Below are 72,089 nucleotides of genomic sequence, written 5' to 3'. Positions count from 1 at the left end.
CAAACTTGCAACGTTCTTGGTCCTGATATCATTACTGTATACTAGAGTAGGCTGAAACGTGGATAGATAGACTATGAAAGTAAGATGCTAGAGCTCTGAAATGTTCTATGCATTTATTTCAACTCGTCTTACAAAAGTTGGCAAAATGAAAATATTGGAAATTGTTTTGATAATTGTATACTCTTACTCTTTTTACTCTTTTACTTGTTTCAGTCATTTGACTGCGTCCATGCTGGAGCACCGCCTTTAGTCGAGCAAATCGACCCCGGGACTTATTCTTTGTAAGCTCAGTACTTATTATATCGGTCTCTTTTGCCTAACCGCTAAGTTACGAGGATGTAAACACACCAGCATCGGTTGTCAAGCAATGCTAGGGGGACAAACACAGACACACAAACACACACACACATATATATACATATATACGACAGGCTTCTTTTCAGTTTCCGTCTACCAAATCCACACACAAGGCATTGGTCAGCCCGGGGCTATAGCAGAAGACACTTGCCCAAGATGCCACGCAGTGGGACTGAACCCGGAACCATGTAATTGGTTAGAAAGCTACTTACCACACAGCCACTCCTGCGCCTATATCTTTTCGGCGCTACTTCGATATACCAGAAAAGGTATTTCCTATTACCTACGGTTTTCTCAGAAGTAAATGATAAAATATACTGTCATTTGTATGTAAATGCACATGTGGTACTTCAGAATGAAACTATTAAAATTAATTTTGTACTATATTAAGCAAAAATAAGAGGGCATGAATAAAACTAAAATGCGATAAAATATAATTTCTATAAGTCTGCCATTAATTCCTTTTTCTTTCTGCTGTTCTTTTTTGATTCAGCACCTGAAAATCCTTTATTATTGTAATTTTTTTTTATTTTATGGTTTTTGGCAATTACGGCTGAACTCTTTTTCGTGAGAGCATTTGATTGAAATTTAGATGAAGCATCCAACATTAGTCGGCCATCACATTGATATTTCATCATTCCTATAGTTTACCATTTAATCTTCCTGAGACCTGTCCCTCTTGCTCCTCTCCCACATCTTCCAGATTTTCGGAAGGTAATCGATATGGGCATGGAGGAAATGAACAATAATGCTCATTTTAAATAGTAAAGTCTCGGAAATTTCCAGTATTTCATCCTCCTCAGTAGACATTAATTTCTTCATCATATCTTTAAAACTAATAAATACATCTTTATCAAAATTCCTTCCTATGAGACCTTTTAGACCAATGGCGTTTCCTACTCTAGTGTCCACATTTTTTAAAACCTGTTTAAGAGTGAATCAGGTCACATCAGGGGAAAATCTGTCATCATTTGAGGTAGATCCAGAGGGTTTGCTTCAACATTTTCAAGGCAGAGTGTGTGTTGTGCTCATAATTTTGAGCCGCTTACAAAGAGACAATACATATAGTAGGATCATACTTTATCATTTAATCCAAAGTAAACCATAGCTGTTTTATCAGTAGGGAAGGTGAAAATAAACATAATTTCCTCAGCCTATGCATGTTCCTGCCGACTCGTGTGTGTTAATCAGGTGGTTAGCTGGAACACACGTTCTCACGCCGGGCATGTTGCTTAGCGGCTTTTCGTCAATCATTATTTTCTGAGTACCAATGCGGGTGAGGTCGACATTACCTTTCCTGCTTCCAGGTCGATAAGATATATATATCATTTGAGCAGTGGGGTGGGTGTAATCCATTTACCCACCACCCGAAGTTGTTGGGTTTATATTGAAATTTCAAGCCATTAATAAATATATTTAAGGATAAGAATCCACGCTGTATTTATGATATATATATATTTATCTATCTATCTATATATATATATATATATATATATATATATATATATATATATATATAGATAGATAGATAGACAGATAGATAGATAGATAGATAGACAGATAGATAGATAGATAGATAAATAGATAGATAGATAGATAGATAGATAGATAGATAGATAGATAGATATATAGATAGATAGATAGATAGATAGATAAATAGATAGGCATCGCTTAATAGTAAGAAGCTTGTTTTCCAACCATATGTTTTCGGGTTCGTTTCTAAAACGTGGCAATTTGTTAAAGTTCATCGTGCTATAGTGTCGGGCCTACAAAAGCTACACTTGAGCAAATTCTGGGGTCATTAAAATTCGTTTTGTGTAAAATGCTTAGTTATAGCTGAGTTACCCATTCAAACTAAACTTTGCAAAGGAAAATACCTACGCGTAGGTATTTTATAAGATGCAACACATCTTGCTTATGTAAATAATCAAAGTACGGTGGAGGTGCAATGGCGCAGTGGTTAGGGCAGCGGACTTGCGGTCATAGGATCGCGGTTTCGATTCCGAGACCGGGCGTTGTGAGTGTTTATTGAGCGAAAAGACCTAAAGATCCATGAGGCTCCGGCAGGGGATGGTGGTGATCCCTGCTGTACTCTTTCACCACAACTTTCTCTCACTCTTACTTCCTGTTTCTGTTGTACCTGTATTTCAAAGGGTCGGCCTTGTCACTGTCTGTGTCACGCTGAATATCATCGAAAAACTACGTTAAGTGTACACGTGTCTATGGAGTGCTCAGCCACTTACACGTTAATTTCACGAGCAGGCTGTTCTGTTTATTGGGATCAGTCGGATCCCTCGTCGTCGGAACCGACGGAGTGCTTCCTTAAGTCAAAGTACGTGAACATATAAACTCAACCGATGCCCCTAAACAATGTACAAATATTAACTCAACATAAGTAGTAGCAGAACATATATCAATATAAAACCAAATTTAGCACCACGGAGAACGGAAAGAGAAATTCAGAAACACAATAATAAATTATACAAAGAAATGTAAACATCTTGCCACGGTTGAATTCATTGATTTACCATCATTATTTTGCGTTGTAGATGAGTTTCTTCCTAAATGATATGAAATACACTACAGATCAAAATCAAGAATACTAAAGATATGAACGACAATGTTGGCTGAAGATGCTACACTAGATGTCCAAACGTGGACAGAGAGCAACGGCCTTTTTAAAATATATACCAATACTACTGTAGACAATATGCATGAGTACTGATTATTTATATATATATATATATATATATATATATATATATATATATATATATATATATATATATATATATATATATATATATATATATTATATAATATATAATATATGATATAATATATATATATATTATATTATATTCTATATATACACTTATATATATTATATATATATATATATATATATACATATATACATTTATATTTATACATATAATTTATATATATATATATAAACTACACACACGCACATATATATATATATATATATACACATACATACTTTACACACATGCGCAATCACATAAATGTGTATATGTCTATAGAAAATGTTGTGTGAGTGAAAGTACTTACACAAGTTTGAGGCAAGACAGTCAAGGAAGTGATAGGAAGAATAGTACCATACTAAGATAGAGTTTTGTGAAATGGAAAAGAAAACAAATGAATGGTGATAGAGACAGAAATATTGAAATTGAAAGACGTCGTTAAAATCACGAGTAATATATTACAAGATTTAATACAATGAAAAGGGGCAGATACAGTGAAGGGGAAACTAAAGGCGACACAGAAGTAATTGTATGGTAGGACGTTAGGAAAAACGAGAAAAAATGATCTATTTTTCTAAAAATATAAATACATAGAATATATAACGAAACAAAGAACTAAAGGACACAAAGGACGAATGAAAAAAAAAAACAAATAGAGAACTACTTGTGTAAGAAGTATAGCAGTAATTTAACAAAAGAAATAGATATTTTTCTTTTCCACAACTAATGTATATTGTATGTTAATAGATGTCTGCTAAAACTCCATTATTTAGAAAATGACGAGCAAAGGACAGCTGCAGCTGTTGAAAATGTAATGTAATGTTAACATTTTTCGTTCAGTTTTCGCATTTTATTCGAGAACACAGAATATAATATTCCGAGTGATACTAGTGTTAAAACTACAGCTACTTCACATACGAGCGTTTTGTTCGTGCAATTCATCCCTTTATTTTTCCTACGTATTCCGATTATAAAATCCTTTCTACTATAGGCACAAAGCCTCATTTTATTTTTGTCTGGGGACGGGACTGATCGATTATATTGACCCATGAGTTCAACTTCTAATTATTTTATCGTTCGTGATCTACCACTCAGGAGTATCGTTTCATGACAAAGCAGCAGATGAGGTCTTGCATACTCAAATATGTGCTTCAGGTGCGACCATCATAAGCAAGTACCACATTGCTCAACTCGATGCTAGATTATAAGCTCTAGACTTGCTTTCTAACATCTCTTTTCTAACATCGTCTTTCTGACTAGTTTCTTTTCCTAGACAGCTACCAACAATGATTGTTCCCATCACTACTTTGTTATTTTTCCCCTGTAATAGCTGGTTAAATATCGTTCAAGCGATAATGAGCGTTATTCTTTCAAGTCCCTGCTTCTGTCTCTGGTTAATTCTGATTCTAGAAATTCTGAAGCCGTAAACTGCAGAACCACTACATCTAAAATGTAAGTAAATAACACTGTCCTAAAAAAGAAATTAAGTATATCTGAACAAAAACGTTAGCGAATTCGAAAATGCTACTTGATATCAACCACATGCTTGGAAGGATTTTGACCAGATATATTTGTGTCTGGATCTCATCCTGCAGGCGGCGGAGAAGCAGCTAGAGAGTTTGACGGAGACGGTGACGTTGAAAGAAATTGTGTTACGAGTGTGGGTGAATTTGTGCCACAGACGGTGAAATTTGTGGCCTGAAACCAAAAAGAAAAAGAAAAATATGAATTATTCTATGTTACTTCGTCGAGTTGAAAGAGTGTGTGTGTGTGTGTGTGTGTGTGTGTGTGTGTGTGTGTGTGTGTGTGCTTAATTAACACTGCAAGTGTAGATGTTCGTCCTAAATCGAGTGCATATTGGTAAGTTTATATTTCGAAGAAATTCAAGGGCTCTTGCTCTCTGAACTGTATTATATCTCTGAACTGTGTTATGACCTTGTGCTAAATGCATTTGCACGCCTTAGAAAACCAAGATATTCCTTGCAATCTGTCGGGTAGACATTGCGGTTGGTATGAACATCCTATTATTAAAATGACACGCGATATTCAGTTGCACATATACACATATCTATCTATCTAAAGCATTAGCGAAAAGTATAAACTTGACTGTTATATATAGACATATGGGGAAAAAACAAAACACACGCACACACTGATGCATAACGTGTTGTCTGTGTGTGTGTGTGTGTGTGTGTGTGTGTGTGTGTGTGTAGGTTTGTTTGTGTGCGTGTGTCTATATATATGTATATAAATATACAGACTTGTATGCACGCGCACACACAGGCTCAGACACAGGCACAGTCGCACACACAAACATATATAGTTTGTATTTATGCATAAAAAAGAAACAAACATTTAGAGACTGATGTAGATAAAATAAACAAGTTGTGTTGGTATCACGCCCAGCGAAAATAGAAGATGTCTTTGAAAACCTCCAGCCTACTCCGTTCTACCAACAGAAAAGCACGAGGAGAGGAAATATGAAAGGAGAAAAAAATAAACGTTGACAAAAGAGACGTGTCTACATTAACAGTTGCATATACATACACCTATATATCTTTCTCTCTCTATAGATATATATATATTTATACACACACATGCATAAATATATATATATATATATATATATATATAATATATATATATATATTTGTGTGTGTGTGTGTGTGTAAAGCAAAAATTTGAATTCAAATGAATATGGTACTTAAGTTGAGGAACCAGAATTTAGTACGATGTTACCATACAATTTCAAAGCAAGGTGATTGAAGTCAAAATAAGCAACAAGAATATCCAGAGTTAATGCAGTACGATCGTTTCATGCAACTCTATTTACTTGAAGAATGCAATCATTACGTCACTTTACAATGCAGTGTAATCTTCAGCTGCACAAAGACATAGAATTTGATTAAATTAGAAAAGCTGGATACATTATTTTAATTATACAAAAATTCTCCAAGAACTTAAGGAGATGAAGAAAGAACATGCTGCGTTAACTCCATCATAGAAGCTACAAAGGTATCAAGAAGTTATACACTGTTACAGACTCTGCGTGTCACTGATTTGTTTTTATGGGTTTAGTTTTAATTTATAGACAAGTTTATCAAATCCTTGTTTTGAGAGAACAAAGGAGCAGTATCTGTTGGAGGTAGGGATGAGGGAGCCGACAGAAATTATAGTTGGTATAATCATAAAAATCAAGATTCATAAGAAGCGATATCATGAGGTTTGGTAAAGGAAAACTTAAAACAAGTGTTAGCTTACAGCTAAATGAATGAATATCAGGTCTACAAGAATTAAAATGCCTGTCCTTGATTCGTTTGGCTCTAATTTTCGAAAACAGTACACCAGCTCAGCTATTGAGTGAATACGAAAAGAGACAATATATATGTATATATATATATATATATATATATATATATATATATATATATATATATATATATATATATATATATATATATATGCCTGTGTGTATGTATGTGTATATGTGGCAGTTAGTGTGTAAACTCTGTGCACGTTTACGTACTTTGATATGAGTTTTCGAAATGTATAAGCAAGTTTCTTTATACATGTTTACAGCCGGAAGAATACTTTACAATGATTCATACACAATACTATAAAATGTTTTGCAGCATTGTGTGAAAATGTAATTATTTAGCTGGACAACAGATATTTCACTATGTCTTTTGTTATCAATTTCCTACTCGGCTGTCAATTGATATTTAACAACCGCCTACCGTTGACTATTTTTGCTTGGAGATCTTGAGTAAATATTCGTACTGTATAATGTGAAATTCACATTGATGCGATCTCGGTGGGTTTCACTAATTGTAAGTATTACTTAATATTGTTTCAAAAGTACATCCGTAGGCATGAAACTATAGAATGAGTAAGCTCATTGAATGTAAATCCATATGTCCGGGTGTAAGAAGCTAAACGTGCTAAAATGACTTCGGATATACTTTCCTTTTCTTTCCGTCATTTTCTTCCGGACGCCAACGATGCTTGGATATTAACTAGGCGCATTTTTCGTAATAAATAGCACCGAGACTGCCCTTTTTGTATTTGTCTCCTGTTGACATACGGTGGAAGGTAGAGCACATATTCAGAGATGCAGACGTACTCGCACATATTTACATAGAAGTATACATGCATATGTACATACACATTTATATACATATATAAATACATATAAAATATTAGAAAAACACCTTTTATCAATTCAAAATGAATAATTAAATTACACCATCTAGAAAATTACATATAATTGAAAAGTTAAAATAAGAATTAAAAAGTAAAGATTAAGTAAATTACAAAAAATGATATAATGTATATAATAGGTAGAAAACGACACGTGTTTCGCTGCTATAGTTAATAAATAATTATAGTAGTAGAAAAATCACTTGCATATATATATAGTCGCTCATCAGGTTAAAAATATAACAGAACAGTAAAATAATTAATTAATATATATATACTTTAATATATATATATATATATTATATATATATATATATATATATATATATATATATGTGTGTGTGTGTGTGTGTGTGTGTGTGTGTGTGTGTGTGTGGTGTGTGTGTGTGTGTGTGCGTGTGTGTGTGTATGAAAATTTTAAATATGCTTAATTGAAAAATAAAATAATACTTCAATAAGGTGATATATATATATATATATATATATAATATATATATATATATATATATATATATATATATATATATATATATATATATATATATATATATATATATATATATATATATTATATATATATATATTACATTGTGTGGAATTTGATTTAGCATTTCTAAATTGAATTCTTTTCCCCTGTAAGTCTGGATTTCATTCCCTCAAATAATAATTATATGATTATATATATAAGCAGACATGTAAACATACTTACATGCATAAATATATACATACATACATACATACATACATACATACATACATACATACATATATACATAGACAGAAACAGAAAAGCACAAGCGACGTGAACCCCAAAAAAATCACTTTACCATACCATATTGATATTTGTAACTTTTCGTAAGTAAGTGTGATAAATGTTAAAAATTTGTGGTTATATAAAAGCCGTGACAGAGAGGTTGTCAATAAATGAACATAACGAAATTTCACTCTGTCTGTTGAAGGATTAAACGATCAGTTGCAATGAAATTTAAAGACTACAGCCCGCATTTGGGGGTTGTCAAAAAATTTTAAACATAGAATATGTACATGAATGAGACCTTAGTAGTAGACAGAGAAGACCAACAGTCGAATTAATCGCAACGTCTGCACCTACTAATATTAAATGGATACAAATAATATAAACGTAATTTATCAAGTGTCAAGTGGTCTGGTTTAAATATAAAGAAGTTGTTTCTCTTGAAATGCAAACACAGTAAAAATCTCGTTCATCCTGGAATTTAATTTATTCTCCCAGGATTCTCAAGTCTCTTTTAAGAGATGCGGTGTCTTGAACAGAACAGGCCGGACATTTTTGACCCGCTAATATAGGTTTGGTTTTAGATAGGATTTTTCCATTTCATGTCGAAACCAGTTCTTCGTTGTAAATTTCCAGATTAAACCCGAATGTGTGTGTGTGTGTGCGTCTGTGTGTTTGTGTATTTGCGTTTGCCGCCCATCACTTGACAACGGATGTTCGTGTGTTTACGTCTCTGTAAACTAGCGGTTCGGCAGAAGAAATCTATAGAATAAGTACGAAGCTTACAAAGAAAAATTCCTAGAGTCGATTTGTTCGACTAAAGATTGTGCTCCAACAGGTTCACTGTTAAATGACTCAAGCAAATACAAGAATATATACGTATATATATATATATATATATATATATATATATATATATACTAAGTAATTAAGGGTTTAGGAACGATTTGCCTCACCACACACCGAATTTAGAAATAGCAGTCAAAGAGTTATGGCTATTCTTTCTACTTAAAAGGGAGATCTCAGTAAAACCACAGCACTTAAAAGGCAAACAACGCCTGCGTATTACTTAAACCTTCCTCGAATGGGGTTTTACATGCCGAAATCTATTTGGTGAAATTAATGATTATTCCAAATTAGTTGATCTCACCCTATATTATTATTGATATATATATATATATATATATATATATATATATATATGGAGGACGGAACTTGTAAAATGAATTACGTTAAAGGTTATGTTAAATACACCTTGTACTAAAACTGTCGAGAAAATATTAAGAAACATACAGACTAAAAAAGTTATCTCGGTACACTTAATGTTAATCATTACTGGTTCTCTTACTGTAATTTTCGTATTAGCCGATTGCGAATTTTTTTGTGTTTTCCTGTTCTGGTTCTGCACTAATTTTTTTGCTAATATTTGTGTTCTGAAATATATCCATTGTTTGCTAATACATTATGCTATTTTACTAGTTGAACTTTATGTAGAGTGTATCGTTTAGAATCATTACTTAAATAATAAAAATATATCAGAGATGTATTATTGATATTTTATTTAAGTGTCTATTTATTTTCATCTCGTAATTCTTGCTTCTTGTTTAAACTTAATGTGTTATAAATTTATCATACTTGAACACCGAATACATTAATACGTACAAATGAAAGAAGTGAGCATAGCTGTATGGTTATGTCGTTTGCTGGCAACAACCTGCTTGTAGTTCGAACTTATTGCCAAGTGCTTTCGTCAATCGTTTGCTGCTTTATATGTACTTTGATTACTCCAAAAATGTCGGAAAAAATATTTATACGGCACCTGTAAACCTACACGCATTCACGTGTGTGTGGGTACATTTCTGACCTCTTCTGTCAGTCGCTGTTTCTCTTTTGGCGTAAATTAATATTATACATAAATCTGATATACTTTTCTTTCAACTGGTGGTAAAATAATCCAACACTTCACCCTCCGGTCTACAACTTCTCGTAATTCACAAATTAGTGATCATTAGTAGGGATATGTATATATAATGCCTGTTTCTTGGTCGCTATTGTAATGTAAGTACTATTTTCAGGGCGTTAGGTTCAAATAGCTGTCTTATACATAAGTTTACTAGTTCATACGTAGAGTATTACTCTTTCTAGGATTCTGTAATTTAGAAGGCTTTGCTAGCTCACAGACAGAGAACAAGTTTGCTATGGAAAAGAATGATTTTGTTACCCCACGAAAGTTAATAGACAAACTAGCTTTCGAGAGAAAATATGTGTTGAAGGTTGAAGCATAACAAAATAAATAACGTTAACAGTTTTTAAAAGTATATACTTCAATATATGCCCATATGTACTTTCGAACAAACGTCAGCAATAAAGCAAAGACATTTGCACTATCAAGGTCGCCTCTTCCATCGCATTTGATCGAATTGACATCTGTACCAGTAGCTCCATTACTTGTTGCATATACATCATTAGCAAGGTCAATCTAAAGGATCACTAGAGAAATAAATGACAGCCTGTGTTCTTCCTAAGTAGTGGAACCGCCCCTTACAAAGAATAAAATCATACTTTCTAAACAGTCTAAATAATCGAATTTTTCTAAGAGATGGTGCTGTTCGTATTTTGCATTCAATGGATGATTGGGAATGCCCTCAGTGTCTCCTCAGATTATTTTATTGCTCTACATGTCCGTTAAACTTAACTTTCAAGTTGCTCAAATATGCATTTACTTAGCGCCTCTTCATTTGTAATGCTTATTGGATCTGGCCTCATTTTGTTTTTACTGTCACACATCTGCTGCTGATGAATATCTCAGTCAATTCGCGCTGGAAATATATCTAATACGATCGCTGTCATATCTCTCGAAATGATTCTTTTAACGCCATATGTTTCTATTTAGATAATTCATCCAGCGAGAATACAGAAAGATAATGAAGTATGATTCCTGTAGCTACTAAAATTGAAATAACATACTCATTTTCTATATCACACAAAAATTCATTCTAAATGTGAGATTGAGATCTCTACCAATGAAAATATTTAGAGAATCTAAGATAAGCAAATCCTTTAGCTGGCAAGCCGAAACCTAGGAATACCTGAGTAAATTTGAGAGGATTTTACAATCATTCACTGTATTAAATATTCGTACCTCTCCTATCGCACTCTTATTACATTTTACCTCCAATTATAATTTTTGGGTCATTTTTCTAACCATCATTCCCAGCTTCAAGAGTATCGCCCTGCAGTTACTAGGCAGGTAACATGCTGCAATACGAAATAAGTTTCTACTTATCAGAATAAACAACGATTTTTTTAAGTACCTCAAATAAAGATATGGTAAATTTTTAAATGGCAATCATTTCATCAACAAGGAAGAGAACCCTAATACAAAAATGAACTTAGCAAACATGAACCTGCCAAACACGTGAATACTTTAAGCAACAATATAACGAATAAGCTCCAAACTTGTGCAAACCTCTACTGCGAGAAACAGTTCTTTTCGTGGAACTTTCATTCCGTGTTTAATCATGTTATGTTGCTTAATATAATGTCGCTATATCAATTACAGAGTACTCACTAGGCAGCTAAAATTATTTGAACATTGAGGAAGAGAAATAATAAACCAGAAAAATTATTTCTTTTTCCACATATTTTGTGAAACATTGCAAAAGCCCAGTTTTGGAGTAAAAGAACAATATCTAGACTATCAATAATTTTGGTGTACATGCTAGAACATAAATATAAAAATGGAGTTACGAAGTTTTCTCACTATAATTTCTTCTTATATGAGGGCGTTGTTGATTATGATAAACATTTTGGAAACCTTTTATATTAATAGCAAAATATGATTCAAAAACAGATTGGTATTAGGTATCCATGGTTTAATTCCAGACGTAGAGAGCATAAAATCTGGTCATAAGCTAGTATGGGGTGGAGTGTAATTGAGTGTAGAAATATCCGAGACAACAGGAGCTATTATTAAAAACATACAAGAACTCCATATTCCTCAGAAAACTAACGATTTTACACCTCGTTAAGTGTCATATGACCTAACATCGTGAAGGTGATAAGTCACATTGAGATTTAAGCAACAATATTAAAAAACGAAGTTAAGAAATTTTGACACATTTCTTCTGACATTATACCGTTGCTGATTATTATAAAGGTGAGGCAAACGGTTAATATTAATAGCTAAATGTGATTCAAAACAAATTGGGTATTAGGTACAAAAGGTAAGATCCAGACGTAAAGAAGGCGAAAACATGTGCATAGTAATAACAATATTTATGGCTATCGAACTAACAAGAATATTCATAAAAACCTTTCTGATTTTTACCAGGATTTTGATGATATGAATTGATAATATGTTGATATACAACAATCTTCGCAAATATCAATTCTGAGCAACAACATGTCTTACTCTTTCAGTTTTGTCCACACGTGCTCTGGAAAAATATGCAGCGACAGTTTATTAATCGCATTTCAAAGCTGATTTACTTATTCTGATAAACAGAATTTCAAGTGCTTCTAAACAATAAATAACCTCAAGCATTTATATTATCATAAATCTCTTTTAGAAATGGACAATATTTTATTTTAGCGTTGAGACATACAGACATATATAACAAACATCTGCACCATTTTTCTTGACACAGTGTCGTATTATTTAGCGTTGCGGCCATACGAAGTGGCTATATTATGCAGTATGGAGTACGCGAAAAAGGAAAGAAATTGCAAAACCTAGGTATAAGTATTCTGGCAATTAGTGAATCTATGCAGGATTCTGTTTCGTTTATAATTGGCACACCTTGAGTAAAACACAGCAATCAAATTTCAATATATTTCCAGTGTAGTCAGATATAGTAGCATTGAGGTGAGGCTTTCTGATATATTAACCAAATATAGTTGCATCTCATTTGTTCAGCTCCAATATTTTCCTGGACCTTAATCATTATGTTGTGAACTATAAATATAAGAAGATACGTAGATAACCTGGAGTACACCAGGATTGAATATCAGAGCATATACTAAGTTTGAGTCACGTAACACTATCATATCAGCCTGCTAAATCTACCGTTATTTTTGGCTTCTTTTATACTAACCTGAGCGCGATCAAAGATAAAACAAATATTAAAGGGGAATATCGTTATGGCTGAAATACGGAATATGCTTATGTTTTTGTTGTGTTTTGTTTCTTTATAACTCTGATTGTGATGCCTCCCACTCAATCATTTCCATAAAAGCAAGCTAGCAGTAAAATTAAAATATGCGAACGGAGTTAGCATTCATGCCATCCTAACTAATATATAACAATATGCCAAACACCAAGTAAATCTTTAATGCAGAAACTAATGTAGATTTAATAAATTTATGCAATGCTGTTTGGTGACTGTTTGCACAGATTACATGGAAGAGAAATGTTGTTTTATCAGCAGAATACAATCATGAATATATATGAGATTTCAAAATAAGTTATAAACCACAAATATTTTTGTAGTAATATTGACTTTCAAATATGCATTCTCTCTAAATGTCATTGTACGGCAATGACGTCTACGTAGGTAAACGTGTACTACGCACATGCTTATGGAGACAGACGTTTGCATGCATGAAAAGCAGAAATATAAACTTAAATATATAAAGGCACATAAAATTGCACATATTCGAGCATAAATATTGAGACAATTATGTGAAATTATACAATTCTTTTAAAAGACATTTCTCATATCCATTCTGCACTGTGCGCACGTTATTTCATCTCTGCCAAAGTAGAATATGTGTATCTGCGCATGTATGTCCATGTGAGTGTCTACGTGCGCATGTGCACACACACACACACACAAACACAAACATATATATATATATATATATGTATAAGTACATTACTTGGTGTTTCTATTTCGGATATATAATATATCTTTTTTTTCTTTGACCCCCTTCGGTCAGGCACTGACCATGGGTTTGCACCTAGAGAGATACCCTCTGAGGCACAAGTCTGGGCAAGGTTGTTTTTTTTTTATGGAAGACCAGCAGTCGCCCATGCATACCGGCCTCCCCTCTCCACGTCACCGATGTTGTCCAAGGGAAAGGCAAGGGCCGATACAGCTTGGCACCTGTGACGTCGCAACTCATTTCTACAGCTGAGTGAACTGGAGCAACGTGAATTAAAGTGCCTTGCTCAAGAACACAACACGCAGCCCCGTCCGGGATTCGAGGTCACAACCTCACGATCGTAAGCTCGACGCTCTAACCACTGAGCCATGCATATTTATATATATATATATACGTATAAGTACGTTATTTGGTGTTTCTATTTCGGATATATAATATATATATTTATATATATATATAATATATATATATTATATATCCGAAATAGAAACACCAAATAACGTACTTATACGTATATATATATATATAAATATGCATGGCTCAGTGGTTAGAGCGTCGAGCTTACGATCGTGAGGTTGTGACCTCGAATCCCGGACGGGGCTGCGTGTTGTGTTCTTGAGCAAGGCACTTTAATTCACGTTGCTCCAGTTCACTCAGCTGTAGAAAATGGTTGCGACGTCACAGGTGCCAAGCTGTATCGGCCCTTGCCTTTCCCTTGGACAACATCGGTGACGTGGAGAGGGGAGGCCGGTATGCATGGGCGACTGCATACCGGTAAATTCACCCAGAATTTACCAATACTTCATAAAAACCCAAAAGGAAATTCTAAACATACACCAAATCATTAAAAGCTACAAACAGCCTAAATCACTTAAAAAGATTCTCACAAAGGCAAAATTGTCTTCTAAAATTACGGATGCAAAAGTAAAAAAATGTGGTAGATCGAACTGTGCAACATGTCCTAACCTATTGGAAGGATCAGAATTCTTCTTTAAAGAGGGACAGAAATTTAAGATCAAATCTAACTTTACTTGTGCCTCTGAAAACATAATTTATGTTATTAAATGCTCGGGCTGCCACCAAGACTACGTGGGTTCCACGGGACTATCACTCAGGCGCAGATGCACACTGCATCGACAACAGATTGCATTCCCAGAATAGAGAATGATACCTTTTAGTGAGCACATTGAGAAATGCGCAAAGCAACTACTGCCACAATTTTAATCTTCCCATTTTACCAATGTGCTTTCGGATCATCAACACAAATGAGACTGAACAAGGAAACATTCTTCATTGAAAAGTACAAACCCAGACTCAACCATCCGAACATACTGACACAGAGAAATTAACAAGGAAAAGGGAAAAAAAATTTTTAAGCGATTATCTCCCCTACACCGGAAAAAATCACTCACTACCTCCCCTTATTTAGAAATCTCCTGGAAATAAAAACAACGATAATTCCATGCAATATAAACATAACGTCACAAGAAATTTGAAAAGCTACACGCGAAACCGGTAATTTCTTTAAAAATTTTTAAAATTATGTCATTTTAAGGAAAGGAAAAAAATTTTTTGCAATATTCTCCAGACATTTTTACACAAATATATATATTTTTTAACATTTAAGCCTTCTGTCGTTTTTTCACACTTTACTATTTTCTTATATATATATATATATATATAATATATATATATATATATACGTATAAGTACATTACTTGGTGTTTCTATTTCGGATACATAATATATATATTTATATCTATCTATATATATATATATATATATATATATAATATATATATATATATATATATTCTTCGCTTGCTTATTTGAATTTGTTGGCACTGTTAGTTACGAGCAGATCTTCGAAAGGGTATGTTCTTATTTTCAGTGTTTCCAAATCCAAACCAAGGAATTTCTGAGCTGATGATAGAAATGTTGTTTTGACTAATCTTGAAACGTACGTTCTCGAATAACCTTAGCATTTGATTTTTCGATGTCCTTACCCCCAAACTTTTGTGAGTTGAATTAAGCAAACACTATATATGAGAGAGATTTTCTTTAAGTATTAGAAATAGCTTTAAAAAAGTTTTTTAGCTGCTATTTCTAATGAGTTCAGTATGCGGCAAAGTAATTTATTTTACTAAGCCCTTTTATATAATGTAATAATTTGAATTCGCCTTGAATGGTCCCTTTGCATACTGAACACTTGGTGAAATTGATTAATAATTAATTAATTTTGCCCTCAATTGTTGAAATTATAATTAATCTCCCTCTGATTAATGCTTCGGATTTTACCGAAATAAGCATAGTGTTTGATGATTTTAACCCACGCTGGTGGAAAGGGGAGAACAGAGATTCTTCGCTTGCTTATTTGAATTTGTTGGCACTGTTAGTTACGAGCAGATCTTCGAAAGGTATGTTCTTATTTTCAGTGTTTCCAAATCCAAACCAAGGAATTCTGAGCTGATGATAGAAATGTTGTTTTGACTAATCTTGAAACGTACGTTCTCGAATAACCTTAGCATTTGATTTTTCGATGTCCTTACCCCCAAACTTTTGTGAGTTGAATTAAGCAAACACTATATATGAGAGAGATTTTCATTAAGTATTAGAAATAGCTTTAAAAAAGTTTTTTAGCTGCTATTTCTAATGAGTTCAGTATGCGGCAAAGTAATTTATTTTACTAAGCCCTTTTATATAATGTAATAATTTGAATTCGCCTTGAATGGTCCCTTTGCATACTGAACACTTGGTGAAATTGATTAATAATTAATTAATTTTGCCCTCAATTGTTGAAATTATAATTAATCTCCCTCTGATTAATGCTTCGGATTTTACCGAAATAAGCATAGTGTTTGATGATTTTAACCCACGCTGGTGGAAAGGGGAGAACAGAGATTCTTCGCTTGCTTATTTGAATTTGTTGGCACTGTTAGTTACGAGCAGATCTTCGAAAGGGTATGTTCTTATTTTCAGTGTTTCCAAATCCAAACCAAGGAATTTCTGAGCTGATGATAGAAATGTGTTTTGACTAATCTTGAAACGTACGTTCTCGAATAACCTTAGCATTTGATTTTTCGATGTCCTTACCCCAAACTTTTGTGAGTTGAATTAAGCAAACACTATATATGAGAGAGATTTTCTTTAAGTATTAGAAATAGCTTTAAAAAAGTTTTTTAGCTGCTATTTCTAATGAGTTCAGTATGCGGCAAAGTAATTTATTTTACTAAGCCCTTTTATATAATATATATATTACGTATAAGTACATTAGTTGGTGTTTCTATTTCGGATATATAATATATATATTATATATATATATATATATATATATATATATATATATATATATATATATATATATATACGTATAAGTACGTTACTTGGTGTTTCTATTTCGGATATATAATATATATATTATATATATATATATATATATATATATATATATTATATATATATAGTATAAGTACATTACTTGGTGTTTCTATTTCGGATATATAATATATATATTATATATATATATGGGGGGCGTGTGTATGTGTGTGGGTGTGGGGGGAGTTCATGCGTGTATGTTCAAATACGATCGAACCATCGCAATAGTAATAGCCCGAACACCCCGAAATGTTCGTGACGTCTGGCACCTGACTGGAGATAGAAGGCCAAGAATGACTCGTCTTTTTTTACTCTCTATCTAATTGTTGGTTCTCTTATCCGCCGTTATATCGTCTATCTGTCCGAACGTTTTTATTGTCCTCTATTGAGCCTTTTTTCTCAATTTACATATAAAGATATATAATATATATATATATAAATAATATATATATATATATATATATATTATATATATATATATTAGGAAACTGTGGGAAAATTTCGAACCTTAACCGTCTTAGCCCAGAATATCATCGTCTCCAGCTGGCTTTAGGCACACTATTTGTGCTCTTATGGCATTTGCGAAGGGAGGCCATCCCTTTCTCTTAAGCCTAAGTGATATGCACGGACCGCAGTTTCGAGGTTGTTGCCTTTTGTCAACGGGCGGTAATCACCGCATTACGATGAAAGACAAAGCCTGTATGCAAATTTATATGGGAGCTAAAAGCTACAGTAACACCCACCCTTTGTGGTTAGCCACGTTGAGCTGGCTATTATACTTTACATTGTCGAGCGGTTACTGTTTACATCTCGTTCAGAGATTTAGTAATGCTTGCAAACAGTTTTTCGAAATCAGTAACGGAAGTTACTAGAAAAAACGCATATATATATATATTTGCAAACAGGCTTTCCCATTCATCGTAATCCGATGATTACCGCCTGTTGACAAGAGGCAACAACCTCGAAACTGCGGCCCGTGCGTATCACTAAGGCTTACGAGAAAGGGATGGCCTCCCTTTGCAAATACCATAAGTGCACAGATAGTGTGCCTAACGCCAGCTGGAGACGATGATCTCCTGGGGCTAAGAGCTACAGTAACACCCATCCTTTGTGGTTGGCCATATTGAGATGGCTATTATACTTTATTTATATATATATATATATATATATATATATATATATATTATATATATATATATATATATATATATATATAAATATATATATAAATACATATATACATATATATATATATATATATATATATATATATATATAAATACATACATGCATGCATAAATATACATGTATATATGTTTATCCGACGTGATTCCCTGCCATTTCTATCAATTAATCTTTCTCGCAAGGTATTGGTTGTCCCGGGGCTATAGTAGAAACACTTGCCTAAATTATCGTACTGTGCCACTGAAGCTGAAAACACTTGGTTGCAAAATGTATGTGGTATCTACGATACTTTGCTTTTATCTGTCTGAAAACACACACACACGCGCACACATAAATTTTATTGCGTATATGGTGCGTGCGCGTGTGTGAACATTTATACATAGACACATATACCTATATATTCATATATAACGTAAACAATATAATCCTGAATACGATACAAGAAAGAAATTTTTTACGAATACAACATCGGTTTAACATTTCAGAATGTTAAAGGAAAAAGGAAAATCTTGTTTCGGATATTTGTGCTCATTCAGAAAGTAAAATACACAAAAGTGTATGAAATAGAGTTATTTCGTGTTTAAAACGAAAATATTACTAATGCATAAAAATGAATTCTCACTATTTCGAGATTCTGCTGACATGTTCATAGAAAAACCAAACTACTCACCTGGAATGTACTAAAATGTGGTTTATTTTTCGAGATAGATCCCATTGCGAGCCACACCTTCTTTCCATCGGTGTTGCAGTTCTTGGATAACAATGGCAAAGAAGCTTTCAACTTGTTGGGCGGAAATCGCATCAACAGCCGATATGGCATCATCTTCAATGTGATCCGGGTCCCCAGACATGCTGGCGACCAGATGATTATCATATGGGTCGAAACCAAGAAAGAGGTGAATCAGCCATCTCAAAGCTACACACACGAACAATAGCCATGGAAACGAAATCCTTGTGTTCTGGAGAATTTGTTCCAATGGAAGGTGTTCCATTTCGTCTGTTTTCCTAGAGGTTTAATCTTGAGAGCTGTTTATAACTGTGTCAGCGAGTTAGCAAAGTCTTCTCCATCGATGCCGTAGTTCTTTTCAAGAGAGTCGGTAAACACTACCTCTTGTAACCACGAAAAACCATTATCTTCCTTATAGTTGGTGCATCCACGGGTCCCACTGATTCTTGTCTATGTCTCAAAGTGTTTTTCTTTCCTTCCGTTGTTGCAGGAGTCCAGAACTTGGGTCATATTAAGGTTCAAATTTCCCTTCCTAAATTTAGCTGCCCACTTTTGCACAGTTGATAAATCTAGAGTGTCATTTCCTAACGTACCAGCCCTTTCAAAATAAATATATTTGAGATGTGAACAGCTTTTCTGCAGGTACTTGTTAATATCACGTTGCAAAAAAATTGACCATCTTCAAGAGAAGTTGCTACTAATTGCATTTGGTGTTTCCTGAGAACAGGCATATGTCAGTTAGCCTTGGAGAAAACAATACGATTTTTAATAGGAATTGTTGAGATTAATGCATGCAAGATTTCACTAATATAGCATCAGACCTTCCAATGACAGCCTAAAAATTTTCAGCCACCAAGGAGAAATCAGTGATTGTGTGTTGAGTACAAGAAATGACGAATATTTAGAAATGTTTGACAGTGCTTCTTCTTCTGGAGACATGCGTAAAGTACTATCTTTGGTTACGTAAATTAGCGTAGTGTATATATATGTATAGCTGTACCAGCGTGTGGAAATATAAATGATTTCGGTAGGTGCGATTGTTTGAGATTTGCTACGTGTGTATATTTAATAACTGATTGAAGTGAAAATGTGTATACGAATCAGTTAAAGCGTTCGTGCTTTAAAACACAGTACCAAAAATGGCATAAGATATTTGTGAGATGTTGCTTATAACCGATGCATACAAAAGCAGTAAAAAAAGCATAGGGAAGTTTTAAAGAATGTTTTCAGGAGATGGACCGTGAGACAAGGTGGGAATATGAACATTTTTCGAATGATTACTCTGAGATTACGAGAGAAAAATGTTTGATACCAAATACTATGGAAAACAATATGAAAAGTTAGTGAAACTTCTATGAAACCTCGAAGCTTTGGTAAAATGTCAAGAAAGATAATGAAAAGAAAAATATGAGGTATGTTAGTACAGGCTTGAAACAGTGTGACAGAGGAACGACGAAAATTCGATTATGAAGTTTGTAAGGGTACATCGGAAAGAGAACCAAAGTACGAAGGCGAGGAGAGTATTCCATTGAAAGTAGTAATAGTGGAAAGATGAAGGTAGGTGTGGGATTGACGGCAGAATTGGAGATGACCTTCAAAGAAGAAAGTGTGTGACAGAGAAAAGATTTCCGTGGTGCTTGTTATACAATTTACGAGGTGGAAGACAGGAGATGTGACAAGATCGAAATGCGGAAATCTCAAAAGTTAGAGGACAGTTCGATGCATGGGTAAAGTGACACGTTGGTTGCTTACAGAAAAGGCGAGAAAATATCAAGCGTTAACTCCAAGGGTGTAATTACTAAGTTACGAACGATGAAATTGACGCTAGAAAGAGCCGCTTGTAATGAAGTTGGTTTGTTAAACAGGTGACGTAAATCGAAAGAACCGGAGCTGAACTCTCCCACAAAAACCCCTGCAGCAGAGATAATGGTGAGAGACAAACTGAGAATAGAGTATTGTCTGCTATACATCGATTGTCCATGAATATCAAACCTTCAAGTGTAATAGGTTTGTTAGCTTGAAGTGTTGGTTGCTTCGTGCTTCGGGAAGAATTAATCTATTGGAATAATTCTGGAGCCGTAATTTACGCTTAGAGTGACACGAAATCGTATTATTTCAAAGGCTATAATGAGCAAGATATTTCTCTGTTGTATTTGTCATTATACAAACGTCTGTAGGTCATGCTTTTGGTTAATTATGCCACATATTTCTATTTCTTTACTACCCACAAGGGGCTAAACACAGAGAGGACAATCACGCACATACAAACGGATTAAGTCGAGTATATCGATCCCAGTGTATAACTGGTACTTAATTTATCGACCCCGAAAGGATGAAAGGCAATGTCGACCTCGGCGGAATTTGAACTCAGAACGTAATAGCAGACGAATTACGGCTACGCATTTCGCCCAGCGTACAAAAGTTTCTGCCAGCTCACCGCCCTTATTATGCCAGATATTTCGAGGAAAACGACTGATTTCGTTTTCTAGCATATTTGCATTCGTATTGACTGATAAACATGAATGATTATTTTGATGTTATACTTATCTAATCGCGGTTTGAATATAATTGATATGATTAACGTAAAAATGCGTCCCGGATATTAACATTCTGTCCGTTTCTCTGGTATGGTAGCTCTAGTGCTCTATCATAACTTAAAAATACAGTGGAGTTTAATGCATACAACATTTGGCTGCCGTTCGTAGCAGTGTGCTATATTCTGAGATGGAAGCGTCGTCGTCAGTTTTTGTAAAGTTTACGATTACAGCAGCAGCTGTTCACTAACCTAACATAGTATTGCTCTTCCAAAACGAATGACAGTTATTCCAGTTAATTTGAAACAATTTCATATTTTGTTCTACTATAGGCACGTGGCCCGAAATTTTGGTAGAAGGGGCCAGTAGATTAGATCAACCCCATGACACAACTCGTGCTTAATATATCGACCCCGAAAGGATGAAAGGCAAATTCGACCTCAGCAGAATTTTAACTAAGAAGGTAAAGACAGACGAAATACTGCGAAGCATTTCACCCAGCGTGAAAATGCTTCTGCCAGCTAAAACTGTTTAGTAGTAAGCGGAGGGGACATTTTATGTTATCTAAAAATGAATGTCCGTTTATTTCAAATTTGTTTCCAATTTTCAAACACCGTGAGACTACTCACAACATTTACTTTTATCCACGTTCAACTAAAAATTAATATTGGGTAATCATTACATAAACTTTCTGTTTTCGAAAAAAAATTGAGTGTGTATTGATACACCAAAAGCGATAAATTATAGGACTCAATAGAAAAGTAGATTATTCTTTAATACATTACGACTAAAAAATTCCTATTCAGAATTGCTCGATTCCGATCATAAGTAGGTAAAATATGCCTGGTTGATTTCTGAATATTCACTGTAAGAATTTGGTTTGAAATACGAAATTCTGTTTGAAGTAAAGATTTATCTTTATATTATGTCGGTTAAAAGTGCGGAAACGGCTACTTCAAGTTCCCACTATTCATATCACCTCTGTTTCTCGTTGTACTATTATTATAAGACCATCTTCTCCAGAATAGCCGCAGTCAAATGAGTGAAACAAGTATTGTTTAAGCAATATTCCAAAATGATACTTTTAATTAATACTTTAAGTTAATTCAATTACTTATAATTGATGCTTTCAAAAACAATAACTGTGCATTTCTTAAGGCACCTGTTTTATTTTAAGTACATGTAAAGATGCTATTTAATAATAATATATATACTTTAGGTGTTCCCATTCGTATTTTCTTGGTATCACACTTGGCCAATAAATTTGTATCGTCAGAAAAAAATACAGCCGTAGTATAATTTCCAGTGAAGTTGAAACAAAATCGGTTGAACAGTATATATATATAGTCTTTTAATAATCTGCATCCTCTATTTAGTAGATTCTAACTGCATCGCTTTTTGCAGAAGAGTCACCACCCTAAATATAGTGCCTTGCATGTTATATCCTCCATTTTTAAATGCTGAGCACACTTTACCAATGATCTCTATATGTTGTCTAGTATTCATGAATAAAATCAAACATGACACATTTCCTGAGATCAATGTGACAGGATGTATATGATTGTTTCTCTGATAACAGCATCAACTTTTAACTAATCTAAAGTGCGTTTATTCTTAGTCTCTCCTTAACGCTAAGGTGGCTTTATTTCTCTTGATCAAGCTGCTCAGTTGCACATCTCAATCGATTAATTTTGGCAGTATTTTAGTTAAGGCTACGACTTTGAATCTTCCCGATGTCATCTCACATCGGTATTTCATATTGGCGAAAGGTCAAGTTCTAGAAACTTCTGGATATTTATAGTGGTTTTACACTTCTGTACCGGACAGGAGCATAACTTTTTTCCTCAATACTGCAGCTGCTTTGCATTTATCAGTTAAAATATGTCACATTGGCTGGCATTTCAGTTCCTCTCCAGTTCGGTTCATTTACGGGATGTTGAAAATCCAACGAAATGGCGAAACATCGATATCCATCGCTCCTGAATGGGATTTGAGGCGAGCTGTCTCAACTTTATATGTCGTAACTACTTCCCAATCATTGTCCTGTGGACACTTTAAAGGAAGTAAGAATAGGTATAGACTGCTGTGGCTGAAAGTACAAACCTGTGTCCGCTGGACGGGGCATAGCACATTGCTCTGACTGTGTCTGCACGCCAGTGTTTAACCCAAACCCTTTAAACAAGAGATTACGCGTTGTTCACATGGTTATGTGAAGCTGCTAGGGATTGCAGTCAATAACGGCCTGGAGTGGAATGCTGCTGGAAGCTTTTATGTGTAACAGCAGGGTTTGGGTTCTTGCCGCCAATCCTCAAAGGATAAGAATAAATTATTTTTGGCGAATATCTACTATTTCACGGTATGTATGACTAATAACCTCTATGACTAATACCCCGAAAGAACAATAAGTAAAGACATGGTCAGTCCAAAAGTAACACCTCTCCGCATTATTTTATGAAAATAAAGACGAGTTCCCACCCAATTACTATCGGTTTAAATATTGGACTTTGTAACTTTGACTCGTCAAAATAAAATAATTAAATCCAATATTACCAAAAGTAAAAAATGCTGCGATCACTTTTCCCTACTTAACAAAGGAGAATAACCTACAGGCTCATTTACTAATTTCTACATGGAAGTATAAATTCTGAAGAATATCATAACCGCAAAATTAGTCAATATTTTTTTTTATCCAAACGCCTTCCCGTAATAGCATAAAAAGCCCTACACCCGAAAATATGATTTTGACTCAAACGAGACCCTGTAAACGCAAGACTAAAACTAATTCATCGCAGGCAGAAGACACTTTAGCTAACTGTCAGCAACATTCTTGTTTAAGAATATGTTAGTACTCTATAAATGTATAGACTAAACCATCAAATTAACCTAACATTTTATTTTTTGTATTATAATTGAACATATAAAATCACTATCATATATAAAATATAATAGTATATTAAAATCAAAAATCAATATATATATATCACCGTGATCACCGTGACCGACCAGGCTATCAGATGTTGCTACATATCGGTGGTCAAAATGCGCTTCGCATTGTTTTAGCCGTCAAATGACGCAACCCCGCTGGCTAAGTGAGCAGGCAACAGACGAAAGAGTGAGAGAAAGTTGTGGCGAAAGAGTACAGCAGGGATCGCCACAACCCGCTGCCGGAGACTCGTGGAGCTTCAGGTGTTTTCGCTCAATAAACACTCACAACACCCGGTCTGGGAATCGAAACCACGATCCTACGACCGCGAGTCCGCTGCCCTAACCACTGGGACATTGCGCCTCCACACACACACACACACACACATATATATATATATATATATATATATATATATATATATATATATATATATATATATATTATATATATATATATAATATATATATAATATATATATATATATATATATAATATATATATATATATAATATATATATATATATATATATATATATATATTATATATATATATATATATATATATACATATATATATATATATATATATATATATATATATATTATATATATATATATATTATATATATATATATATATATATATTTACTCGTATATGGTGGGTTAAGCATTTGTGTGTATCTATGTATCGTGTTGTGTTATGAATTTATTCGTTTATTTTTTTTTTCCCTTTGAATATTATCTGTTTGCCAGAATAACAAAACGTGTACTTTTGAATTGTGTTTGGTTAACCATACATCTGCATGTGAAAGATACGTTGTTTTGTCACTTATTACAGAAATAGTCTCTTCCATTTACACATCGGCTTGAATCTGCGAGCAAAATTCTGATACATGTCTTGCAATGTGTTGTTGTTGTTGTTGTGTGTGTATTTCTAAATGTTTGAAATACGAATGTGTGAGGAAATATTATTTCGCTTCACTTCGTATTTCGTGAACTTTCCTTCGTTAAAGCTTATACTGACATTGCAGAATAATCAAATCCATTTTGGTTTTCTTTTTATGCATTATTGTTTCTGTTATCTTTCAATAAGGTTAGCTTATAACCCTGAAACTAAAACCTTCCTCGTTATTCATTAATTAAGAACGGTAACTGACAACTTGCACATTTAAATACCAGAAGCTACGCTGCATTTGCTAATTAAACATAAAACTAATTTCTACAGAAGCAATTCTAAGTTAACGAAGAATCATTAAAAAGTCATCTTGTACACACATGCCACATAAGCACATGGTATTTTAAAATTCTGCATCATGACGTCTCTCAATAGAGTTGGACGTGATGCGACTAGAGTAAAGACAGATGAGACGTTATCTATCGCAAGTTAAAAATATCATTGGCGGGATCGACATCTGAATTTTTCTAGGAAATATATTCCTTGTTTTCACATGACCTGATATAGCGTAACTTATATGAGAAAGAACAATACTCGCGAAGAAATACTCAGAGTTGTTTCCTGTGTTGTTTAGCACCTGATCAACGATGTTGCTTCGAGCACTTTATGAAAGAAATATTGCATGTATATAAACACTATTCTTTTTATGTTGTGGTATTTTGTATGAACTTATTCAAATTTGGCTCTATGTATAATATTCATTATATGGCATGTGAAAGAAAAACTTGTTACATTTGTTATAGATCACTACACCGTATAAAACCATGTTTCTTTGTCTTCAATATTCATACGTTTTTGAGATTTATTAAGGGACTAGCAGTATCGCCCGGCGTTGCTCGGGTTTGTAAGGGAAATAACTATATAAGCATTTTTAGAGAGTTATAGCAAAAAAATAGCAAACAAATGCATTAAAAATGGAAAAAAATGATGGTAAATATTTTTTTTAAATTGTTGACTCATCGTAGACATTTTTGGAGAGTTACTTCCCTTATATAATAGCGAAGAAAATGCATTAAAATGGAAAAAAATATGGTAATTTTTTTTTTAAATAGTAGACTCATCGTAGACGCGCGCCTCGATATGAATCACGACTATAAGATACCCGGTTTTGGTTAAACTGCACCGCAAAATATGGGAGTAGTTAGGAATCTAAATCGTAGGAGACAGACACACAACTTGACGTTTATATATAAAGATATATAATCGGCTTCTTGTGTCGAGCTTAACGTCTATATAACCAAAAGGACTGCACATTTTGTGGGGTATTAACAGGAAAATTAGAACTTTTCTACCCTTTATTTGTCTCTCTGGTCGCCAAAAGTTAAAACTAGCAAGATTTTAACTCACAATATAGATAAGAAAGAAAACTACCTAATCAAACCATAGAATATTTCTACACCATCATCTCTACACATCCAGAAACACAATATATTATACTGAGGCACATTATATTTTCATGAATTTTATCAGTTGTAGTTTCTTCTATAATAATGTTATATTTTATTGCATTACGTATGGAAATTATTCAGACAAATATTTCGTTTCACAGTTGCTAATAATTTTCTGTATATGTGATTAAATCTTCCTACGATACGAGAAATCTTTTATCATATTCAGTATTTATACCTGTAAATATCTATGGCTGTGTTGCATCCTGTGTATACAAACACTAGTATATGCAAAAACGTGTGTTATTATGTTACATACATATATGCATACACACGTGTATGTGTGTATGTCTTAGCGTGTGCCTTTCATCAACGTGTCTCTGTCTGCATGTTTATCTATCTTTGCTTTACGCGTATATGTATCAATTTACCTATCGGGTGTATTGCATATGTAGTTTAATATTGTCGGATATTGACTAAAGTGATTGCAGATAAAATTTCTGCACATGAAACAATGAGTTACAGTGAAGTGAACCAGTTATTGTTTCCTGATTAAGATCATGATGATGATAGTAGTAGTAGTAGTATTAGTAGTAGTTTTAGTAGTAGTAGCAGCAGTAGTAGTAGTAGTAGTAGTAGTAGTAGTAGTAGCAGCTGTAGCAGTAGTAGTAGTAGTTGTACTAGTAGTGGTAGTGATGGTGTTGGTTGTGGTGGTGTTGCTGTTGTTAGTTATGGTGGTAGTAGTAGTAGTAGTAGTAGTAGTAGTAGTAGTAATGGTAGTTGTTGTTGTTGTAGTTGTAGTAGTAGTAGTAGTAGTAGACATGTTAAATTTATAAGACAATCATCTCATTTTGCAATTGAAAATATAAAAGACACCTTGTGAATGTTGCCAATTTGAAGTACTGACTTCACATTTATTTTCTATTGTGTACACGATATAATCACCTTTCATGCACACAACATACCCCCATATGCACTCAGAAAGACAGATACACGTATGAATTATGTACGGAGCTATATCTGTGTGTGAATTCATACGTGTATTTATGTATGTATACGTGATCTGAGCTGAATGTGAAAGGAGAGGAAACCATAAGTAACATCTAATTACACATGGCATCGACAATAAAATTTTGTGTGCGAGACACAAGCTATACATTTAACGGACAGTTGTATAGGGGTTTATTTCATATATTTATAACCGAAAACGGAATTATATTCGTATTTCAGCGATCTATGAATCCGTGTGTGTGTGTGGTGTTATTCTCTTGTTGTTTAATGTGATCACAAATCGTTAATATCTTGACAGAAACTTGGAAGTTAATGTGGATTAGAAAACGAAACTCAAATTTATTTTACATCTTTACTATACCTTTTTCGTGATCTTTCTTTAATCATATCTGCATGAATATCACGTTTTATGATGTTTCTTCAGTTATTTTTTTTTTCGTTGACGTAGTTACCAGAATATTTCGTGTATCAGGTTTGGTTTCCAAGTATTTCAGGAAACTATGAATAAAATCTTCTTAACGTGTTTCAATGACAATTGTTTATCATCTTTTCATTGCAGATTTTGGATATAGAATTTTCTTTAGTTGTTCTATTCTTCTGTGCTTTTATGTCGTGTCATGATCTGCCCCTAAAACCATTGGGAGATTATAATCTTGTATGCAAGAAATATAAGTTGATTTTGTTTTCTATGCTCTCATAGCTCTGAATACAAGTACCGTGGAACATATGATGGAGTATTATTACTCAATGTATTTCACTGTCTCGCTCTTGATAGTTACTGCCTGAAATAAAATAAATTATTAAAAGCTTTCTATTTTCACTTTTGTGGACATCAATAAAATAACGAAACGATTAAAACGATAGCTAGCATTCGCTCTATTTTTCATGCTGTAGCATATATCGAAATCAAATTACGACTCAGGTACAATAAGAATAAAACAAACTTAAAATACCCTCTTATAATAATGATGATTCGGTTGAAAATAAGAGCAAGAACATAACTTTTCTAATGTTCATATTTCAGACATGAATATCCTTATACTTCAGTTTTGTTTTTTTTCCTCCTAGTACATTTGTAAGTATTGTTGAGATATTATAATTTATTTCATCAATAGTACGATGGTAGTGAGGAGGCGATTTCCAGAAGGCGTTTATAATTTGTTTGAATCGACAATAATCAGAAAATAATAGCAACATACTTCTGTCGTTGTTCTGTCGTGCATATTGTTAAACTACATTTAACTGTGACAAGTTTTCTGAATAATAAACAAATATACGGTAATACTGACTTCAAATTTTTGGCGCTTTTGCGTGAGAAGTTATATCGATTATAGCTGACAAAGGCTGCGAGCTGGCAGAATCATTAGCACGTCGGGCGAAATGCGTAGCCCCTTGTGGGCAATAAAGAAATATATATTGACCCTTGTGTTGAACTGGTATTTATTTTCTCAACCTCAGAAAGGATGAAGAGCAAACTCGACCTCCGCAGAATTTATACTCAAACATGAAAACAGATGGAAAGATGCAAAGTATTTTGTCCGGTGTGATAACTATTCTGGCTGCTCGCTGCACTAATATACACAGAAATACTAACCACAATAAAACATAAACAACTATATATTGTTAGTGGTGGTCCTCGATCTTCTAGTCGAAGCAAAGAAACTTTGTCTCGGTCTTTCGTGTTTTTTGTGTAGGCTGGTGATATCAGTGACACATAATTCCTAAGGAATATCTCACGAACTCGGATTCTGCATATTTTATTATCCCTGCAATGATGAACGTATAGCATTTAAATAACATTAGCATTTGAATTGAAATTTTAAATAATTGTAACTATCACTGGTATGATTCTGCGATGATTCTGCGAATCGTTTATGATGAAGACTTCCCCTCCATTAAATACTACTATATTTCAGGATTTCATTAAATTTAATATGAAGTTATTCACTTAACCAAATATTGCAGGCGCTTCTTCGTGCGTTTACACGACATATTGTTATTGTTCTCGCCACTTGTAATAAACAAAATATTAGATAGGGCCCCTAGAGTTTACAGGTAGTGTACTGCATGCCCAGTCTAAGCCTCACACATAACTCTCCAAAACAGTAATTAAACTGATGCTTAAATAAAACTGAAGTTACAAATTCTCAAATTGCTTTTCAATTAAATCGGAAATATGTCATTCAAATAACATTCAACGGCAATATACTGAAAAGTATAATAGGAAATAAGTCAATGCAGGCAAGGAACTTCGTATGTCTTTCTTTAGTTTTCATCATCGCCACAATCCTCAATTTGTTATCACGAATCGACATTTACATAATTTTCAATCGAATACCATTTTATGCTTTTGGCACATTAATTGAGCTTGTAATATTTGACAAATATTAAAATCACTAAAATCATACACATGAATATTAACATGTAGGCATTTTTATTTTACCGAAAGAAAGGAGATTAGAAATCGTTTGTTTTCTTTCTTTTTCACTATGAATGAGACTAACGGTAACAGTACACATTCACAGTAAAGAATAGATTCACTAATTTTTTTTTTTATTAATTTCTATAACATTTTGTAGTATTTGAATTTGCACCACAAAACAATGTGCTCCAAGCAGTGGAATACTAAATTAAACAAGTTATGCTATTTATTATGTAATCAATGTGTAAATACGGAAACCTTAAGAATAAATTAATATTCAGCAATTAAAGCAGGCAGAGCAATATGTTACTCTCTAGCCTGTATTTATGGTTGACATTGACGAGTGAATGAGCTGTTGCCATGAACAATGGTATTCCTCTGCGTCTGGGGCAAGTATGCATTGGTTAAAACTGGACAACGGACAGGAAATTTCGGACGACTGTACTCCACTAATCTTGCATGATAAAGATGTGGTAGTCATCAACTTATGATTCATTAGTGTAACTGACAAGTGTAATATACAAGTGTAATTACTAAAATGAAACAATGCAAAACAAGTTCGCCATATTAGCATTGTTGTTGTGAACCAATTTTAACAGAAGCCACAAGCATATAATTTAGTGTTGTAATGGACCAGGCTAATTTTACTATAAAGTAATACACCAATCATCTAAGTGTGCAATAGTGAGCAAATAACGACTAAATTACTCTCTTGTTAAATGCAAGGAAAAGTATTGTATTAGGAGATCCCTTTAAAATTAGAAGATGATACTGTCTTAAGTGTTACTGGGAATATATTTTGATCTATCAGTACTGACAAGGTGTAAAAAGTCCTTGCATGACTTTCGAAATGCAACACATCATTTTACACAGGAAAACACAGGAATTCTTCCGTATGAAAGCTGATACTAATTAGCAGAAAACTCAATAGGTTTCGAGTCAGCATATTCAAAACTTAACAAATTGGTACGTCTATATTGTGTATGTCTATCTGTATGTATGAATATACATGTATACGTTCTTATGCACAAGTAATTATGGGGTACTTTAAAGCTGTAAGTGTATTCACCGTGTTATAGACTGTTAAACGCAAAATGAATTCACACGAAATTTCTCATCTCAAGTGACTATCACCTACTTGATGAGTAGTATCCTCCACTGGACATATTTTAACAAATGTAGTAAAATATTCTCTGATTTGAGAATTCGTTACAACACTTGAATTTGGTTTCCGTTATATCACGCATCACGTGTGCCAAGTGTATTCTGACACAGCCACGATGAGTATGTATATATATATATGTAATATATATATATATATATTATATATATATATATATATAATATATATATATATATATATATGTATGTGTGTGTGTATGTGTGTGTGTGTGTGTATGTGTGTGTGAGTGTGTGTGTGTATATGTGTATGTATGTATGTATGTATGTATGTATGTATGCATGCATGCCTTTAATCCCTTGTTTTCAGTGAATATAAGAAGTATACATCTTTCTCGGATGAAATCTGGATGTAATTATGGGTTCGTTGTTGAAAGATTTTTCTCATGACAACCCTAACAGTTTGCATCAACGATGCATTATGAGGTGTCTATTTTATATAAAAATACTCTATTTTTGAATACCTTAATTTGGTTTATATATCATCTAGTCTTAAATCCCTTTGCAAATTTGAGAATGTTATTATTTATTATACAAAATATACTAATATATGGATTTTGCGAAATCTGGAAACACATTTTACCCCTGTACACTTAATACGCATTTAGTTCTCATTGTGATTTACTTTGTTTTCTATTTTAGGCCCCTTTTATCTTATAATAATAAAATAGTTTACGTCACACATACCCTTCGTATTTCTGGACATATACCATTATCTTCCTGACATCTTCTGAGGCATGTTCCCTTATGCAATCATATCGAATTTATAGCCACAGTAAAATAGGGATAGGGAAGAGTATCTGACATTAATTAAATTATTACCAGCACAAGAACTTAATTGTCAATTCCCAGTGGTTTTAATTCTCAGTGGATATGGAATACTAGCTGCATTTCATCTTTTGATTGAGATAAGGAGAAAGATAAATGTTGCTATATTACCATCTCTACACCTCATTTTTATTCTCTTCTGCCATTGCAAGTTGTAGATGGGGTATTTTAATTTTGCTACAATAATAGCAACAACCATGCAATTGTTTTATTCTCTAGTTCTGATGAGAAGTTTGCTAGAATACGTAATTGTGCATCCAGTATGTTGAAAAACAATGGATGGAAGCACTCCATCGGTTACGACGACGAGGGTTCCAGTTGATCCGATTCAACGGAACAGCCTGCTCTTGAAATTAACGTGTAAGTGGCTGAGCACTCCACAGACACGTGTCACAGAGAGTGACAAGGCCGGCCCTTTGAAATACAGGTACAACAGAAACAGGAAGTAAGAGTGAGAGAAAGTTGTGGTGAAAGAGTACATCAGGGATCACCACCATCCCCTGCCGGAGCCTCGTGGAGCTTTAGGTGTTTTCGCTCAATAAACACTCACAACGCCCGGTCTGGGAATCGAAACCGCGATCCTTTGACCACGAGTCCGCTGCCCTAACCACTGGGCCATTGCGCCTCCTCTGAAAAACAATATGGGCTTATTCATCTGAGGAAGGCGCTGCATTTCAAGCTGATGCAATGCTTACATTGGTCGATTAAATGGAGTCGCCGGAAACGGCCGTAACGCACTATTCCCTGGATCTTGGTTATTTATTTGCTTATTGTATACATACATAGATGCCCACAGACACATACTCATACACACACACACACATATATTCATATACACTCGCCATGATTGTCCGCTAACTCCGAAGATTTATTTTTCCCTCTATTTATTTCCTCGTCTTTCTTCATATTGAGGAGGGTAGGCGCAAAACGTAACATATTTTCTAATTTTCCCTAGCGGCAAAATAATACACCTGTTTGTTTTTATACACTTGACTTTGTCTTTTGATTTTCAGTATATTTCAATTACATATATGCATATGTATATACATGCACACCACACACAAACAAATATATATATATATATCCATTAGTATAATATATATATATATATATTATATATTATATATATATATATATTATATATATATATATATATATATATATATTATATATATATATATATATCCATTAGTATATATATATATATATACATATATATATCCATTAGTATATATATGTATATATTTATTATTATTTTACGTATTTCAGTCATTCCACCGCAGGAATGTAGGAGAGAAGACTGAAAGGGGGTGTGTCGAAGAAAACGACATCTGGTCTTATTATTAGTAGCCCATGTACTTATTCGACCGTCACTTTTGCCGAACCGCTAACTTATAGGACATAAATGTACCAGCAATAGTTGTAAATGATGAATGTTGGACACACATAGACAGGAATATATACCTACACTCACCTACCCCCCTCCTACACGCATATATATATATATATATATATATATATATATATATATATATATATATATATATATATTATATTAACTTAGAGATTAAAACACTATTCGGCAAATCCTAAATCTAATTTTTCCCTGTAAGTTTGGATTTACTCCCTAATATTATTATTATTATTACATATATATATATATATGTGGAAAATTATTTCAGTATGGCAAATTTGGGAGCGTTGACGTAATTATAAAATCTCACGATATGTGACTGCAACTGGGAACACCCTACAATACGCGCATCTCGGGAAGCCGTCGTCTGATTAACGTGAAACTTGTTTTATTCCGTTTGAATTCATATTTCAATAATACCTTACTTTATTTGTCTGTCTAGCTATTTTTAAAGGGGTTCATGATAAAAGGCGATAACTCCAGGTTTCACTTCTTAAATATGTGGAAACGATCCCACCAAAACCACATAACTCGAGAATTCGTGATTGTTTTTATTCTGTTTGTATTCATATTTTAGAGTATTCTCCTATTATGGGTCAGCTTGGCTGTAACATATTTTTTTTAAGACTCCGCCGGTTACGACGACGAGGGTCCCAGCTGATACGATCAACGGAACAGTTTGCTCGTGAAATTAACGTGCAAATGGCTGAGCATTCCACAGACACGTGTACCCTTAACGTAGTTCTCGGGGATAATCAGCGTGACACAGAGAGTGACAAGGCTGACCCTTTGAAATACAAGTACAACTCATTTTTGCCAGCTGAGTGAAATAAAGTGTCTTACTCAAGGACACAACGCGTCGCCGGGAATCCAACTCACAACCTTACGATCATGAGCCGAATGCCCTAACCACTAAGCCACGCGCCCTCACTGTAACATATTACAGACAAGCGGACACGCAAGCAAGCAATCACAGAGTTTTAGTAGTATTTAGATAAATGCCTGAGGAATTTATATTACAGGACGAATCCATTCAAAATCCAAGTACGATGTTACCTTACACTAAATGTTTATTCCCATGAATATTAAAGAAAGCTGCCTCAATATCCATTCGCACCTCTGTATACGCAGGTATATGTGTGTGCCTATCTATGTGAGATTGGGAGTGACTGTTTGCTAATATGCGTGTATATATGTATACGTGTGTGTAAGAGATTGCTTGTAGGTATACGCAGGCATATGTGTGTGTCTATCTATGTGACATTGGGAGTGACTGTTTATATTCGTGTATAAATCTATACGTGTGTGTAAAAGAGTGCTTTTAGGTATGTATATACGGTTGTTTAGCATGGCATGAAAATTACTATTGGTGTGTTTATATCCTTGTAATTTTGATGATTGTCTTAAAATGTTAAACGAAAATTCGAGAATGCTGCTAATCTGAGGTTGATTTCATAGCGTTCCCCAATCAACATGATACCATACAAAAGCGGCTGGCTAATAATTGCACAAATAACAAATGAATACAACCAAACAAACTTGTTTGGTTTCCAATTATTTTTATATCTGTGACCTAGTGAGTATTATTGTGTGTACTAACAAACAATATTTTGCACATATATATATATATATATACATGCACACACACATATATATATATATATATATATATATATATATATATATTATATATATATATATATATATATACATGCATATATATATATATTTATACATAAATGAATGTATGCATATATATGTATATGCATTCGCATATACATATATACACATATATGTGTGAGTACGCAATTCTGCATGTACGTATATGTATATTCTTTTAGTATTTTACTTGTTCCAGTCATTTGACTGCGGCCATGCTAGAGCGCACTGCCTTTTAGTCTAACAAATCGGTTCGGGACTTATTCTTTGTAAGCCTAGTACTAATTCTATGTTCTTTTTTTTCCAGAAACGCTAACGTACGTGGACAAAAACTTACCAACACCAGTTGTCAAGTGATGGTGTGATGACAAACACAGACACACAAATACATACTTACACACACACACACATACATACATATACATATAAATACATATATATATATATATATTATATATATATATATCTATATTTATATATGTATATATATATATATATATATATATATATATATATATATATATATATATATATATACATACATACGTGTGTGTTTACGTGTGTATGCAACATATTGTATAATTATAAACCAGGCAAATTTAAATCATTTCTCCGCACATTTGAAAAATTATGAACAATCTTTAAACGATTGTCGAACCTTAATATGCTCTCATCAGTGGGTACGGGCGTCATTCAGTTTCCGTCTGACAAATCTACTCACAAGGTATTGGTCGGTCCAAGGCTGTAGTAGAATTTTCTTACCCAAGATGTCGCGAAGAGGGACTGAACCCGGAAAAATGTGACTGGAAAATAAGCGTCTTACCGAACAGCCAAACTTGCATACATATATCACGTAGATGCATATACACGTATGTATGTACGTATACATACATAAGAGTGTATATATGAGTATATATGTATTTATATGCGCGCATACATAGAGAGAGTAATTATAATGATAGACAGACAGACAGGCAGACATAAAGAAAGATATATAGGTAGATAGATAGATCCATAAGTTGATTTTCACCTGTTGTTGTAGATCAGATGTGTGTCGAAATAAAGATTATTTTATCATCATCATCATTATCATCACCATCGTCGTCGAGTTCGTCATCGTCATCGTCGTCATCATCATCATCATTATCATCGCCACATATCAGGGAATATATAAAATGACAGACGATTTTAACAGTCACTTCCCAGTTACACTCTGAGTGGGATTTCAAACACTTTTTATCTTTCTATATGAGAATAGAAAGATAATTCAAAACAAATGATATCAGTAACTTCATCACGATAAATCTTGTCTAAGAAAACTAAAGAACATTTTCTATTAACACTTCTGTGAAATGGCTATCCTGTCAAATTATACGAGCGATAATAATTTCTTTCATTAAGATATCAATATCGACTATCAGAGTAAGTGGTTGTTCGTGTTTTTATTCTTGGCAATGTTGTTATTTTGTCTTCTCTCTTTATTTTTGTTCTCTTTTTTTCTGTTATATATTCCTCTTTGTTGAAGTCTATTTGCGTATCAGTAACCAAACTGCCAAAACAGCAGCTGCAAAAAATTATCCTTCTCTTTAAAGATACATCGCAATGTATTCGAAATTTGCATCTGTTTTCTCATAAACTAACAACGGAATAAATTATTAATAGTTTATAACTACTCCTCAAAAGTTTCTCTTCAATCTAGCTATTAATTAACACTATTTGATCTCGAGCAGAATCATTTACTGACAAACGCCGCGATGCTTAAATTTGAATATACAACTATAATCGAAGTAAGCTTCCTTTCGAATATGGTAATGTAATCAAGTATCCAAACAGTCTGAGAGAAATGAAAAAGACAAAATACAAATCCACCAAACAACTAAAAACAGTGTAATGTATATATTTATATTGTGAAGAAGAAACAATTTAGATTGAAACGTTTCGGACTTTGGTTTTTTTTCCGCTTCATTAAAGGTGAGAAGCTGGACCTATGATATTATCAGTAATGATATTGTTATATTCAAAACCACATGGTGAAACAAAAATATAAATCGGTATAATAGGCTTGTATGAAACGGAATTTTCGAACGAAAATAAAAGTGCAGGATAGGTACGACGATTTTTTGTGTGTGCTTATATAATGAATCATCTATGTTACCTTCTGTTTTGGAATGTAGATATGCGTGCTGCAGATATGTAGTGCTTATAAATATACGTCATTGAAAATAGTAAAGCTGCGCATAAGAGGAGGTAACCGATCTTGGAAAGCAAATGAATAAGATAAAATGTATATGACATGTATTATATAGGAAAAATGTATAATTTAGGAACCGTGGATAGACTCCCTTGCTCCGTTTACAAAATCCCTACTCACAGTACAAACAAGATTGTTTTTGTAGTAGAGTAAACATTGAGGCATAGATAAACCTTGCGCTATAGGGTAATATACGTTACAAAGGAAGGTTTTTATGGTGTTGCCTCGGACATCAAAAGCAACAGGGTAGTTACCGAATGTGTTGCCAATATACAACACACAGTAGCGTTAACTTTTGAGCTATAAATAATCTTCTCACTCTCCTCATGGATACGAATAGTGCGATAGAAAGATGAGTTTGTTCCTTTGAGCGTAAATAATTTTAGATGTTGTATTAGATTCAGCTAGGGAAAGGATACATCTATGATATCGAAATAGAATTTAGTAAGGGATGAATGATGCATGGGCTAAACGATCCGTAACTGTAGTTTATAACACAAGGAAAACACGTATTAGAGAAGATTTGAGAAGTGGCAAAATGTGATAAAAGGGAACTGAAGTTCCGGATGAGCATTCCCAGAAATAAAGCTATAGGATATCAGGCGATGGTAAAAAAATAAAAAGGAATATTGATAGAGCTTTGCATGTGAGCAGATCGATAGCCTAGTCAATAGTCAACGGGGCTTCGATATGCAGCTATGAAAGCTGTATATTGAACCAGATGGAATTATTGGTCTCCAACTCCTTTAACAATAGATTCTATTGTAGCATGTGGTAGATGAATTTACGGCGATTATAGCAGATTGGGTGAGATTTGGAGCTTAGGAGATAAGAACGAAGAAAAAGAGTGCTCGAAATGATTTATATAGAAGAGAAGTGAGGTTACAGGAATCAAAAGAATAAGCTGTTTCGAACTGTTAGATGGGAGAGTGATATTGTAATCTGGCGTCTAGGAAAGGATGGAATATGCTAGCCAAAATAATAAGGGCTTAAATGAATTCATCAAGGCAGGTGTTCATGCTACATTTGATATAAAATCTCTATAATATCTGGATACAAAATGTAAATCAGAAAGTAAGGGGTTTCAAAATGCTTTACACTAATGTTCATCAATTGGTGAGCTACACTGAATATTGTTTTGCCTGTAGTAAGATGTTTGGTTTTTTCTTCTTTTTTTTTTTTTTTAGAAGCAGAAGCATTAACAGATGGATCCGTGTTATCTAGGCAAAAAGTAGCGGGGAAAGGTTTGAACGAATGTTATACGTCGGTGAAATAATTACTTAAAGGCTAAAATATTTTCATTGGAAATGATAAATTAAAAATGTTATATACAAATTAACAGAAAACAACCATCGCCATGTTACAGAAGGGAATATTTTTGGTGTCTGTTTTGCTAGTTATGCGATGTCTACAATGAATGCTGCAGACCCCTGGTTAAACACTGGAAATTAATACAGTTGGTCGGTAGTAGGAAGGAGAGTTATAAATATTAGGAAGGTGATGGGTGTTATAGGTTTATAGTAGATTGTCAATTATTGTATAAAGAAACGCCTCTTGCCTAGGATGTGTTTAGCGAAAAGGCAATTATCTGTATTAGAAACGTAGCTCTGATAGCGCAAATACTGAACAATGATAGCAACATATAGCACTTTTGACGAAACAGTTTCTATATTCTGGGATTTTGGAAGTACCAGATTGCATAGAAAAATACAAGGTAGAATCGGCTTCAAAAGATTCTACAGATCGAAACGCAAAATTACCCATGCGAGTGAAATGACTACAAGCCTTCTGTTATATCAGAACACGTGATGGGTAGAATGACTATTAGCCTTAATCTTTGAAATCCTCTCATTGGCTAAATGCAAGTAATCTTCATTGCCCGACTCTTTCCCCGTGCAGCGTGATCTATAATTTGTGAAGAGGTAGAGTGAAGGAACATGAATGAAATCAGTTAGCAAAGAATAATGAAGCATACAAATATCATAAAAACTTGATTTGCTGTCGTATAAATGGCATCCCTTCAGCAGTGTTTGACATGAACGTATAAAAAACAGGCAAGAGTGGTTTCTGGAAGTGAATCACGTTAAAAAGTGCATCAATAGAAGTGAATAAAGGTATATTTCTTCCAGGTAGGCAAGGGTATGTATTGACATCCACGTGAAATACAACTAGGAACTTATGAGATGTAGTTCTCAAGGACGGTTAATTCGTATGTATATTATTTCAGCTTAAATTTTGATAGTTTTCGTTTCATTGATTTTTTCATTATCCTTTCGATAATAAACCAAACAATGATTAATAGGCCCGACTCGTAATTGTTTTTATAACCTACCACCACAAGTGTCTCGCGTCGCTTAAAATTGATTCGCAGTAACATATTTACACCAAATGTCAGACATGTATGTAATACACGTAACACAGATTTAAGATTGTGGGTATATTGATTTGAAGAATTATTATTAACAGAAACGAGGCATAATCAATTCTAAAAACAAAGGAATATTTAGTCTTGCTATAAAATAATATTTTGCTTTAAGCTCAAAGCCAACTGTATACGGTCGAAACGGCTGAAATGTATTTTGGCTCTTATTCAGTATCATTGTAACAATCAAGGAGCTGAGAATTAAACCAGATTATTTCTTTTTGGTCTCATCATTCGTGATAGAGCGGATATCAGATCAAAAGATGAAGTGCACTTCAATATCAGTTGCTTTAAGGTGTATTGTAACAAAGAATGCATAAAATAAAATATATACGATAGCAATGTTTTATTGTAGGTAGAGTTAGCCTTTATTTATAAGAACGACACAAGTAAATTTCAAGATTCAGCACTAACTAGGTATTGTGATATGATATACCATACATAGACACACACACACAGACACACGCACACACACGATCATCCGTGCACACACATACACACATATAAATGTCACACACATTATACATACATACACACATATATATATATATATATAATATATATATATATATATATATATATATATATATATATATATATATATATGAATAGTAAGAAGAGACAATAAAATATGTATGAACTATAATATGGTACATACATTGATACATGTGTAGGATACATGAATATATAAAGCCATACATAAATATATAACTATATATAAGCAGTATACGCCAAAATTAGTCCCCCAACTTTATGTGTTTAAATTTTGTCTATTAGTTATTTATTTATGATTGCTAGATGACATTGATTATTCGACGTGTCGAACTTTATGCGAGATTGCTGGCAGAAGCCAGGGATTCCAGACTTTTTCAGCAATTCATTTTCCCTGATGAGGCGACCTTCCTATCTTCCGGTCGCATCAACTGTCATAAGTGCTTCTATCAATTAGAAGATGACGCTGAAGTTGTTTTGGAAAGGTACGATAAATCACCTTCTTTTGTCATTTGGGCGGTGATATAATCTTCAGGAATTTGTGCATTCCATGTTCAACGAGAGGCGATGAATGGTGATCGTTATCTGCGGTTGTGTGAAAACATCATCCGGTCGTGTTTTCGATACCGTAATTCCAAAATCTCCGTGCAAGATGGATCACCTCCTAATTATGGCAATTTTCTTTCCTTTTCATAATATTTCACGTACTTTTCTGTCAAAAGCTCAAGTTGGGGCACTAATTTTGTGTGTGTGCGTGCGGGGGTGGGGTGCGTGCCTGTGTGTGTAGATCCAGTCACACTTTTTGGAAGTGATGATAGCAAGAATATGTTGCACATACGTGTCACAATGCCAAGAACAACTAATCTCAGGCTTCTTCTGCAGTGGATTATATCAACTAGACAAGCCGCTATAAACAGGCTGGATAGCCTAGTCTACCCTATGAGTTAGAGGTTGCTGATAGCACAGCACTGTTAAGAAGAGCCGCCGCAGTAAAAGACCTCGTTTTATATCAGAGTTTCCCTATCCTAAACGGGATGACTTCACCTGGGTAAAGGAATCCCATCTGCCTGTAATATATGTAACTAAATATATCAAATGTAAAATATAAAGAACGTAGGACAAAACAGCATACACATATACACATTCGACACTTAAATCAAATTCTCTGTCATACAAAGTATATCGTCTCATACAAAATGTAGACTTTTCACAATCGATCAGGAAATTTGCTAGACAGAAATACCAATCGGTAAAAGGCGGCGCGCTGGCAGAAACGTTAGCACGCCGGGCGAAATGCTAAGCAGTGTTTCGTCTGCCGCTACGTTCTGCGTTCATATCCCGCCGGGGTCGACTTTACCTTTCATCCTTTCGGGGTCGATTAAATAAGTACCAGTTACGCACTGGGGTCGATATAATCGACTTAATCCGTTTGTCTGTCCTTGTTTGTCTTCTCTGTATTTAGCCACTTGTGGGTAGCAAAGATATAGGTATTTCGTCTGCCGCTATGTTCTGAGTTCAAATTCCGCCGAGGTCGACTTCGCCTTTCCTCCTTTCGGGGTCGAATAAATAAGTACCATTTGCGCACTGGGGTTGACGTGATCGACTTAATCCATTCCTCTGTCCTTGTTTGTCCCCTCTATGTTTCATCCCTTGTGGGCAATAAAGAAATAAAAAATACCAATTGGTATGGATAAGAATTTGAACACGTGTCTCAAACGTAGATTTGGTTTAGCCTTGAATATTATCCAGAGGAATTTCCACATCCCCATTATATGCGCGATTCTGTGAATCAGCATGGACATATACACCTGCTATTCAATTTTAGAATGGTCGCATTTGAACAAGTTTTTATCACTACAAATCTGTATCTTTATGCAATAATTTTATTTCTTTCTGGGTTTCCATAAAAATAGTTTGCTAACGAATAAATTTACATCGGCATACTTAGATCCAGAGGCAATAAATTGGGAACAAACCTGATGGCAAATTGTATTATGTTTGTTCTGCTTACTTTGATGTAGCTGAAACCGTTTTTAAATGCAGATGTCATGCATATGCTACATCAAGTTCATAGTGAAATACGTATACACTGTGAAAATTAAATTATATTGAAGCAGAGTGATATGCTCCATACATTATAACACTTCAACTGGAAATGTATGTAAAAACGTGAAAACTAAACGCTCCGTTTCATACCACAAATCGATTAACATTGAACCAGCCCCGAATATTTTACATACGCAAACACACACATATTCGGAAGTATGGAGGTGCATACATTGAGTGTGTGTATGTGATGGTATACACAGCAAGTGTAATATTTTAAGCACACAATACCGTTGTGCAAATATGACGGCAGGTAATTTGTGCAGCGTTTTATTGTTTTATCACTGCTTGTATTTCACATGAACACAAGTGTATATGTGTATGTGCGCATGAGTAGATTTCTAGTTGAACGTACAAAGAAACACGCACTCACACACGCATATATACATACATACAATTATACAGACGCACACACGCACATGCGGATACACATACATCTATATATGTATATATATATATATATATATATATATATATATATATATATATATGTATATATGTATATATGTATGTATAGATATGAATATAAACACTCATACGCACACACACACCACGCATATGTATATATATCTATATATATATATATATAATATATATATATATATATATATATATATATATATATATATATATATGTAATATATATATATATATATATAGATATATATATATATATATATATTATATATATATATATATATATATATATATACATATACAAACACACGTATAAGGGGGAAGAGCTCAAATGTATACTTAAATGTTCAGCAGTGTAAACAGTGTATTTGAATAAGTTTAGAAAGATATATAGCTGTGTATATACATGCAAAATCCTAAGAGTGATATAGCGTTTCAGATTTAACATATTTTTCTGCGTTGTGTTTTTTATACAGATGACAATTGGAATTGATTTTATTTGTTTATATGTCGAGAGGCGAGGTTTCCAGATGATTCTTGTACCATTATAATTATTCTATTTCCATATTTCCATTCACGGATATTATTTTCAACCGGAGAGTTTTACACAACAAACGCATTAGATATTTCAATTTTCGCTGCACTGCATTTAACAAAAAATCTGCTAAACAGCGATTATTCCACATCATGCAATAAGATCTAGAAAAAAACAATATATGATTCTTTTTTCGTAGTGATTTCTTGAATATATTCGTCAATATACTGCAGGCAAATGTGAAAACGCTGCAGACAGAATGACAATGCCCAACGGATATTATATGCTATATATATATACACATACATACATATACATATGTATAAGTATATATGCATAATATATACGTATATATATATATATATATATATATATATATATATAATATATATATTATATATATACAGATATAGTATATAACTTATATGCATATACATATGTATAATGACACATATGTATATATATATAATATAATATATATATATATATATATATAATATATATACATATGTGTCATTATACATATGTATATGCATATAAGTTATATATATATAAGTTATATATATAAGTTATATATATATATATATATATATATTATATATAGTCTGCAGAGCTGGCAAAGGATTTTCATAAGATAATTATTTCCATATGCAATGTGGATATTCATATGCAATCGGGAAATATTTACCTATAGAAGGCGGCTTGAAATGAAATGTCGTAACCCTTTACATTTCTAGAGTACGTTGCATCATCAACTAACCAGTCCCTTTATTTAGCAGAGAAATCTAAACAAATATAAAACAAAATGTGTGAAGGGCCCGCACGCATATGCACCTAGATGCCTACAACGACATTGATATATATGTTATGAATTGTATCAAGATGACCCAATGGAATCAAGTAATGTTGTGTAAATGCTATGGACAGAGAATAGTTAAGCTCCAGCTTAAACAATCATACGAATGAGGATTTCAACGTAGTTCCTTTATTACCATGTATATACTCTTTTACTCTATTTTACTTGTTTCAGTCATTTTGACTGCGGCCATGCTGGAGCACCGCCTTTAATCGAGCAACTCGACCCCGGGACTCATTCTTCTTTGTAAGCCCAGTACTTATTCTATCGGTCTCTTTGCCCAACCGCTAAGTGATGGGGACATAAACACACCTGCATCGGATGTCAAGCGATGTTGGGAGGACAAACACAGACATACGAACTCACACACACACACACATGTATATATATATATATATATATATATATATATATATAATTAATTAATAAGGGTGCTAGAATGAGCCACATAGTGACCATTCTCTTATATTTATTTATAGATATATATATATATATATATATATATACATATACATATATACGGCGGGCTTCTTTCAGTTTCCATCTACCAAATCCACTTACAAGGCTTTGGTCGGCCCGAGGCTATAGTAGAAGAAACTTGCCCAAGTTGCCACGCAGTGGGACTGAACCCGGAACCATGTGGCTGGTAAACAAGCTACTTACCACACAGTCACTCCTGCGCCACTCCACACCAACGTTGTCATAACGTTGGCGAATGAGATATTCAAACCTCCAAGGACGTAACAGAGATATATCTTTGTAAGCAACAACAGAAAAATACTGGCTTCAAATTTTGGCACAACGCCAACAATCTTGAGGAGGAGTAACCTCAGCGTTTACATCGACCTCCCAACTCTATCAATAAATGCTCGACTGGTATTGATATTATCGACGCTGAAAAGATGAAAATAAACTTGAACTCGATAGAATTGGAACTCAGAATGTGAAGACGGCCGAAATACTACTAAGCTATTCACCCGACAAGGCAATTCTTGCGTCAGATCGTCGCTTTCACGTTAGAAAATTTGTAATATCAGCAACCTCCTACCTAGAGATGACAGGACTAAAAGACTTACTGATTAAAATGTCTTTCCATTCTATACTTTCATAAATTACAAACAACATCGGGATATCAAATAATTTTGCTTCCAACAAAACTGCATCCGTTATATGTTATCCATTTCGTCTCCCCTTATGTTTTCCATCTTACAACCTCTCCCATTCAGAGAATTTCCGTTTCTTTTAGAGTTGTCTTTCTTTTATTCTTTTGTTTTCCTTTCGTCTTAATTTATTTCCTCATTTCGTTTGAAACACTTTCGCATTTTTCTTAATCGTTTACTTTCACTTTATTACACCTTTTGCAGAAAAGGTACTTGCGGGCAAAAACAAAAAAACAAAAAACAAATCCTACTCTGATGTCCCTCACATGTATCAGACCCAAAGTTTTAATATACTTGATATTTTCATATATATATTAAAGTACGAATAGTAGGCGCAGGAGTGGCTGTGTGGTAAGTAGCTTGTTTACAAACCACATGGTTCCGGGTTCCGTTCCACTGCGTAGCACCTTGGGCAAGTGTCTTCTACTATCGCCTCGGGTCGACCAAAGTCTTGCGAGTGGATTTGGTAGACGGAAACAGAAAGAAGCCCGTCGTATATATGTATATATATGCGTGTGTGTGTTTGTGTATCTGTGTTTGTCCCCCTAGCATTGCTTGACAATCGATGCTGGTGTGTTTACGTCCCCGTTACTTAGCGGTTCGGCAAAAGAAACCGATTGAATATGTACTGGGCTTACAAAAGAATAAGTCATGGGGTCGAGTTGCTCGATTAAAGGCGGTGCTCCAGCATGGCCGCAGTCAAATGACTGAAACAAGTAAAAGAGTAAAAGAGTAAAGAGTATAGCGAATTATTGAACATTTCTGTATAGACAACTGTAGCGTAAGTTTAAATACGAGTGACACTAATATACGTAAAATATTTCACTTTGTTACTGTTCCAAGAATTTATTGTTTCAAGGGTAAAATTTTGTTGTTATATATATGATACTAATTTTTTTTTAAATGCAAAATTAACGAGCACGATGTGTGTGTATGTGTATGTGTGTGTGAGTGCGTGCGTGAGTTTTGAAACACCTGTGATTGTCTGTCTGACAACATGTCTCAGCATTCTGTAAACGAAATATATAAATCTCAGCAGAGTGTTTGAGTGTGACTTGTATTTCATATTCACTTAGAACAATGCGATAATTAAGCAAACATCTTTAATTGTCAATTGACACCAAAAATTACAATAGGAAATGGTGCTGCGAGGAAAATTTAAAACTGTGTGCAAATAAGAAATATAAATACAATTCCATTATGCAATGTCTGTCATTGTACAATAATTTAATAGATATTACCTCTCCATATTTCAATGGCTGCCGCACATTTACAAAACGTGGCTTCTCAATCTCATAATTCTAAATATACAACAGTAATTGTAATTAATGTGTCATTACAAATGCAACTTCATAGTTGCTTGTTATTACAAGCTATGGCTTACGGCACTTATACTTATCTATGTCGGCGCGAAATCGACATCTCAATATGATCATTAGCTGCTGTTCTTATTCATTAAGTATATATTTATATTTGTACATACATACACACAGTATACGTATATATATATATATATATATATATATATATATATATATATATATATATATATATATACGAGGGCATTTGAATGTAACTGTGAATATGATCATGGGGATTTTGCCGTTCAGTTCGACAAATTATATTTTGATGTACTCTACTGACGATTCGAAGATACTTATGTAAGTAAAATTACATAATTTATTAACGATGAAACAATCGTATAGAGTTAATCTATTTTTTCGTTATTTTTCATGTGTCCTGCTCGCTTACGTTGTTGGTGTGTTAAATTAATTCTTGACAACAATTCTTTGGTGGTGGATTCCCTTTGCGGATCTATATCTAGCGTTAGAGCGTCCACATAGTGGATTCTCTCTTATTGTTTTGTATTATATAGATATATATATATATATATATATATATTATATATATATATATATATATATATATATATATATATATTATATATATATATTATATATATAATTAAGGGTTCCTAAATAAGGATGCCAAGTGCTCGGAACACAAAAAGGGGAAAAATTTATCGATAGTGAAAATAAAAAACATTTACCGATAACTTTACATCTCGGACTGATATCAGTTTCTACCTCTTTCTAGCAAAACACAGAATATGTTTGCTAAGGCTGGTTTCATCAGCGAGACGCCTAAATTGAATCGAGATACGCAGCGCGTTAGACAATGTGTTGATCTCAACAACTTGCAGATCTTAACTTTTCAAATCTCTGCGCAGACGCAAAATATACCCGGCGATATAGGGCATGCCGGGAAAAAATTTTACGAATAAATCTATCAAGTAATATGCGAATATAAACAAAAGGATAATAATATAGATTACTACCATTGGCTCAGCACAAAAGACGAATTAGTCATTAGACAAAATATTATTCATATAGAAAAATATTATTCATGTAGAAATATAATTAAGGGACCCTAAATAAGGATGCCAAGTGCTGGGAACACCTATATTTCTACATGAATAATATTTTGTCTAATGACTAATTCGTATTTTGTGCTGAGCCACTGGTAGTATATACGTATATATATATATATATATATATATATATATATATATATATATATATATATAAGCATATGCATATGCGAGGTGTTTTGCGTGTCTGCGTATATACCTGTTTAGAATTTGATTGCGCTAATCACATGTATTATAAATAATTAAATATTATATTATCCTAGAAATGGTTTTAGGACAGCGACGAGAATTTGCGTTTGAAATAGTATTCAAATGTAATTTGCCTCGCATGAATGTTCAGTTCTTTTCGTTGCGAGATTCTTTATAAATTAAGTTTTAAAATTTCCAGAATAACTTTGAAATAATTTAATTCTACGATTTTCATTAAATTTTAGTGAAAAATTGTGTTTATCTTTATTAGTGAACATTTATCATTTATTGAGATTTCCCGCACGCTATGTACTTTTAAGATTAAATATTGATAATAGGAAAGCTATTTTCACTGACTGATCTGTTATATATATTGTTCAACGTATTCTTTATTATTGCTGGAAGTTATTCGTCTTAAGTTTATATCACATGAGGAAAAAAAAAACGTTTGTTAGAATGAAGTGTAGGGTGGCTTTAGAATAATTCTAGTGGTATTACACTTTCAGAATGGCAGTTGACGATTTTATTAATTATGAATATATTGATGCTGCTGAATTAAGATTTGAGTACAGCGTATTATGTGGATTTTACACTTCAAGATTTGAGTAATTTCCTTTTGGTTTCCTTAAATCTATCTTTTTCTTGGTTATTCATGTGGGTTAGTACTGATAATTAGGAAGGATGTTATAAACCATATGTCTTTCGAAATATATATATATATATATATAAATGAAAGAATGGAGTCGAACTCAACTACTTAAATATTCCTATATATATATATATATATAAGTTGCAGGATTGGCTGTGTGGTAAGTAGCTTGCTTACCATCCACATGGTTCCGGGTTCATTCCCACTTCATGGCATCTTGGGCAAGTGTCTTCTACTATAGCCTCGGACCGACCAAAGCCTTGTGACTGAAAGAAACCCGTCGTGTTTATGTATATATATATGCATGTATGTATGTGTGTATATGTTTGTGTGTCTGTGTTTGTCCCCCGAACATAGTTTGACAGCGGATGGTAGTGTGTTTACGTTACTGTAACCTAGCTGGTTGGCAATAAGGTTCGATAGAATAAGCACTATGCTTACAAAGAATAAGCCCTGGGGTCGATTTGCTCGACTAAATGCGGTGCTACAGCAAGGCCGCAGTCAAATGACTGAAGCAATTAAAAGAGCAAAAAAAAAGTGTATATATCGTCTGTATACGCAGTTAAATTAATAGTAAAGTTAACTACGTGAGTGATGCCGACTCATATGGGCGGTTTCCCGGCGTATAAATTCCTCACCCAGACGACACGCCGGTCTGTCACCGGAATACTAAATATTACCAGACGAATGGAATGGAGCAACGTTAAACGAAGTGATTTGCTTAAGAGTAAAGCGCGTCACGCGGGCCAAGAATCGAAACCGCAATCTTAAGGTCATGAGTCCAACACACCTAACCACTAAGCAACGAAATTATATTCTGTATATAAAGAGAAACAAGTAAATGTAGTCTAACTCACATATTTTTGTTTATTAAATTTTGTACGAAACGGAATTTGCTTAACAAATAATACATTTTTTCTACCCAGTATCAAACATGTAATATCGAGGAGCTAATAGGATGTGTGATCTGGAGAAAAGAAAACACCTTTAGTTGGATTAAATATTCGTGACTGAGATAAGATAATTTAAGAATGGCTGAATGTGTATACAATTTTATTTCCTTTCATTTTATTTGTAGTGTTATTGGCACATCACACAAGTAAAAACTGTAAAATACGAGTAGCTGCTGAAAACTTCTTGGCATTGAGTAAAAGAAAGTGCAGGAAGTTAAGTTTATCATGATTTTATTTAACATATACCTCTCTCAGATTCGCATATCTACTGCAGCGGTCCTTCAGTTTTTCTAAGCCCTCTCAAAGGATTCAGAAGCTTGTGACTACGACCAGTCCTATGCGTTACCCTTAAAGCAAGGCACTTTTGAGCAAACCCTCATTGTGAGATTTCTTGTTTTATTATGGTAATAAGTAAATAAAAATGTTACAGAATTAAAATGCAGGCGTGATAGGGTTGTAAGAAACAATCTTCCCATAACATGGGATCTTACACAAATGTGTTCTAATATAGTCCGGGCCATTTTGAGTAGATTTTTTAGACGAAGACGAACAGGACGTCGTGTATGTACACACACACACACTCACATATGTGTGTAGGTAATATAGTTCGCTTGAAGCAGTGTGTATTGCTTGCAAAGAATAAAAAGTTTTGAATGGTACAGCAATGCACTATAATACAAACAATGGACGATATACCTGTTGTAAGTTACTCATCCACCCACGGCGGCCAAGCTATTTACTGACTGCATAATAGCGTCCGATAGCCAATGCTTCAGACTTACCGCAGCTGATATTCATCAACGTTTGTCCATCATCGAGAACAGCATCTACTTCTCTTTCCATGACCGCGTATACAAAGAGACAACATGTCTCGCCATGGGATCACATCTCTCGGTCCTCCTAGCCATCACTTATATGAACTATCTGGAACGTCCAGCACTCAACACCTGCCGCTCATGTGCCTTCTTTACCAGGTATGTAGATGACATCCTTATACACAAATCCTCCAGTTAAGAGGCTGACAGAATAATCACGATGTTCAATAACTTGAACATGAACATAAAGTTCACTATAGAACATACCGACATCACTGGATCCCTATCACTACTTGAAGAAGGGGAAATCTACACCGAGTTGTACAGGAAAGCAGCCAATAGTGATATGTTTTTCCAATGCAATTCAGCATTTCCAGTCGGTGCCAAAACAGGTTACGCCAAAAATAAACTTGCACGCATCCAGGTTAAGGGCAGCAGAACGGAGGACAAAGTAACCCAAACTACACGCTTCCTATAGATATTGAAAACCAACGGGTACCCTAGATCCATTGTAAATCGGCTTAAGTAACCAAGACAATCAACACGCCAAACACATAGAAAACCCAGCAACATATGCTTCCTTAAAATACCACATTTTAGCGAGAGGATGACCACATCCATACCAAGAGCCATAACAAGAGAAGGTCTAGACATACAACTAGCCTACTCTGGCCCCTCTGTGAGAGGGCACCTCGCAAAGAAACGAAGAAGGGACAACAATCAATGTACAATAACGAACTGTCACACCCGTGACACAGATTTCTGCCAACGGGTAAATGGTGTTTCTAGAATACAACGTAACAAATGCAACAAGTTCTATATGGGTAGCACGACAAGGCCGTTACACGTCCGCATCAAAGAAAATCTGAACGCGAGAGTATCCTCCTTCAGAAAACATCTAGACAGATGCCGGAACACCTACAAAACCATAACAGTCACAATTGAGGCCAATGAAAGAAATTTGGGTTATTTAAGAATTAAGGAAGTTTGAGTAATACACAGACTAGGGCCCCAAATTAACAACAGGCTAGAGGTTGGTAATCATTATATTATTTAGCTACATCTGGATGCGTGTATTTTTGATAATATGCTCATCTGTAGTTCATAACAAAAAAGAGAAAAAAAGGAGGTAAAAAGAGAATGCAGATATGATGCATAAATTAGTGGCAGCGCTACGGATATGCCAACACACAGGAAATTGAATCATGGCCGACTCATGATGATTTCCGGAAGGAACTTCGTGAGACCACTGCTGAGACGCTTCCAAAGAAAAAAGAAAAGCCGTTGGAAAACCGATTTTAGCAGCGACTCCATCTAAGTATATCTGAAGAAAGAATTTTATTCCGAAATACCATATCAGACTATGGATGACTAAATTATAACTATATAGCACACATTGTTTGTATTATAGTGCATTGTTGTACCATTCCAAGTGTCTGTGTGTATGTCTTTGTGTCTGTTTTTGTCCGCCTCCACCTCTTGACAACTGGTACTGGTGAGTTGATGTCCCCTTAATTCAGCGGTAAGGCAGAAGATACCGATACAATGAGTACTGGACTAAAAAGGAATTAGTGCTTGGGTCGAATTGTTCTACAAAGTCCCATTATGGACACAGTCTATGAAATGAGTTGAGGATAAATGCTAAGTGATGAACGGCGCCATATTTAATTTTAGGCTTTACTACGTTTTGTGATTGGGATGTAAAAAAAGTTGCATTTTTCTCTGCAAATTAATCATTGCCTATTTCTGCACGGTTATAATTTTAAAATGTCCGATTATTTTTTAACATATGATCAATTTGGGGTCTAAGTAAATGGTCCCTATTATGTTTTTGATCTGCTTCCGTTTTATCTATGATTTGTGAATTTGAATAACAAGAAAATGTGCTTAGCTATTCGCAGAATGTCCTTCCTCATTCCAATCAAACTACAACCACATTCAAAGCCATGCATATATTCCAACGTGTGTCTCTATATGTGCATTGTGTATCATTAAATACATACATAAATGTGTTGTTGAGTGTATGCGTGTGTGTATATGATTGTCTCTATGTCTATGTATGCATGCGTGTGTATGTGTGCCTCTCCGTGTGTGTTCGCGAGTGTGTTTTTGCGTGAAGGTGCATGCGTGTATATATGTATGTATGTATGTGTGCATGTATGTATGTGTTCATGTGTGAGTACGTAGTTTCGGAAGTGCATTAGTTGATGGAAAAAACAGAAATTTCGAACGATCACAAACGGGGCACTTTCATGTTGATTTGTTTTTTTTCTGTTACAAGAATTTTCGTAAACAGAATTGAAGATTGCTTTATTTCAAAAGAGAAATTTGCATAAAGTTCAAACCAACATTCTTTTGAAGTTTAACACTGCATTATAATAAACAACACAGTTCGGTAAATTAACAATTTTTTGTTGTACTTGTTTCTTTGTGTAATATAATATTAAAGCTTTACCCGATTAGCTACATCACTAAAGTAATGTTTGGAACAAACCCACAATTTAGGGCACCGTTTGTAGCTGATTTAACTAATGCCAATTTCTAAATGCATCATTATCGTTTCATATCGATCGACATAATGAAAGGTTCATCGAACTCGTTGACATGTTAGATATCACAACGCATATTTCCGTAAAAGAATAAACTAGTTATTTTTCATAAACTTATATAATAAATATACTGGGAATAACTGATTTATACTTCTCATGCATTATATAATTATTGAAAATAAAGGGAAAGTATTTTATCTATGATTACGCTTTGTACACATAATAGAAAAAGTAGAACTGAAAGTGTGACATATTTGGCTGAGGTTATTACATAATCTGTTACACCGCGTTATTCTAAATGGTAAAAAGTGAATCATTGTAAAAATAATTTCAACTCTGGATATGTAACCTGGTGTTTGATACGGGGGTGGCATTAGTCGGTTACTGTGCTAAAGAGCTAAGTATGGATCACGATAGACTCATCTTCCTGGTATTTGACATCAGAATGAAAAGACAGACGAAACATTTTGTCGGGTGTCCTAATGATGCAACCGGTTCTTTGATTTATGCTATATATAAATAACTATGCTCCATGTATGTTGCAAAGTGAAAAACATACTTTGAAAATGGCTGTAATCGCCCGAAACGAGAATTCCTTAGACTGACTGCTCATTTTCGGCTATATCCGTTGTCATCTTCGTTCGGCTGATTCCGGGCTAACTCGCCTATGAGAGTATGCATATTCACTATGAAAATCTATGAACGAATTAGAAGATCACTATTGTGCGTATAATATTAATAAAAAAATGTTTGCAACGTTATACCATGAAGGATATATATATATATATATAATATATATATATATATATATATATGTACTGTATGTATGTATGTATATATATATATATATATATTATATATATATATATATATATGTGTGTGTGTGTATATATATATATATATATGCATGTATGTATGTATATATGTATATATACATAAATATATATAAATATGTATATATGTATATATATATGTATATATATATATATATATATATATATATATATATATATATATATATATATATATATATATATATATATATATATAAATGGATATTTAACCATTTTCTGATGGTGACATATAAGTGGCTGAAGCACATATTTTAAAGCAATTACGCAAGATAAAGTATCTGGTTTTCAGTGTATTCAATCTTTATATATTCTTCTGAATTGCTAATTGCCTAAGACAGGAAATTAAACCATAATTTTTGAAAACATTGAAACTAAGTAAAAATAATTTATAGTGTTTGCTACTAATTTTTCTTGAATATTTTTGTTAATAATTTAGTCATATATTCCTAATTCATGCTTGTTTGATATAAATATTTTTGATAATTATAATGTCGTAATATCTACAAGTTATTCACATCCCCGAAGTATTAATTATATATTTATAAATCAAGTAATAACGTAAATCAAAGCAGTAAATACGTAAAGATACTGACTTACCTGAAGTCAATGGCTTGGTGATTTTGAATATGAAGATGAAAACACGAAGCTTAACAAAGGACAAACAATGACTTCAACTTCTGTTCCAAGGCCGGCTTATTTTGGGCAATGGTGTGATTCAGTTGTATAGAGCTCAGATCTTACTTGCTTTATTGACACGTAATGATAAAAGTAGAATTTGACGTCGGTGGAATGTAAAGGAAGCCTATATGATACCAGAGAAAATGGAAAAATAAACTTTCAAAAACTCTATCGTATCACAGATCTACAGTTTTGATATAATTACGAATGAAAAAAAATACGAGGAAACCTATTTGCTGGCGGTTACATTTAGATTCTCGGTCTCAGTGAAGGAAATTGATAACGAGTCTGATACGCCACGGTTCTATAGAAGAGTGCTGTAAACGCTTTCCTTTCACATTTACATTTAATCAAGGCATTCAAACCAAAATTAACGAATAACATTCTTAAGAATTTACGCTATGAGCCAAATAAAAGCTGACAGAAAATAAACAAATCTGCGCACTCATGGCACTCATTGGCTATCAGAATTTAGGGAAAAATATACAAATTGCAATTTCATTACGGTTTATGCAAAAGACGAAGTATATTGACAGATATAAACAAAGAAAACAAAACAGCAACGCCCGAAATATTGAATTGGTATCAATTCCAATATATTCCCAAGACATTCTTTTATTCTTTTATTTGTTTCGGTGATTTGACTGCGGCCATGCTGGAACACCGCCTTGTAGTCGAAGAAATTGTCCTCAGGACTTGTTCTTTGTAAATCTGTTACTTGTTTTATCGGTTTCTTTTGCCGAACCGCTACGTTACAGGAACGCAAACGCACCAACATCGGTTGTCAAACGATAGTGAAGGAGGGACAAAGACAGACAGACAGACACACACACATGCACACACAAACACACACACACACACACACACACACACACACACACCACACACACACACACACACACACACACACATATATATATATATATATATATATATATATATATATATATATATATATATGACATATACAAATATAAATATAGATATGAGACGGGCTTCTTTCAGTTTCCATCAACGAAACGCACTCGCTAAATTTTGGTCTGCCGAAGATATAGTAAATGACCTCTGCCTAAGATGCCACGCAGTGAGACTGAACCCAGAAATATGTGGTTGGGAAGCAATCGGCTTAGCACACCGCCACGCTTGCGCCTTTGTGCCTATTCATGAACTATCTAAAGAGATGTGTCAACTTATACAGCTTATGTAAGTTAGTATTTCTACTTATTAGGATACTATAATATCGTATAAAGTGTCCACACATTTGCACATTCACCGCCATGACATGGAATGGAATATTGTAAGTCTGTTGCCGAAGGGAAGAGTATCATATTTCCAGGCATCGAGAATAGCTTGTATTCAAACTTTTACTACTCAATCTCAAAAGACGTTTAAGGTTGCGTAAAGTTTGGTTAATTTTACGGAATCAAAAGCACTATATACGATAAAATTCAGTATGTTATATGACTCTGATCGAAGGCTTGAAGCCTACTGAAGGAGTGTGTGACTCATTGTATCGCGGATACGTTTCGGCATGTTAGACCTAGACAAGCGTTCAATACGTTCGTTGATATGTAAGAGGAACATGAATGGACGAATTGTTACATTTTCAATGATATCACAAAGTTAAAACTCACTGAAGGTTGTTATGTCAAAGTGAAACTGCATATTAAAAGATCAATGCACTTTGATGTATATTTTAATTCTCGTGTGGGAATTTAGTGAAAAACGTTTTCAAATATTTTGCATATCAAATTTAAAATATTTGCCTTATAGTAGAACCGAAAACCATTAAATGTACACTTTTTAGCCTTTATGTGTAAGTGAATGTCATATTATTTTCGAAATGAAATTTAGTCACAAATACGTTGGATGTGCTCTAACCGCAAATAATTTATCGCATCCCATTAAAACCGCAAATAGTTATTGCAGTAAATTTTAACTGTAAGTCAAAACCCCAAATGGAATTGGCAATATGTTCTATTACAGACTTAATGCAATAACCAAATAGATATTTGTGGAGAAACTTTGCATAATTTTTCGCTGTATTCAGTAACATCACATACATAAATAAATTTAATGTACAAGTTGATTTACGGTTATAAGCATCAACCATAATTCCAAAATATAAGATTTCCAATAACCAGAATCATGTTTGTGAAAACTACTAATTTAAAATGATTTTGGCATAAAGCTGAAGCTTCCGAACCACACACTATCAAACAAAATACTAAGTAAATTAGAAGAAAAATATATTTTATGCTTTTTGTGGTGCGGTTATAGAAAATCTATTTTCATATAATTATTGCATCCTGGAATTATTCTCCAGGTATTTTATATTCCATAAATAACAACACAAATTCGTCTGATAAATTTTACGCTATTGAATATCTACCTATACTCACACGCATCATATGCATTTGGTTGTTAATATTTCGCCAGAGGTTAACGCTAATATCTACAATTTCTGGATAAAAAAAGTTCCTCTAATTCAATCTCATAATTCACTCATTCTACGACATTCTATCTCCATATCCACTATGCCAATTATTTGTTCACTCCAAAAATTGAGATTAATTGCGTTGCTATTTCTAGGAAATGCAGTAATATAGTGGAGACCCTACACATTCGTTTTGCGATAGGATATGACATGAACTATGTCCGTGCACCATGCAAGCGAAGTAATATTAAACAAAGAGAACATATCCGATTAATAATCTAAGTCTAAAATAGCATAATAGGATGAAGAATAAACACATTGCTTGACCGATGATATATAAATTTTAGTACGTGTTTCTATTCAAATTAAGGGTAGTTCACATTCATAACATAAAATATAGTTATAAAACAAAAGAATACGTACATATTCTAAAATAAACCTCAATTTGATAATGATTTATAATATGAAAAATATCTACATTATTGTTATAATATTAAACGTGTCTACCTTGTTTTTAAAAGGGATGAATGCAGGTTCATACCTTTGTTGTTACACGTTTAGTATTTGTTTAATTATTTTCGGAACGGAAAATGTGAAACACATCCATGCAAATATGAATTAGTTAAAAAAAAAACGGCCAGTAGGACAAGGGAAATATTATGGCAGGTTTCGTTCCTTCTTGTCTTTGAGGAGGCACCTTAGCTCTGCTAAAGCTACCATCGTGTTTGATGTTTGAAGGAGTGGTCCAGGTCCACTTTCGCGGCCGGCTCGTCGGTTGCAATGTCTTTCTAAGCTTCTAATGTCCCTCAAGTTAATCCCTTTTTATCATTGAACTGTTTCTTATCTAATTGTTGTTAAAAACACAGGTAATGGAACATCAGTGATGAAAGCATTTGTTATGATGGCATTGACGGAGGCAATTGTCAACATCCAATTGTGTTTTGCACACAGGGCAAAACACAATTGGATGTTGACAATTGCCTCCGTCAATGACATAATAACAAATGCTTTCATCCAGTTTGTGTAAGCTTCGCAAGCCGACAGTAAAGCTTTCAGCGTCTAGTAACCGGGTCCTTGCCTTCTAAACACACATGGGTCGTATTTACAGATCCAAAATTTCTGGTCTGTGTAGCAGAGCAGTTTGAAAAGTGGACAATATATGACCTGGTGTGATTCGTCGATTTCCATATTGGCACATCCGGGAAATCCAATTGTTACCTGTCACATAGGCTGGAAATGTCTGAGCAGTTTTGTGAGGATTTTACTACCCTCTCTTCTATTCGCTTGCCCCACACACTGAAATATGACTATGACGGCGTTCCAGTAGTCCAATAACACTAAACGTCGGGGCGTTCTTAGGCAAATCTCAAGGTTTCTGAAAAAGTTCAACAGTTCTCCTTCTGTCACAGCATGAATAGCCATCAGTCTGACGGCGCCTATGTCAATACTGCTCAAATCCAAGACCACGAACTCACCTTCTGGGTGACAGAAAATTGTTCTCATATTGAGATTCAGGCCTGTCCGGATCAATACCGCTGTTCCACATCCCACTCACGGGAGACAAGATGATGTATATATATATATATATATATATCCAATCCATCAGGGATAGGCATCAAAGCTTGTCGCTCGCAGTCTCGTTCAGCAGATAGCCACAACATCGGCACTTAGTGAGTTGAGGACGTTGAGTAGTTGGCCTTTTTCCAAGGCGACCTGAGCAGGGTCACGTTAGATAAAAGTATACAAGCGGAAGAGACTACTTACTGTGATTTCGTTTGGCGAGGAGGTCACTGATGTACAGTCCCCATAAGTACGTGTGGATGTTTAAACGTGCAGTTCATTATATATTCTTTTTTTCTGTCTCTCTGGAAAGACCAGACTCCTTCACCGTATTTTGCTTTGATGGTGTTATATGTGTGTGTTGTGACGTTTTTATGGTGTTTGTAAAGTGTTGGAGTGTTTCCTTAACTATGTGTGATAGCTTTATATGTAATCCATTAGTTTTTCAATGTTGGTGTCTATTTCTGTGTAGTCGAAAAATCTTTGATCTGTGTTGGTTTTCAGATGTGCGATTTGGAAGATGAGAGTGTGAACTGGCTCTGAGCTTGTGAAAGTAATGTTTGTGGTAGTGGTGTTTGTGATGGTAGTGATGGGGATGATTGTGTTGTTCACGGTGCTGGTGTGGCTGCCGTTGAGGAAATTATTTGAGAAATTGTTTTCGATGGTGTCTCCTCCTTTGATCATACCCGCCATTTATTTTTTGTTCTACTGAGGTTCGTGTTGGTTTGTTAGTTTGTCTTTTGTTTCGCCTCCGAATATTTCGGCAGTTTGGGTCTCTCTGCTCCTCTTCATCGCGAGACATGTCTCATTACTCTGAACCCAGAGAGCTGTTTTTGTAGTGCTGTTTTCAGGTTTTCCCGTTCATAAATATATTGTTGTGTTGTGAGTATTCTGAGGCTGTCGATTTTGATGATGTTGGTGATTTCTCTGATGTTTCCGCTGTTGTTCCTGGTGTTGTTGCAGCGATTGCTGCTACTAATATTACTGTTGTTTTTGAAGCTATAGTCGCCTACTTCTGCTAGTGCAGCTGTTGTTGTTTTTTGCTGTTGTTGTTGTTGCTGTTGTGTGGTTGTGGTGTTGTTGTTGTTGTTGGTGTTGGTGGTGGTGGTGTTGTTGTCGGTGGTAGTAGCAAAATTGGGGAGCTCATATCTCTCTTTTGTAGCGGGCAGTTAGCTTCGAGGTGGTTTGTGTCCTCTCACAAGTGAAGTCTTGACTTTCTGCCACATGATGCTTTGCCTACTCCGGTTGGCTTATCCTTCCGGCTTCGATATGAAATATACCAAACTCAGGCTGGGAGTAAATGACTTCAGTATTTAATTTATAGAACAAAATAATAAATACCACTTATTTTCGACTATATCCGAGTTACATATGAATTTGATTAAAACTATATCAGATATATACCATGAACAACTCAGTCGACAAGAAACCTCGTCACAGAATAGAAAATTTATGGCTTTCTGCCTGTAGTAGAAATCATAAAATTTGTTTCTTATCTTTGAAAAAGTAATATTTTTCTTCAACTCATCAAATAACAAAACTTTACATCATAGTTATTATATAGACTTCAGTATCTGTAAATCGATACATCAATGTTTTACTAGAGATCATACGATATCTTATTAGTTTCGCTAAGGTGACATCTTTGATATTTTCTTAATGTGATAGTCTTGTTGAAATTAAGTGCTTATACACCGATCACGTTGGTAGAATATATTTTCTTGAAATTTTCATAGATCAGTTTTCATCACAGAGTGAAACAAAGCAACACATCTTTAATAATGTAGTGAATGTAATTACGTCGGCGTAACTACCTATGTATATGATGATATCTATTCATTTACTTTTCGATCCAGCATTCTGTTATTTATATATATATATATATATATATAATATATATATATATATATATATATATATAATTAGTGAATGGAAGAAATGGAGTTGAACGAAGATTGTACAGAATTTCTTTTATTACATTCTACACATGTTTCAAAGGCCACAATTTTCCAAATTCTGATTAAATAAGGATACGATATTGCAGCTTTCTCTTCAGGAAAAACCAGGAATTACGTTGTCAGAACAAAACAAAACAAAACAGAGGCGCAGCAAAGCAATTCGAACGAGGACGCTCCTTAAGAGCCCATGGATAAACCTGCTACCCAGGTATCGGTTAAACTTTTGAATAATCTGTAACAAGAAAATTCATCTTTCCATTTCAACAATATATATATATATATATATATATATAGTTAATCCAAACATGGAAACAGTCAGAGAAAACACAACGCGAGGATGTGGAACAAGTATAGTGTTAATGGAGTCAGGAAAGGAAAGATGAAGGATTTAACGTTTCGGTAAAAGGAGATGGGAACGCAATAATAAATCTCGAGAGAGGGATGACCTCCCTTTGCAAATATCATAAAGGCACAGAATGTGTGCCTAAAGCCAGCTGGAGTCGATGATCTCCTGGTGCTAAAAGCTACAGTAACACCCACCCTTAGCGGTTAGCCATAGTGAGATGGCTAGTATACTTTACGAGATGGGAACGAAAATACAGATATTGAATAAATCGGGATTATAAGAATTAAAAAAAGTAATATTCCCATCATGCATTTTTGAAGTTTTAGTATTTAGACTGTATGTTAATTGAATAATAGTTTAATAGGGTGTGAGTACGTCGCTGGATTTTACAGTGTTAGGCCATAACTAGGACGTTGTAGGTATAATGGACTTATTGGTGAATTGCATATCTTCCTTAATTTACCATCAAATTATATTTTCTTTATTTTATTTTACTTTGTAGATTTACATAAAGAGTTACCATTCGTATCACTTGAAATTCAAAATAAAAGTTACCATTCGTATCACTTGAAATTTAAAATAAATGTTACCATTCGTATCACTTGAAATAAAAAAAAAAGTTACCATTCGTATCACTTGAATTTTTAAAAAATAGTTACCATTCGTAATCACTTGAAATTTTTAAAAAAAGTTACCATTCGTATCACTTGAAATTTAGAAAAAAAAATCTACCATTCGTATCACTTAAATTTTTTTTTTAAATTACCATTCGTATCACTTGAAATTTAAAAAAAAAGTTACCATTAGTATCACATGAAATTTTGCAGTTCGTATTAGAACTATAGCTCTTTTATTCCAAATTATCTCTTCGTAATTGCCTCCATGTTTATTAACATTTATTCGTGTATATTTTCCTTGCTATCTTTATTTTTATATTGTTATTTTTATTTTTACTCGTATTTACTTCTATTCGTATTCCTTTCGTTTTTATTCACATTTTTATATATTATTAAAATAGTATTTGTAAATTAAATTTTATTTGGAACACTATATATAACTAACATGGTTTTTATGTATTTAAAATAAAAATAAAAAATCTTCTTATTTGGTGGGACAGAGTGCTATACTATCTCTAAATTAAAATATATTTTTTGATTGAGAATAATTTGAACCTCTGTTATGCCGGGATTGTTATTCCTTAAAAAATGATATATATTACTTTATATATATATATTACTTTATTATCATCTTATAATCATCTCATAATAATGACTCTTATGACTATCTCAATCCATCTAAATGTATATATTTGTCGTTACCTGTCATAAAAAGCATTTTTTATTTGCAATGTGCATTTTCGTTGATTTTTCGTATTTTACCCTTACATTTCCACGTGTATTTTATATTTTCTTTTTGTAACATATTTCTACTACTATATATATATATATATATATATATATATGTGTGTGTGTGTGTGGGGGGGGGGTGCAGTAAAAGGGAGAAGGCAACGAAGGTGATGACAGATGGTTAGTTATATAGATCTCTTCTTAATGATACAGGCGACCATTTTGATACGTCATTTTGATACAGTACCATGTATTGCCGTTGAGGGCTTGAATTTCTATTTTTCCGATAATGCAGTTAAGTGCTAATGCTCTCAACTTTTAACCTCATGCAGATTAGAAGATACGAAGTCACATATATGTCCCCAATACACAAGAAGACACGTATGAATCCCAACCTAACGTAATGCAAATTGTAGATGATACATAAATGATACATGAACATTCAAGGAGAATAGAAACTATTAGGGTATTAGACAAAGCATATTATCTTCGACTTTCTGATTGTAGGTGCTCTAAGCAAAAGTTAACTTCATGTTTTCAGAGAGAATTCACACAGAACAATTACGTCTAATATTTACTCGATAATGCATAAGATACATAATGTAGGTATTCATAAAAATGACATGTCAGTTATGAGTGGTATCGCTGGTCACACGTACTTTTAAACCTGTAGTTTTACCTGTTAAGAAAGGAACAACTATCTTGTTGGTTTCCATTAAGCTATCAGTGCAATGATATATCCATTAAAAAAGCATATCTCTCACTATCTCTATATGTCTTTTTCTGTACCATCCCCTCCCTATTTGCACAAATAGGTGTGGTTATGAGTGTATACCCGCACACACAAACACACACACACACACACACACACACACACACACACATATATATATATATATATATATATATTATATATATATACATATAATATATACATATATATATATACATATATATATATATATAATATATATATATAACCAGCATATATATGTATATGTATGTGTGTGCATGCTTGTATGTGTTCACAGAACCTCTGATCACGCCATTCGTTAAACATTGTATAACTTTCATGTTAACATATATCACCATCATTCAAATAATGAGTACACATTGGGACAGCAGAGACATTATTTTGGGGTTTATCCTCGGTTATTCAACTGTTTAAGCTATCATTTCGTGAAAGAAGATTTATGTTCCTATAACTTGTGTTAATTCTGTAACTAGAATTAGAAGATAACAAATTTCATTTTCGGCACTTAATGATTTGGGAACCAGACAACAATTACTGCAGCTCCACTGGGGTGTGTTACCCCACCATTCCTTTTCACCAGATATTGCTCCTTCGGATTTCCACTTATTTAGGTCTCTGCAGATTAGTCTTAATGGTAAAAATTTCAATTCCTTAGATGACATAAAATAATACCTCGATGAATTATTTGCCATGAAACCACCTTAATTCTGGGAAGAGGGTATTTTCATGTTAAAGGAGAGTTGGAGACGCATTGTGCAAACAAATGGTTCAAATTTAGTTGATTAAAAATATAATGGCAAGTATTTATTGCCCTTTTTTTCCTTTAAAAATCGGCACGAACTTTCCGGACAACCCAATACATCATTCGTTACATATTCGAATACGAACGCAGTTGTTGTTGCTGTTATATTTATTTTCGTGTGCACTCTCATCCGAAACTTTATGACCATTTTAGTTAATGCCAATTAAATGTTAGTGTATTTGGAATGCAAATATGTCCAGATATCAAATTATTTCATACTTTCTTTCTTTCTAAAAATTAGGAATCCAACAAAATGGCATACCCGCCTCTAAATTCAGACTTGTTAGTTTAGCTAATCTAAATGTTTCTCGCAGATAAAATGAAAAGCACGTGATATATACAGCCGGGATATGAAATTTGCTGACTTCGAAAGTAGATGAAAGCTCTGCTGACATACAAGAATATAAAAGAAATTATTCTTTAACGTATAAATGAGCAGGGAATATAGTACATATATTTTATTTTCAATTAATGAAATATATTTCGTAATTAAAAAGATATTGCGAATCATCATCATCATCATCATCATCATCATCATCATCATTATTATTATTATTATTATTATTATTATTATTATTATTATTATTATTATTATTATTAGTATTATTATTATTATGCATGCCACTGCCTGGAATCGAACTGGGAATCTTGGGATTAAGAACACTAGGCATAGTGATAAAGAGTGTTGGCTACTAACTCCAAGATACCGTATTCGATTCTAGACAGTGACCTGAATAATAATAATAATAATAATAATAATAATAATAATAATAATAACATCAAAAATACCTTAGGAAGGAGCAGCCAGGATCGAAGACGCCTGATGAAGTCTGGAGAGTATATCAGCCGAAACGTTGTGTTCACAGCAAACAAAATGAGAACAAATCCGTCGAATGTAAATAATGTAAATATTGTAAATTTACAAATTTAATCTGTGAGAAAACTTTCGTCACTTAGGATACTCTCCTTCCGCATACTTTTGCAGCATTTGTAACTTCTTACTTTCTACTATTTGTCTTTGCACATGGCATTTACTACTTGTTCATATCTAAACAAATAAAACTGATGTCTTAAAATCTGAATGAGTGAGAGTTCCATGATCTTGGTACTTGTCCTTTTGTTGCTGTAAATATAACGAAAAGAGAATTTCCATAGAAGCAAATTAATTTTCTCAAGTAAAATGTTGATAATCTTTCTGTTATAGGCACCAGGCCTGAACGTTTGCGGGAAGGTGACTAGTCGATTACCTGGACGCCAGAATTTCGCTGGCAGCTTATTTATCGACCCTGAAAGAATAAAGGGTAAAGTCGACCACGGTAGAATTTGAACTCAGAACGTAGCGACAGAAGATATACCTATTTCTTTACTACCCACAAGGGGCGAAACACAGAAAGGACAAACAAGGACAGACTAACGGATTAAGTTGATTACATCGATCCAGTGCGTAACTGATACTTATTTAATCGACCCCGAAAGGATGAAAGACAAAGTCGACGTCGGCGTAATTTGAACTCAGAACGTAGCGGCAGCCGAAATACTTATTTTTTTTACTACCCACAAGGGGTTAAACACAGAGGGGACAAACAAGGAGAGACAGACGGATTAAGTCGATTATATCGACTCCAGTGCGTAACTGGTACTTAATTAATCGACTCCGAAAGAATGAAAGCCAAAGTCGACATCGAGGGAATTTGAACTCAGAACGTAACGGCAGACGAAATACGGCTGCGCATGTTGCCCGGCGTGCTAACGTTTCTGCCAGCTCGCCGTCTTAAGTACGCTGTTAATAATAAAATAAATATGCTCACTTTTCTTTTACTTCCGGGACAGTTAAATTAATCATCACAGAATCATTTTAAGCTCTGATCGTATACATTGCTGCGGTTTGATATATTACACATACTAATCATTTGTCAGTCCATTTGAATAAATATTACGTAAAATAATAATGTCCTACTGGGAGCATTGCTACATCAATAATTGCAAAACAGTAAAGCTATGAATAACGGTATATTCTCATTAAACCTATTAATATCAATGAACTCCTATACAACACAAGTAATAGGTTGGTCTTTCCATTTAATATTGAACTTTTTTCCGTAGTCGTAGGAAAAATTAATAAAAAAAGAAAAGAAAAGAAATCAATTTTTTGTTGCTTTTTATTCCCATATGGATTATATTGGTATTTGTTAAATTAAACTTTACGATGACTAATTACCTGAAATGTCGCATTTAGCGTCAATATAAATATTTATGTTACGAATAAAAAATCGATATTTAGTTTACCTATATATAGAACAAAACAAAATGTTGCACTTTAAAACTAATGATAATCTTCTACGGCAAAATATAATACTAATGGTCAAATTTCATTGAATGCCAAACATACAGTTCGTCTGTTTGAATATAATGTACATCAATACTTCAGAATTAATATACTAGGCAATGAGAGAATCTACCTCTGGGCCAGCTATCTAAATGAAATAGTGAGTCAGACGTCAGTATATTGTACCAGGTATACTATCACTTTCGGAAGACATAATTGTAAATCTTGCTATTCCTCCCTGACCACGGCTAAACTAGAATAAAGTAAATTAACAAACTTTATGTCCGCTTTACAACTACTTTGAAGACACTGAAGCATAAGCAGAATTGTGCAACGAAGTTTATGGCAGTGTGAGTTATACATATGACCGCTTCTTCAGTAATAAAAACAGAAAAAAAAAATATGGTCATGCATAAGCACACACGCTCTCTCTGTCTCTCTCTCTCACAAACACACACACACATACATACATATCTACATCTTTTACTTGTTTCAGTTATCTCCCTGCTACAATTTTGGGGCACCGCCTCGAAAGGTTTTAGTCGGACAAATCCACCCCAAGACTCATTTTGTGTAAAGCGTACAACTTATTTTATCGGTTACTTTTGACGAAAACGCTATGTTACGGGAACGTTAACGTCCCAACACCATTTGTCAAGCAGTGGTGGGGGACAAAGACCGACACGAACACACACACACATACACACACACATGTGTGTTTGATTGTATGTATGTATGCATACGACAGGTTTCTTTCAGATTCCGTCTACCAAATCCACTCACAATGGTTTGGTCGTCCCTAAACTATAGGAGAGACTAAGGTACCGCATAATAATCTTAAATTTGTGTATACGACTTGTAGTATACCATGTACCGTTCACTGAATTCATCTACCTGATATCCTCTACAGTATCAATGCAGATATAGCTGGATTTACTTCAGAAACTCATGCCTGTTTGTACAATGTGTAAAATTTTACAGAGGAAAATAGGAGACACGATCTTTTCGACTCAACGTGCACCGGTACCTCGCTGGTGAGATACTATACGATTAATTGGGATGCATCATCGGGGCAGATTTATCTCGTCAGGGGACTTATCAAAAGCTACCTGTTTTTTTTTAATCCCTATTTTGATTATTTCGATTAAAATACACTTGGTAGCTGCAGTTCGCTACACTTATATATATATATATATATATATAATATATATATATATATATATATATATATATATATATATATATATGTATGTTTGTATATATGGACATATACATACAAACATACATACACATATAGACATACATATGCATATATGCACATATACATATATGTATATATGTATATATGTATGTATATATATATATATATGTTTATATATATATATATATATATATAATATATATATGTATGTTTGTATATATGCATATATACATACAAACATACATACACATATAGACATACATATGCATATATGCACATATACATATATGTATATATGTATATATGTATATATATATATATATGTTTATATATATATATATATATATATATATATATATAATATATATATATACATGAGACGCACAATTTATTGATACATCAAATATATTCTTCTAGTAATCAACCAATTTGTGTGAATATCACAGTGTTGAACAGTGAAACAAATGACAAATGCGACATTGTGAAAGAAGTCTACGTACATGATTGCTGACCGCCACAGATGCACTATAATAATTGTTTTATAATTCAGGTACGCTACAAAATTGTGCATTTTGCTGTTCTATTTAAAAGCAGAAATTCAAAGCCATTCGGTTACTGTAATCTCGCCGAAAACTACGCCTAAAATAAAGGAACAATCACGTCCAGGACGCATTGACTACATTGTGTCTCAATGATAATGTGTCGATATATATCAACTATAAAATCAAGGAAATGCATACCGTCAAATTAAATACATGTGTGGCATTGTGCGTTCAATAAATTACCATTTTTGTAAACTTTCGTTTGTTAAGTTACGACTGAAAGACAAACTATATGTATTTCATATCTTGTGGCAAATTGATAGATTTCGACAAAGCACAGTTTCATGTTGTCTGGATTTTTTGTATTTGATAATAATAGTTTCAGTGTTTACTACGATTCAACATTTACTCTATGGTTTAAATTGATTTCATTTCTCCACTTATTTAAAAACGTAATGTGTTTGAAAAATATATAATGCAACATTTCAGAGAGTTGAATACATCACTGGGGACATTATGTATAAAAAAAAACATATTAAACTAGATTCTATACATGTACTTTTCGCTATTATAATATTATTTCTAAATATACGTACATACATATATGCATACACACACACACCACACACACACACACACAGACACACACACACACACACACACACACACACATACACACACACACACACACACACACACACACATATATATATATATATATATTATAATTTAAGTATCTATTAGGTAACGAGATTATATATTTTATTGCCAATTAGATATGCAGAAAGCTGAAAGTAATATAAGCAGGCAATACATACATATGTGCGTGCTTGTGTGTGTGTATGTGTGTGTGTGTGTTTGTGTGTTTGTGTGTGTGTATCTGAAAATAATTTGAATCAATTTAATCTTGTATTGTAACATATTGTACGCTTGAATCTCATGAATAGCGTATGAGGTTTATATATATATATATATATAATATATATATATATATATATATATATATATATATATATATATATATTTCACATATATATGTTATTCGCACAAAGATTTTTATGATAATTGAAATTCTTCGATACAAAATGTATAATTTCCTAATTTTGATGTATTATCTTCTCATAATTGATTGGAAAATATAATATTATTGGAAAGGAAATTGTCAATTCCAAATGCGAAATCTCCAATTATAAATAATGGGTCGATCGCTTTTAATTGTTTAAGTATAAATACCTTTCATATTGATGTATATTGACTACAGAACAAGATTTGTAAATTAAGGATACGGTCAATTTTCTCTAGGGACACATTCGTGTTCATATGCAAGAATTATCATCAGCTAAATCAACAAAAATCGCTTTACCATGGAAGGCTTTGCCTTGCTGTAATCTGCCATAGGAAAATCATTTATAGCAATTCTTTTCCTCAAAATATATTTCCAGCTTTAATTATTAGATGTTGCATGAATTTAAATGAGAACTCAAAAGATTTGAAGGTGAAGTACTTTTTAGAATTTATAAATATACCACTGTTTTACAGTGGTGGAACAAAAATACATATATATGTTCTTCACTATTTCTTACATTTTTGTGTGTATTTCTCGTCTGACAGAAGCCAATGTTTAGGCAGCATCATAAAAGTATCGGTAAAATGCGTGGCTTTTTTGTTCGGCTCTGTGTTCTAAGTTGAAAATTTGTTCTGTTCAGCTCTACAACCCGTTCATCTAGCCGAACACCATGTATTTTCAATGTTTCCATTGCTTTAAAACATGGATTTCTTTCATTCATATGGAAATAAATACCACGATTCCTTTTGATATCAAGTAAAACATTTCGTCAAATCATCAGCCTGTTTCATATAACAGCTATCTTGTAGAGCACGTCTTTCATTTCACATATTGCTGAAATTGTTATTCCGTATTAACTTAGGTTTTGATGTTGAATGATGTTTTTTTTATGTAAAATGATAGCAATATATTTTTTCTAATTTTACTTCAGCTTCCTTTCATCCTAATCTTATTTTCAATCAATACTTAGAAATTTCATAAGACTTTTCATCGTATTTTACAAGAACTAAAATATAGGATTTGTGATGTCAATAATTATTGTTAAAACACTTAAGTCAAACACGTGACAGTCTTTCGCGCAAAATATTGATTCCAAAATATAGCAAAAGGAGAGTGGGTTTGAAGTAAAGATAGGTTGATTACTCAAAACCCATGGCTCAAATGGTACTAATTTTATCGACGTTGGGAGAATAAAAGGTAAAGCCGACTTCAGTGGAATTACAACTCAGAATATGAAGACGGACGAAATACTTGTTAGCATTATGCTTAGCGTATTAACACTTCTGCCAGCCCACCGCCTTTATTTCTGGCAGAATACTGGTTTGATCGGAAAGTTAGAGCTGATTTTTAAAGGAAAGAAAAACGTCAATAAACACTTGCCATTACATATTTAATCAACCAAATATGAACCATTTGGTTCCACAATGCGTTTCCATCTGTCCTTTAACTTGAAAATACCCTCTTCCCAGATTCGAGGTGGTTTCATGGCAAATAATTCATCAAGGTATCATTTTATGTCACCCAACGAATTGAAATTACCATTCTGAATAAGTGGAAACCCGAAGGAGCAATATCTGGTGAATATGGAGGGTTGAGTAACGCATCCCAACCGAGCTGCAGCAATTTTAGTCTGGTTCCCAAAGCGTCATTTGAAGATTACTTGTTGACATCGTAAAATTCTTCAGCGGAAATCACACTTTCACAGACTAATTCAAACAGTAAGCTAGATTTTCGTAAGACACAGATTAAGTGAAAACTCTTCTCCTTCCTTCTTTGGTTGAATCTGAAATTCACAGGTGTGCAGTGAGGAACGTTGCAGTAAGTATCTTCTCTCGGCGGTCACAGAAGACAATATCTGAAATATGAGTAAAGGAATAAGCAACTGGAAATCAGCAGGACCTGATGTTGTACAAGGATTTTTGGATAGAAAAATTTCAGTAGTTGACATAGATTGAACGTAGAGGAACTTTATGCCTTATTCAATGGAGAAGTAATGTCAGTCTGACAAGAGGACGAACGTTGTTGTGCCTGAAGGATGCATCGAAGTGAATGATGCTGACAATTACAGACCATTTTCCTGCATCCCATTAACGTGAAAGTTACTGTCAGGAGGAATTGCAGAAAAAATGGTTAAGCTTCTTAATCAGAACGATTTATTACCAACGGAATAAAAAATCTGTAGAAAGAGAGGCAGAGGTACCAAATGACAAATATTGGCAGAACAAATGGCCATGCAAATTGTAAACGAAGGAGAACAAATCTAAGAATGGCCTGGAAAGCTAATGATATAATTTTACATTCGTGGATCATAGAGTGCTTAGATCTTCTTGGAATTACGAGGAATGGAAGAATGTAACGTGTTTCCTGACGGGAAATAGGTTGGGATGGAAAACAGAACTGTTATTTTACGAGAAAAGCTTCGGTACTCTGGGCATTAGAAAAGGAATCTTCCGGGGTGATTGCCTTTCTACATTGCTTCTTGTTCTCTTCATGATACCCTTGTTTTTGGGAACTATGAAAATGAATCTGAGGTACCAACAAAACAAAAACTCCCAAACACCCAACCACTGCCTATTCATGGATGATTTAACACTGTATGGCCGAGATGTGACCAAAGTGAGTTCCTTGTTGAACACGGTCCACTGTTTTTTTAACTGATATTCGAATGGAATTTGCACTCAAGAATGCGGAATAATTTACCTAAAAATTGGCAAGGTACAGTCCCTTAAAAGCGATAGAATTACCGAAGAGAGACTTGATGAAACACATTCAGTCGGAGGCATAATAAAACGACATAATGGAATAGGAAATGAAAGGTCAACTGAG

The 72,089-nt window shown here is 33.7% G+C and overlaps 1 protein-coding gene and 1 long non-coding RNA gene across 2 annotated transcripts in view; one reads left to right on the top strand and one right to left on the bottom strand.

Moving 5' to 3' along the window:
* Positions 1-32,323: 32,323 nt before the first annotated feature.
* On the top strand, positions 32,324-50,726 carry LOC118767198. The gene is made up of 3 exons (XR_005003102.1): positions 32,324-32,337; positions 36,510-36,514; positions 50,627-50,726. It is a non-coding gene; the product is annotated as an uncharacterized LOC118767198 (long non-coding RNA).
* Positions 50,727-70,733: 20,007 nt separating this feature from the next.
* The window catches only part of LOC115221992, a 16,732-nt gene continuing 15,376 nt past the window's right edge, over positions 70,734-72,089 (bottom strand). The window contains exon 3 of the mRNA XM_029792099.1: positions 70,734-71,118. Within this exon, the coding sequence (XP_029647959.1) occupies positions 70,987-71,118 (132 nt within the window). The 3' untranslated portion in view covers positions 70,734-70,986. The remainder of the gene's footprint in view (positions 71,119-72,089) is intronic.

Source organism: Octopus sinensis, linkage group LG19, assembly GCF_006345805.1.
Source record: "Octopus sinensis linkage group LG19, ASM634580v1, whole genome shotgun sequence".
Taxonomy (NCBI): domain Eukaryota; kingdom Metazoa; phylum Mollusca; class Cephalopoda; order Octopoda; family Octopodidae; genus Octopus; species Octopus sinensis.
Note: the sequence above shows the minus strand (reverse complement) of the source record. Positions and strands in the feature narration are given on the sequence as shown.